Source organism: Labeo rohita, chromosome 10 (genome assembly GCF_022985175.1).
Source record: "Labeo rohita strain BAU-BD-2019 chromosome 10, IGBB_LRoh.1.0, whole genome shotgun sequence".
Classification (NCBI taxonomy): Eukaryota; Metazoa; Chordata; class Actinopteri; order Cypriniformes; family Cyprinidae; genus Labeo; species Labeo rohita.
This window is the reverse complement of record NC_066878.1, coordinates 5,905,408-5,961,242: the sequence shown is the minus strand read 5'-3', so window position 1 is coordinate 5,961,242 and position 55,835 is coordinate 5,905,408. Positions and strand designations below refer to the sequence as shown.

The following is a 55,835-nucleotide window of genomic DNA, read 5'->3' as shown; positions in this document are numbered from 1 at the left end:
GAAATCGATAGCTGTCTGACCCTTCATAGACAGCAATGCCACTACCACATTCAAGATTCAGAAAGATAGCAAGCATATCGTTAAATTATTACATTTGACATCAGTGGTTCAACCTTAATTTAATGAAAAACAAAAATAACGACTTTATTCAACAATTTCTTCTCTACCATCTCCATGTCTCTTAGTTCATCATATGTATATTCTGGTTTCAAATAAATAAGGCTGGGCAGAACATTGCAAGTCATCCTCTCTGTTGAAATCGAATTCTGTGTCAGTCATGTATCAAAGTGTGTAATATTGTTACATTTACGCACTGATTTACAGAAGTGACGACCTCATTCCATCCATCTTCCTCAAATCGAAAAGCAAGCTGTTTCCTGTTAATGTGCAAGAAGTAGTTTTCACATCATAAAATGCTATATATATATAAATCATATCTTGACACTTTAGTCACTGTCACTATGGTTAAAAGGTGGTTTTCCGAGGCGAGCACAAGACTGAAAAATGGAATTGACTGGTTATAAGTTCATATAGTAGTGATTTGAATGCTATGTAAGCATTTGTGTAGAAACCTACATCTGTGTTGATTTATTTTGTTTTGTTTTATCATTTTTATCATTTAAAGGGAAATTGACAGCAACCTTCATTTTATGAAGCTACAAGAGTATTTTGTACGCAAAGAAAACAAACAAAAAAACAACTTCATTCAACAATTTCTTCTCTTCTGTGTCCATCTCACTTAGTTGTATATTTTGGTTCAAATAAGTAAGGCTGAGCAAAAAATTACAAGTCATCCTCTCTGTCGAAATCTTCAGACGTTTGCAAAGACTGTTTTGTGTGTCTTCCGCATGTGTCGTTTACTCTCGTGGACGTCCGTCAAAGACAGACACTTAAGAGAAGAAATAGTTGAATAAAGTCATTTTTGCTTTCTTTGTACACAAAAAGTATTCTCATAGCTTCATAAAATTGTGGTTGAGCCACTGATGTCACATGGATTATTTTATCGATGTTCTTACTACCTTTCTGGGCCTTGAAGATGGTATTTGTGTTACTATCTATGCAGAAAGCTCTCAAATTTCATGATAAATATCTTAATTTGTGTTATGAAGACGAACGAAGGTCTTACGGGTTGGAAACGACATGAGGGTGAGTAATTAATAACAGAATTGTCTTTTTTGGATGAACTATCCATTTAATTAGCCCATGTTTTAATATTGTGTACATGTTACTTATTTACCTTGCAATGTTTGTGATTGTTTAATCTTATGATTGTGGGTTTTTAAGCAGTATTTGGCATTACAAATGAGAGGGAATATCTCAGTTTGAAGCAGTTTAATATAACAACACTTGTTGGATTTGCTAAGATTAGTAAGTAAACTCTCAAACTCTCAAGCTTATAGAAGACTTTGTTTTGAGCTTTGGGTACCAGACAAAATACAGTGTTACTGATGTTGGGTATCAGACAACATCGATATCTTCTGATAACTGGTAAAGAGACTGGATCCAATATTCCTGGCAATAACATGAGTCACACCTGTTGCTAAATAGTTGTCAAGCCCAACTGTGTGAACAGCTAAAATAGAAACTCCTGATGTTTATTCTAAAATAGAAGTGCTACTTCATAGACATATGCAATGTCCAGTTATTATTATTGTGTATCTGGCTCTTCTGTTGCACATGGCTTTTGATCTAGCCTTTGCTAGGAATGCTGTAACAGCATGTATTCCGCCTGCTGTCTCATTTCCGATGACAGTGGTTATATCTCATCTGTGTAAACCTCTATAACCCGCCCACTTTTGTTGATGAGCAGATTCTTTTGATCTCGTTTTGACCCGAAAACGCTTTTACCACAAGTGTGTCTCTTCTGACAGATAAAGTTGCAGTGATACTGATTTTTATCTCATCTGTATCGCCTGTCCCAGCATTCTCCTTGGTAGATGGGTAAAGGCTTTGATCTTGCACTGAGGGAAAAATAACACGGACAGGACAACATGGACGCACAAGGCGATGTCTGTAAGGCCTTTCAAGCCCCTGCTGTTTGTAGCCGTAGTTTAATTCTCCTTCCATGTTTCATGCTGGCTTGTGAACAAGCGTTCATTGTTCCTCCCCTTCGCTTCCTTGTCTTTCCCACCTATTTTATCATTTACAAGTGGAGAGATCAAACCCCAGACAGCTACAACACAAGCTACAGAGCATCGAGTTCCTCGCATGTTTGTTAATGATTATGGAATTTGCTTTCATGAAAGGTCTACCTCTGCTTGTAGCAAGTTTTGTCATTTTCCAAATCAGTTTGCATATAACCATAACTGAGGCACTGCTTTGAAGTAGCAAATGTTACCAGACTCCAATAGCAAAAAACAAACGGGTGCATGTTCCCATACAGTGAGACAAGTCACTTGTGTTTTTGAAAGTACCTCCCATCTGGTACATGAAAGGGGCCATCGCCTTCAAAGAGGGGAGAGAGGGCCAGTCCTAAACAAATGGCCCCTTTCTGAAGAACAGGTCCAAACAGTCTGAATTGGACGCTGAACGTTTTCTCTCCAAGTTCTCCTGCTGAGTGTGACTGTCCCAGTGTTTTTACAGCAAAAAGCACCTGAGAACACACAAACCCAGACGCTTTTTCTTGTTCTACACTGAAAGCATTAGTTTCTGCATATAATAGGAATCTTAATTGTGTGTGGGGGGGTTTAAGTTTCATTCCTGATGTTTAGTGAATGTCAACTTCCTAAAATGTTCTCCTAAACAGTAATTTGTTGACGTTTAAGCCATTTGAACTTTAGCACCACCATGCTTGCAATAGAAACAAAACCTTGGGATACTGGCATGCCGACATAAGCTGTTTGTCAGGTCTCTCTTCGTTCAGCCTATTAAATCATGATTTGTTTTTATGAGATTGCCTAATTAAAACAGGTTTCAAAAGAACAGCCAAAACAAAGCTTCTCCCACCTTAGCTTAAATAAACTTGCTGGACGCAGTGCTGCAGCCAAAATGATGCATTTCCTCTTAGTTTAAACAGCCAGTCAACGACAGACTCTCCATCACGGTGTAGCAGACAGCACCAAACAGACGCTGCCGCCTTTTTGTGTCTCAAACAAATGGATTCTGTATTTGTCGGAGACACAGAGCTGCTGAACAATGTTTCAAATCAAAATTGTTGCTGTGTTCTGTTTGGACTTTGTAGATGTTTTGCCTCAAACGGGTAACTATTCCCACCATTCGTTGCTGGCACCATGTATTCACACAGAGCGATGTGTCTCACGTTTTTTTTTTATTGTAAGTTTGACTTTGTCTGAACGTCAATATATATTGCTTACTGGAACAAAACGTTAGGGTAATTTGTATTATATAACTGTTTGAGTGGCCTACAAGTAGATTATCTTCATGTGGATATTTTTGCATTAATATAGACATTTTTATGTGTGTATAACATTTTTATAGATAGATAGATAGATAGATACGGATATATAGACAGATATATAAATAGAGTATATATATGGATAGATTTATAGATATGGATATATAGACATAGATATATAGATAGAGAGTATAGATAGATATGGATATATAGACAGATAGAAAGTATATATGTATATATAGATAGATATGGGTATATAGACAGATATATAGAGAGTATATATATGGACAGAGAGATAAATATGGATATATAGACAGATGATAGATAGATATGTATATGTATATATATGTATATATATAATGAACAAAATACGTGTATAAATATATCATTATACATGTTTGTATTGTTAGCATTATTAAATATTCATATATATGTGTATAGATTTTTATACATGTAAATATATATATATGTGAATATTTAATAATCAACATATCATTATATATATATGTGTGTGTAGGAATATTTATAATAATGCATTATAATTACACATACGTTTGTTTGTGTATGTATATAAATTAACATTTAATTATTATATGAACATATAATATTATATATATATATATATATATATATATATATATATATATATATATATATATATATATATATATATATATATATATATACACACACACGTGAACGTAATAGTTGTGCAAGCTCAATTACATGCTTACATTAATGTGCACACATTAATATTTATACATTACAGTTACACATATGTTTAATGTGTGCACACATTATCAGCCATTATTATATTTAATTGTAATGTGTATATATAATAAATAATTACTGTAGTGTGTGTGTTCAGCAGAACACTTCAACGTTGCTTATGACAATATCCAGTCTTTTTTTTTTTTTTTTTAACTAAGAGGCATTAGGACAGATTTATTTTGCCTTTGACTGAAGTTTATTTGTTCTTGTTACTTTGCATTCTTAGTGATGCATATCAGGAGTGCGACGTGCAGCTCAAATACAGCCGTGCAGTTCTAGCTCTGGACCGCTGACAGTCGCTGAGACACGAGACAGCTGTGAGCAGGGCAGAGACCTGAGACGTCAGGAGGACGGGGGGCACCGTGTCTCTGCACTCCTTCAACAAGCTCAGAATGAACGATCTGACTATGTGTCAGGGTAAATGGCGCTATGTGTCTGATGATGTCTCAGATAGAAGACGAATAGCGCGGCGCAGTTGGCACAGCTGCCGCAAATGATTCATTATGCAAACGTTAAATCATTAGTCTCAGTAACGGCATTAAACTTCACACACGGATAGCCAGCACAAAATGTCTAAAATTGCTCAATCCAGTTAACGTTTTGAAGGCAAAATGGACATTTTCTCATTCGAAGCACATGTAGTTTACTACCCTATGCATAATTTCAGTTATATAAACCGAAGCCTTTCGTGCCCGGCCTAAGGCTATGTAAGACTCTCAATGCTGGTAGAAGATCAAAGTGGCTGGGGTGTTGATCCTGGTACCGGGAGGAATTGAGAGCCTGTGTGTTAAAACCTCTAACACAGACACACTAGGGAGGTCACGGCTCTTTTGGCCAGTCTTCAGTCCCGTTTGACCTGATATTTAAGAGTTCATGCCCATTCACATCTCACTGTTACTAGATGCTTTTCACATCCCTCATAAAAATGGCTGACTGTAAGAGTTTTTCCATGAACATGATCCTATTATGGCTTCGCACTGCATGAAAATGATCTGTCTGAAAGATAAGAATGCACACTTTGTTTACTACCAGTCAAAAGTTTTTTTGTTTTTGTTTTTGTTTTTTGTTTTTAAAAGAAGTTTCTTCCGCTCACCAAGCCTGCATTTATCTGACCCAAAATACAGCACAAGCAGTAATATTGTGAAATATTTCTACTAATAAAATAACTGCTTTTTTAAAAATATATTTTAAAATGTAATTTATTCCTTTGATCAAAGCTAAATTTTTAGCATCATTACTCTAGTCTTCAGTGCCACATTATCCTTCAAAAATCTTTCTAATTTGCTGTTCAAGAAACATTATTTTGTTATTATTATTATCATCAATATTTAAAACAGTTGAGTACATTTTGTTCAGTATTATTTGATGAATAGAAAGATCCAAAGATTTTGTAACATTAAAGTAAAACAGTAAAGTAAAAAATCTTACTGTTCAAAAACTTTTGACTGGTAATGTATATATTTTATACAAATATTGTAATTATTTAAAATATAGAAAGTATATTTCCACAGATATGCAAAGTGCTGATAAAACATAATGTGAACTAATAATAATAATAAAAAAAGTAGTGATACAAGTGATAAGTTATAGAAAAATATTCCTGTAGATATTTCTATAAAATTGTCTATTTTACCAAAATATCTGTGTGCTTTGTCACGCTAAAAACATTGTTTTATGTGCACATCTTATGTTTTATAATGTTTCTGTAATGAGAATTTTTGGATGTGGGATTTTGTAACATTAATACTTTTATGTAGCAAGGATGCTTTAAATTGATCAAAAGTGATGAAAAGATATTTATAATGTTACAAAAGTTTTCTATTTATCAGAGAAACCTTAAAAAAATTCTACTCAGCTGTTTTCAACATAATAATAATAATACATGTTTTTTGAGCAGCAAATCAGAATATTAGAATGATTTCTAAAGGATCATGTGACTGGAGTAATGATGCAAAAAATTCAGCTTTGAAATCACAGGAATAAATGATTTTAAAATATATTCAAATAGAAAGCAGTTCTTTTAAATAGTAAAATATTTCAGTATTTTACTATTTTTGCTGTACTTTGGATCAAATAAATGCAGGCTTGGTGAGCAGAAGAGACTTCTTAAAAAAAAACAAAACAAAACATAAAATCGTAGTTTTGACTGGAAGTGTAACCGATCATAAATAAGCTTGTTTTAACATTATTGATGCTTCCATCCAACCACAATGTTCAGAATGCATTGAATCTCCAAAAAAAAAGCCTGTGGTTTTCATTCATGTCCAAAGTCTATTATCTCCAGCACATCCCCCTTAGCTTGGCTAATTCCCATTCCCGCATATTTAAATAATTTGCTGTGGGCAGATGTGTTTAGCGCAACAGCGCATATATTTGCTTTCCCATCGCTTCGCGTTGAGATTAGAGCTCCACGGGCATTTCACGTTATATATTGAGCTGAAATGGTGCAGCTTGGCGGCGAATGGAAATGTCATGCTTTGGCAATTGTCGGTGGTACCTCTAAAGAGTATCAGATTAGCTATAAATATACACGCCGCCCTCTTTTCTCTTCTTTGCTTCAGCTGTGAGAGAATGATTAGTTTATTAGATTATTTCTTAAATCAATTAAACTAAAATAGTCATGCCTACAGTTTCCAATATCATGCCTCTCTCGCAGGCCTCATTGGAGTGAATGATTTAAGTCTGTGTGACATTTTGTCTTCTTGACACCCCTCAGTATGGTGTATTATGCAACAGGACGTGAAAGGAAAGGCATTCGGCGGGTCAATCAAGGTTATGGTGTGTGATTTAGTGCGTGTAAGTAAATACAGTTCAAGATAATAAGTAGCGTCTGGCGTGTACTCGTACAAACGCAAGGCCTTGAACAAACGCGGTCTGTGCGGTTCGATTCAATTTAATAGCGTGAAACATCCATCGGATTCCTCGTTCGAACATTTGCGTGTGTTAGAAAGAAATATGTACTATTGCAAATTGCATTTTTTTTCAAATGGGGCGTATAGACCTTTTTTTAATTTGAAACTTTAGCTTTGATGTTTGTTTTTCCTTGTTTTCTTGCTCTTTTGTTTCGAACTAATGCTCACACACCTACTTTCACACACTTAACCGCAGAATCAGTGGAATTGCCTGCTTTATATAAAACAGTAGATACTGTTAACAGTGGAAAAAGTCTTAATGATTGTATTTTAATTGCGTCGTTATTTGAAAATTGGGTTGTGTGGTGTGTTTTACAGGGGAAACTTGTGTGAGTGTTGGGGAATTCACTGCAGGAGGCGTTTTTGGACCAGAGAGCCGGGTTAATAAGAGAAGCATATGGCCAGAGAACATCTTGACTTTTATTACACCATAGACACTATTAAAATGACAGTTACCTTAGATGGTTAAAATATTAACTTGGCCATTGTGTGTGGTGGGATCTGTAATAAATGGACACACGTACCGGCCTATTTTTTATTCTACAACAATATTTTCTCAACACATTTATATTTATTATTAGCGATCTGTAATGATAATGAATCCTTTAATGGGCTCTTTTATACTTCTTGATGGACCAAAAACAACAAGGGAATTTAATAGCTCATTTTTATAAATTAGGAAATATCTTTGCTCAGATGTGGACTTCAATGGGCTACTGGGAGTATTTCTGGAGGTTAAATCATTTATTGTGTGAAATGTAGAAGAACCTTTGTCACATAGTGGCGTGCATCAGGACGCATTTATCACGTTGAAATCGTTATTAGCGTGCTTGGAAAATTGCCTTGTTTTTGGAGTGGCCAATATGGGCCGTGTGCAGGACTGTAAATGGCACGAGTGTGGAAACTCTGGCTTACAGCTGGATAGCCTACTTAATTTTATGGACCATGCAAACACTAGAATTGCAATATTTCCAACTTGTAGCGAATTCTGTGATTTTTATTTCCTGAAATTGATGCTCCCATGATTTCTCACTTATTTCACCTCTCAGAAAATTAGTAACAGGGTGCCTTTTCCCATTTAAAATAGTGCTTTTAAAAATATATTAGTAGTCGATGGCATGATATTAAGAGTAGTTTATTAGAAAGGGAATTTAATGCTGTTATTTCAGCAAATATCCACTCTTAAAATCACTACTGTACAAAATAATAGCGACAGGGTGGACTGTTTAAAATCATGGCCTTCTGACAAAATCTGAGATAAAGTGCTAATAAATCACCTTTGTCCTTGAGTTCACATCTTAAGGATGATGATGTCATTATGTAGGCTATTTATGAATTGTAAATCATTTTAATAAAGCATAGTTATGAACAACCGTTTCTATTCTAACCTAATCTGACATTATTTCTAGAAATAATAAATATAAATATATTTAAGTTGGAATTGGAAAAGGAAATAAAAATAAATAAATAAATAAATAATAGCCTACTTAATTTTATGGGCCATGCAAATACTAGAATTGCAGTATTTCCAACTTCATAGCGAATTCTGTGATTTTTATAGCCTGAATTTGATGCTCCCATAATTTCTCACTTATTTCACCTCTGCAAAATCTGTAATGGAAATGAAAAATAGTTCTTTTAAAAATATACTAGTATTATATGGCACGATATTATGAGTAGTTTATTAGTAAGGGAATTTAATGCTGATATTTCAACAAATATCCACTCCAAAAATCACTACTGTACAAAATAATGGCGACAGGGTGGAGTTTAAAACCATGTCCTTCTGACAAAATCTAAGATGAAGTGCTATTAAATCACCTTTGTCTTTAAGTTCACATCCTAAAAGGACGATGATGTCATTATGTAGGCTATTTATGAATTGTAAATCATTTTAATAAAGCAGTTATTAACAGCTGTTTTTATTCTAACCTATTCTGAAGTTATTTATAGAAATAATAAATAGATTTTTTTTTTTTTTTCTGAAATGTGCTGTGTTGAAATAAGTTGGAAACGGAAAAGGAAATTAAAAAATAAAATAAAATAGCCTGCTTAATTTTAATGAACCATGCAAACACTAGAATTGCGAAATTTTCATTTTTTGTAGCGAATTCTGTGATTTTATGTCCTGAAATTGATTTTCCCATGATTTCTCACTTATTTCACCTGTCGGAAAATTAGTAACAGCGTGCCTTTTCCATTTTAAAATTATATTAGTAGTCAATGGCATGATATTAAGGAATGTAATGCTGATATTTCAACAAATATCCACTCCAAAAAACACTACTGTACAAAATAATAGCGACAGGGTGGACTGTTTAAAATCACGTCCTTCTGACAAAATCTAAGATAAAGTGCTAATAAATCACCTTTGTCCTTGAGTTCACATCCTGAAAGGATGATGTCATAATATATATATGGAATTGTAAATCGTTTTAATACAGCATGGTTATGAACAACTGTTCAAAAGTTATTTATAGAAGGAATAAATATAAATACGTGAAGTTTAACTGAAATGTGTTGTGTTGGAATAAGTTGGAAACGGAAAAGGAAATTAAAAAAAACTATATAAAATACAATATTAAAATATTGCCTACAATATCACGTCATAAAAGTTGTTAGCTTTTTTTAAATCGTTTACACACTTAAGCTATTCATGAGGGACGCAAACCGCACCTTTTTCGATGAAAATGCTTTGAAAAAAAACGATGAAGTTCCGTGTCAAAAGTAGCGAGATGTCAGAGTGTCACAGATCATATTTTCAGCGTTTTCTTTGGCTTGGAAACCTTAACCACTTTGTTATGCTAATGGCCCCTGACATCAGCTCGAGATCAAAGTGGGGCGCGGGCTCATATAGACTCGAGCTCCGTCTGCACCGTCAGTCCAGCAGATTCCAGCGCCCGAGCAGCACCGCACCGCACCGCTAAATCAACACACGACTCCTTATCGGTGGACTGTTGCATGATGCTTTCTCACTCGGACTTCACAAAAACGGATTAACGCACATTCAGACCTATTGGCTGGATTTAAATAAAACACTTCTGGATTACTTTCCACAAGCGGCTTTTTTTGGCGTCAGTCTCCGTGTGGTAAAGGTGAGGATGAAAGTGCGTTCCTATTTATTCTAAGTTTCTTAACTCTAAAGATGTTTAAGCTGTTAAATATCATCCCTGATGCTTTTTAAAGTAAAATAACATCTGCAATTCTGCCTAAATAGTACGTAGACCATCTAGAGCGGTTGTATCGACTGAAATAATTATATTTTAATTTTACCTCGTTTCCCCTCAAGGTGAAAAAACGAGATAAAGTGCAAACTTGGAGAAAGCAAGAGTGAACCAGCCGTCTTATTGCTTTTACATAGGCTATATGTACGCACACTTTAAATAGCTTGCCGTTGTTTACATCTTATGAGATTTGTTTAATTACATAGGCTGTATAAGAGCATATTAAAATATGTTAAGTCCGTATAGCTTGCCGTGGCAATGCTATATAGATTATAGATAATGCATAGGATATAAACACACATTTAGTATTTATTCCTTTATATGTAGTACACTTAAAAGCAACGCATTGAACGTGAAAATCAGAAAAGGTTGAATTGCTAGATTAAATTTGTTAGTTAAAAATCAATGTGGCGTCAGTTACTGCACTTTACATTTTGATACTGATAAAAAAAAAAAAAAAAAAAAAAAAATAAAAATAGTATAAACTAGTAGAGTTGAAATTATAGTGTTAAGTTCAATAGCAGAAGCATTTAAGCGTAATAAGTACTGTAAGTACTATAATTTTTTATACAATAGCTATGTTTGTAATTGTAATTGCACTTTTAATGTATAGTTTTCTGGGTGTAGGTCTATAGCCAGAAGGGGAAAGGGGAAAAAAAAAGCTCTGCAATCTGGACAATCACTGTCTGTATTTGAAAGCATCATGCCTGAGGCCCGACAGCTTGTCCGCTGGGAGCTAGTATCTTTTTATTGCCCTCCTATTCAAGCAGATGGAATAATCTAAGAACATTTGATAACATTCCAAAAACACAGATATTTAAAAAAATTGCTGCAGAGTGCTAAAGCACTGAAAATTGTTATTTAAAAAATGTAGCTTTGTAATTAGCTTATTTTTCCAGTGCCTCCTTGTCACAACTAGATGCAAAAACCAACAAAATGCACATTTTTAATTTCAATTATATTAAATCCTCAACAACTAAAATGTACAGTAATTCAATAAAATTGCATAATACAGAATTTAAATACAAAATTACTATTTGGAGTAATAGTAAAGCTCTTCAAAGAGTAAAAATCTTCAAAGTACATCTGGTGCATAGAGCATAAAATGAACCTATGTGATTGGAATCTGATTTCTTTAATTTTTCCAAGCAGGAGAGGGACGGAAATAAGGATTAAGTGCCATGGCTTTTGGCTTTTAATTATAAGCGTGTCCAGAAGCAGTGGGGTCAGCGAGCACCTGCATCAGTGTCTTCTGATCGAGCTGGATCTTATTGTACAGCATGAAGCGAACCTTCCCTTCACTCCCGCTCTGTCTCCTCACATTCCTGCTCCTGTCCCAGCAGTGCGCAGGAATCAGATGGCTGTGAGTTGCTTTTTATTTGATATACACTGAAACTGTTTCAAACACATTCTAGGTGTTTTTAAATCTGACTGAATTAATCATGTGATAAAAAAATGATTGTTGGTATTTGGAAGTGTTAGGACAAAAATCTTAATTCTCTTAAATCAAAACCAGCTAAACTCTAATTTCCTGGTAACTTTGTGTTGATTTCTGCAGAATGTTTTGTATTCGCATAATCATACTGTTGATGCACTGCGATAGAAAACATGATGGTGGAGAAATTGGGTTGTGATGAGGCCATTGCATGCACAAGATGCTGGTAGAAGTTTCCACTGACTTGATATTGCATGGCAAGAAATGCAAAACAGATGCCGCCATAAACACCTGTGTTCCCTGGATAACAAAGACGGAGCGTGTGTGTGTGGAGGTTAAGACAAGGGTCTGTCAGTCACAGCATATCATGAAACATAAAGTGGCGGCCCCTAATCCGAAACAGGCAAAGGTAGAGCGGGCATTAGTTGGTTCTCACGAACGTGTGGGTTTTAGTAAAAAAGAGAAGGAGGAATCAAAAAAACAGTGGTTGAATTCAATCGGTTTCTTGCTGAAATTAATACTGTTTATGTTTAAGGAAGATAATATCTCTGATTTGTGTTTTTTACTATGACTTAAGTTTGCAAAAATCCTTCTGGCGTTGTCTGACAGCCGCTTTACCATGGAACATACACTACGTAGCTTTGAACAATAACCGAATCATCTTACAGATAAACAACATTTTTTCCATTGGCAATTGCTTTTTGGTGCCTTTCTTGCTTCCAAGCGATGCAGAAATAATCTTCTTCCATTTCGGTCTAATCTTGATTGATTATCTCTGGGAATGGGTTGTTGTTTGCATGCCTTTGCGAGCGAGACACTGAACAATTTTAGCCCGCAGCCTAAATGCGTGCGAGACCGCTTGCGCGAACGTATTGAAGCCGTTGATGTTACTCCTAATATTTTAGAGTTGGCTTTAACCGTGTTTATTTGACTTTTTGCCTCATCCAGCCCCTTTAAACTCAAGGCTTGCCACAAATATTTTGATCACTTTTCACACCACCAAACATTTTAATGTCTGTTTAACTTGTAATATAAAATCTGATTAAATTTCTACAACTCACAAGACATGTACACCATTCACCAGTCATTGAAACGTATGCGCTTCCTCATCTAGGTCGCTATCGCAGACCACACAGCACATCAACAAGACCCAGCACTGCAAGACGTTGCCAGGCCTCGTCTCCTCGCAGGCTCAGCTCTGTAGGAGTAACCTGGAACTCATGCAAACCATCATCCAAGCAGCACGGGAGGTTAAAAAGGTCTGCCAAAAGACCTTCGCAGACATGCGCTGGAACTGTTCCTCCATTGACGCTCCAAAATTCCTCCCGGACCTGGAACGAGGTGAGATACAGAGGAAAATCATGTCCAAGGAGGATTTATTTCCAATTGAGGTCTAGTTTTCTATCCACAGATGTTCTGTTTAGACACGGCAAGAAGAGCCGCTGTCTGTTCATTGCCAGCCCCTCAAAGGCAACCACACACCTCTCTTTATACCCAAGTGTGGTTTCCATTCAGGCCTTAATAGGTCTGAAGAACCCATCTAACTGCTCAAGGAAAACTTTATGAGGGCAATGGCTTAAGGTGATCTCTAAACACTCTCGCTCCGGGTAACGCAGACTATGCCAGTTAAATGCTGTAATTCGGTCTAAGTGCCTCGCTGCATGATAAAAGAAATGCCCACCCGGAAACCTCCGACCCGAATTCTTGCGCGTCGCTCTTCTTTCTCATGCTCTGTTTGATGAGAGGCTCCACGGAGGAGCAGCGTTTACTGTGAGGACAAACAATAGCATCCATTCTATTCACTGAGAGATGCTATTGAGCGAGTTAGTCAGTAATGGACAGAGAATTGCCTTTTTTTTAGTCGTTTAAAGCCTACGGTTTTACCCTGCGACCCTCTGACCCCTAGAGCACAGATGTGATTCTCAGCTGTCAACCAATTAAAGAAATATTAAATCAGTTAAATATAATAGAGGGGATATTGTGTATTTAATGAGGCAGCGTCACGTCTTGAATTTCCACGCGGCGTTGACACTCATGCTACGCTTTGACGGGTAGCTTAATCATCCTCCCTATTTTTTTATTACAAGCTTTTAGCGTGATCCAAATGCCGGTCAAACCAAATCTTGTTGAAGTTCTAGAAAACCGTATGACGTCCGTCCCTGCAGACCGTTTGCATTTGTCAAGAGTTAGAGCACGTAAGTGCACCGGCCTTTGATGTACCTTGTACGGGGTCAAGTTGAGCCTCTCCTGTTTCTACACCTATTATCTTGTCATGACATATGTGCACTGTGAGAACAGTTCCATAATCTCCGCCATTATCCTTTCATACGGGTTTCTCACGTTGCTTTGCTTTGCTTTTTTTATACAAGCAACTAATTTAAATCTGTTTGTTTTTTAGGAACGAGGGAGTCTGCATTCGTATACGCACTCTCCGCAGCCGCTATAAGTCACACTATAGCACGGGCGTGCACCTCTGGAGACCTGAGGTTGTGCACATGTGGCCCGATTCCAGGTGAAATCCCTGAGCCTGGATACAGGTGGGGTGGTTGTGCTGATAACCTGCATTATGGTCTCCTCATGGGCTCAAAGTTTTCTGATGCCCCCATGAAGATGAAAAAGAAGTCTGGCTCGAATGCCAACAAGCTGATGCATCTTCACAACAGCGAAGTGGGCAGACAGGTAAGCGGTGCCTCAACGAAAAACCATGTGGTTTCAATGATTCACTACGAAAGTCAGTCACATGACTTAATCTGCCAGGCAACTGGGCATGGAGTCTGATATGAATTACAAACCTGATTCAAACCACATGTAGAATTAAAATGGTTTAGTGTGAGTCTGATTGGATTTCAAAGTATTTTTCTTTTTTTGATACATCTTGTGTAATGAGCAAAAGCTGTCCAAATTCACTAATATGTTGCATTCTAAAATGTCATTTTATTATTAGCTTCATCTGAATCCATCGCACTTTTCCCCCCTCCATGCAGGCTTTGCGAGACGCCCTGGTTATGAAATGTAAATGCCATGGTGTTTCTGGTTCTTGCTCTATTCGGACCTGTTGGAGAGGCCTACAGGACCTGAAGGACATCGCCATTGACCTGAAGACCAAGTACTTGTCAGCCACTAAGGTGGTTCATCGGCCTATGGGCACACGCAAGCAACTCGTGCCCAAAGACATCGACATCCGGCCGGTCCGAGAGAATGAGCTGGTTTATCTGCAGAGCTCACCGGACTATTGCATGAAGAATGACAAGTTGGGCTCCTTCGGTACTCAGGACAGGTGAGACTAACTAATTAATAAATCACATACTGTCAAACCAAAATTTATTCAGACACCTTCAAAATTTCTAACATTATCATGGTTTATTTGCTATAGTTTAAAAATGGTAATAAAATATGACAAGAATTCAGAGTTTAACCGTGTCAGAACAAATTCATCTTGATAATGTCAGATAACTTTGATAGAAAGGTATGTAACAAAACATGATCAGGTCAAATAAAATTTTTGGTCCCAAATCTTTATCAGTTTTACTGGTAGTCCACTGTATGAATAATTTGGGTATAATATGTCACAGTTTACTTTATTTTAGCAATCCACACTTACATAAATGAATTATAGTGTCCTGCACCAACTAGTAAAAAAAATATATATATTATTTTTTTTGCTAGCCCAGTCGGGAAAAACAATATTTTCACATGCCCTAATACAAAAATAGATTTTTATTTAATTAAATACTTATTTTTTATTAAATATTCCCTTCATGTTCATCCATACCAGTCATTTTTAGTAGGTCCAGAAAAGACAAATTTAACATAGTTTACAGGGCACTACGCTTACTTTAATCAAATTGATTGTCAATTAATGTTAAGATTAATGTTTTAATATAAAATTTTGAATATAGAAATATTAGATGATTTAAATAACTGAAACTAAAACTGTCAGTATGTGGCAGCAAGTCACTGATTTTATTACTGAATCATTCATTCATTTGATTCATTCGAATGGCTGATATATTCAGGAATAAAGCAAGTGACTGTGTTTATGAATGGGAAATTGAATCACTGACTCACTAGATTCACTTAAAAACGCACGTTCTTGCATAAATGAAACACCGGTGTGTGTGAATGGAAATGCTCAACTGTGACTTGTTTCAAACTATTTTTGACGATGAAATAGAGTAAAGTCAGGCAATACTGTTATAGTCAGACAATGTAAGTCACTTAATATTAACTTTTTGTTTATTCAACTGTTGTATTAAATCAATATCTCATTTACAAACTCCCTTAAAAGTCATTAAAAGCTGTCACTCATCTGAGTTCATCGTGATCTCACAAAGTTCCATTATAATCAACAAAGCTCTCTACACTGCACAGTGAATCTCTTATTTACACTCTCTCTACACTTGATGAAAGGATTCATGAGATTTGTCTGTGATACATTATTCAACGCTGCAAAAACACGTAGAAACCTTTGAAGCTTTATGCTCCTAAATATTTTGTTTTATAGTTGCACGCACTAAAGTCGCAAATGGTTGCACTGTGGAGCCCTGCTTTAAAAGCCTTGTTTTTAACTGATTTGTTGCTGGTCAGAAAAGCAAACTATTCCACTATTTAAAAACTAGTTTAACTTGCCAGGTTGTCTCTAAACACACTGCTCATGTCATGAGATGTTTGTCTTGGGTTATTCATTGTCACTTCATAATGTCTCATCTCTTTCCTCCTGTGGTGGCACTATTTTCTTTTGAAAAGCCCTGATAAAATCAGTCTGTGTGTGTGTACACGCGTGTCTCTGACATGTCCAAAGTGACTGTGTCCTCTTTACCATTATCACAGTCTGTCTGTGAGTAATGCTGCTATTCACAGAGCTAAGAGCTCTCAGCTGATAGCAGCTCTGCACACACAGATTAGCTCGACAATGAATTCTTCCTGCTTATTTCCTATTGCTTTATCAGTGGAGACGCAGGTGTAGATTTAGGTAAGAATGGAAAAACCTCAGCTTCCTCATTTTTGTTATGTTTGCGCTTAAATGTGCTCAGTGTCTTTTTCTTTTTTTTTTTTTTTTTTTGTGGCTAAGCTTCGTGGAACTATTGGCTCACGTGACATGAATTTTCAGCAATGGTGGCAGCAACAATAAAAGACAGTTATATCACAATGTCTTTGATTGCAGATCATCCAGTCAAATTTTACAGACTTTTAAAATTCTTAAACTCAGTATTTTCAGTTGTATACATTTAGGCTTTTAAAGGTATTATAGGTCAGTGTGCTGATAACCTACAGACATGTTATATGTCAGGTGCACTCAACACAAAGTATGCATCTTCAGCCGTCGTGCTGATAAGACTACTCACACGTGCTCTCTGTTCATATATTTAGTGCTTGGCACTTGGTCACAAGACACTGGTGTGTTTTGTAATCAATAGAGAACGTCAACAGGGAACTGTGTGTGTCGCACATGTTGCTTCTTCCATGGTGGTCTGTGGTATGTAGGGGGTTCAGCACCTCTGTTTATCCCATCACCCCACAGAACACCTGCTGGCCTCAGATGAACATTGTGTTGGAATGTCAGTTATTATAATTACAACATACAATGAAGGTGAATCTCATAAACCCTGTGAAGATGTCCAGGCCATGTTTAACCCCAAAATCAGCAGAAAGAAAGAAGGAAATATGTTTACATTGTGAAAAGGTTTACATTTTGTCTTTCATAACAGTTAAGCACACTTCCCGTTGAAAAAAAAAAAAAGCCCCTCCTTATTGCTGTAATCCCAAAAATAATTATTTATACAATATTTAAACTTGCTCTAACATTAGTTTTAGCACAAATTATGGCAATGTGTTGTTTAAAAACAAAACAAAACAAAACAAAATATATATATATATGTTGTTAAAAAAAAAACATATATATATATATATATATATAAAAAAATTTTTAAACAACATGTATATAATACATTAATATTTTTTATATATATATATATATATATATATATATATATATATATATATATATATATTATTATTTTGTGTTATTTTACAAATAGACTACCAGTCAAAAGTTTTTGAACAGTAAGATTTTTAATGTTTTTTTTAAAGAAGTCTCTTCTGCTCTCCAGGCCTGCATTTATGTGATCCAAAATACAACAAAAGCAGTAATATTGTTACTGTTTAAAATAGCTGTTTTCTATTTGAATATATTTTAAAATGTAATTTATTCCTGTGATCAAAGCTTTGATCTTTGATCAGCATTTTCAATTTCTAAGAAATTATAGAAATTAATACTTTTATTTAGCAAGGATGCTTTAAATTGATCAAAAGTGATGATAAGACATTTATAATGTTACAAAAGATTCTGTTGTTCTTCTGAACTTTCTGAAAAATTCTGCTGTTTTCAACATAAAAATAAATGTTTTTGAGCAGCAAATCAGAATATTAGAATGATTTCTGAAGGATCATGTGACTGGAGTAATGATGCTAAAAATTCAGCTTTGAAATCACAGGAATAAATTACATTAATATATATTTAAATAGAAAACAGTTATTTTAAATAGTAAAAAATATTTGAAAATTTTACTCTTTTGCTATACTTTGGATCAAATAAATGCAGTCTTGATGAGCAGAAGTAAAGTAAAAAATCTTACTGTTCAAAAACTTTTGACTGGTAATGTATATATTTTAAGAAAATATTTTAATTATTTAAAATATAGAAAGTATATTTCCACAGATAAAACATTTTAAAAAGATCAATTAGTGATAAATTCTAGAAAAATATTCCTGTAGATATTTCTATAAAATTGTCTATTTTACCAAAATATCTGTGTGCTTTGTCACACTAAAAACATTGTTTTATGTGCACGTCTTATGTTTTATAATGTTTCTGTAATGAGACTCTTTGGATGTGGGATAGTGTTTAATTTTGATTCAAATAAATTGTTATTCTAATGATAATTAAGCACATTATAAAGAATAGAAATACATTTTTATCATTAAATAAAATTAAGTTTATTTAAATAGCACATTTCATACACAATGGTAATTGAAAGTGCTTTACATATAAAAGGAATTAAAATAATCAACAAGAAAAATTGTACAAAATTTAAAATGTTTAAAATGATTTATATTATATATGTAAACATTATTATAATATTGTGTAACATGACATAATATTATAAATGATAAACATTTCTTTCCATTTTTCTTTATTTGATGTTGTGGTGAAATGTGACCTGGGCTTTTTTTCCCATAAGATTCACCCACAAAGTCAGGAAGCTGCTATCACTGCACATCCTCTCTTTGTGATTTGAAGGGTCTTAAGATAATGAGCCGTGAGTGTTACCCTAACTAGACCTGCAGAGATGGCTTCTCTAATCTGATTTGGCGTTGAGAGATGAGGAGAGACCAAATGACAAGCTTAGAGCGGTCCTGAACGTATCTCATCTGGACTTGCATTGCTCTCCGTGTTCTTCATGCTGCTTTGTGGGCCGCAAGACTGCTATTAATGAAATTGGCGCATTAGAAGTTCAGACAGAACAACATCCCAGAGGCTCAGAGATGATCGGTATCGCTAAAGAAACAAGAAACAATCTGAGTGAGTGAAAGCTGTTTAAAAGATGTTTGAAAATGTGTTTTCACTTTGAGGTAAAATTTAAAGTTTTGCACACAGCTGTTAAATTGCTAAACTGATGGTAAAACCAGATCACCGTAGAGACGTTAGGAGTTTGGAAGCAAAATGTACTAAGTGTAGACTTTTTAATTCTTTTGAAAGTCTCTTCACGTATTATAAACTGTATGACTTCTCATCGGTGCGGGTCAGCAGAACATATGCTACTCACTGAGGCCTTAAGCATATTTACCTTCCTTTCTGCCCTTTCAGCATTGACCTGGGAGACTTTTACTTTAGTTTTAAATAACAGCATTCTCCTCGTGGTAGTCATCCCATCTTGTCTGTCTCTCAGCACCCTGAGCATTAACACCACACAATTATAAAACAATGCACTTACGCTGAGAGGGCTGCACACAGGCCGACCCCTAGTGTATGGAGCGTGATTTATGACAGGGCTGTTCATTGCTCAAGATGCCTCAGGCTTCAGTACATGCAGGGCGTCTGCAGGATCCACTTAAATGCAAGAGAAAATGTTCCCTGGGTACGAATCAACTGGCTCTTAAAACGGGCTATAAGAAGGTTTAGTGCTGTTGGTTTAATATGTGGTTGAGCTAAATGTTTACCTTGGGTTGAAAAGGCGCTTGTGTTTAGTAATTACTCTCATGGTCACGGAGAAATGTTTGGTCATCTATTTGTGTGAATGTATTTTTGAAATCATGTTCATGAAGTTCCATGTGCAAAACAGTTTGGATTAGGAATGAGTTAGTTGTCTAACAGCAGACTAGTCAGTTTGTACATTTATTTATTTATTTAAGTACGTAAATACATCTTTCATATGCTTAGTATTGAAAAGTATTGATAAATTTTTTTTTTAATGTTTAAAAGAATTGCCCGTTTTATATTTTCTGCATATAAAAAAGTTTTTCAAATATTTCCGTAAAATTGATCATTCACTCAATATGAAAAGGTGTTGAAAATTTACTATTTTATCAAAAATACAGAAGAAAAATGTAATACTTTGTTTTTTTCTATAAAAAATATTTAGTATTTAAAAAAAAGGTAACACTTTACAGTAAGTTGTCATTTGTTAACATTAGTTCATGTATTAACTAACATGAAAAAAATCATAAACAATACATTCTTTACAGTATTTATTAATCTTTGTTCGCATTAGTTAAGCAATAAAAATACAGTTTTTCATTGTTTGTTAATGTTAGTTCACAGTGCATTAACTAATGTTAACAAACACAAATTTTGATTTTAATAATGCATTAGTAAATGCTGAAATAAAGATTATTAAATGCTGTGGAAGTATTGTTCACGTTGACCACGGTAGTTAACTAATGTTAACTAATAAAACCTTATTGTAAAGTGTTACCGAAAAGTGTTGATATAAAATATTGTCAAATAATTTAAAATGGACTTAAATATATATTTTATAAAAACGTTTAAATAAATAAATAAATATGTATGTATATATATATATATATATATATATATATATATATATATATATATATATATATATATATATATATATATATATATACACACACACACACACACACACACACACACACACACACATTATAAAAACAATAAAAATACTGTTTTGTACAATATAAACTCATTAAAAAAAACATATTTCCACAGATTTTTCTATTACAATTTCCTCAATTTGAAATGCGATGTAAAATAATAATTTTAATAAACACAAATAATGCATTAGTAAATGCTGAACTTAACATTAACTAAGATTAATAAATACTGTAGAAGTTATTGTTCATTCTTAGTTCATGTTAACCAAAGTAGTTAACTAATGAAACCTTATTGTAAAGTTTTACTGAAAATGAGTTGAAATAATGAAATAACTCAAAATGGAATTTTTATATAAAAATGATAAAATATATATTATTAAAACTATAATAAAAATTTACTATTTTTTTTTAAATATAAGATCCTAGTAAACTATAGAAAATATTTTCACAGATTTTTCTATAAAAATATTCATTCTTAGTTTAACCAAAGTAGTTAACTAATGAATCCTTATTGTAAAGTATTACCAAAAAGTCAACTGTCAAATAACTTAAAATGGATTTAAAATGTTCAGAAATATATATTTTATAAAGATGATCAAATATATATTTTATAAAAACTATAAAAAAAATACTATTTTTTTTCAAATATAAAATGACAAAAAAACTATAGAAAACATACAGATTTTTCTACTAAAAATATTTCTCAATTTAAAATGCTAATAAAAAATGTTAACAAACACAACTTTTGATTTTAATAATGCTTTAGTAAATGTTGAAATAAATATTAAGTAATTTTTAAATGCTGTAAAAGTATTGTTCAGTAGTTTATGTAGTATATTACTAACAGTAGTATATTACTAATGTTAACTAATGAAACCTTATTGTAAAGTATTATGGAAAAGTGTTGATATAAAATAATGTTAAATAAAATGAACTTAATTTTTAGATTTTATAAAAAATAATAAAATGTATTTTAGAAAACCTAAAATATAATACTATTTTATCGAATCTAAAATCATAGAAAGCTATATAAAGTGTTTTTTCTATTAAAAAAAAATACTTTAATATGAAATGCTGATAAAAAGTTATTTTTATACAAATTTAAAATAAAAAATATTTCTATAAAATAGGATATTGTACTCAGATTGTTTTTAAGATCTTAAAAAAATAATAATAAAAAAATGTAAAAAAAAACGCAATAGAAAAGCATTCTTTGTGACCGATTATTGTCGTTTTATTTTTATATATTTAACATTTTTCTTCACACAAGAATTGTATGGGTCTGGCTTCCTGTCTCATCCACATCCAGCTATCTTTAGCTGTACAAAACACTCTTTTTGCAGCTTGATATTGCAAATTGGTGCGTCTCACCATAATATTTCAATGTATTAATTTAATTATGAACACACCGGTAATGCGAACAGTTTTACAGTTTACAACACATTGTTATTCCTCATTATTTCCCTATAGCAGCTAATGAACCGGAAGTCTCACCCATAGGCATACATCCGCTTTGAAGAAAAAGGTGGATAATGTTTCCAAGTTTGTTGGTGGTACAGCATGTATAATAAAGTTCCTTTTGTCTGTTTCTTCTACAGGCAGTGCAATAAAACCTCCAGCGGAAGTGACAGCTGTGATCTGATGTGCTGTGGCAGAGGCTACAACCCGTACTCCGAGAGAGTAGTGGAGCGATGCCACTGCAAATACCACTGGTGCTGCTACGTCACGTGCAAGAAGTGCGAGAGGACTGTGGAGAAATACGTGTGCAAATGAGTCAGCTCTCCATCTCCGCGGTCGTCCCGATCCCCGTCACACGTTTTGAACTAAACTAATCTAAAGGAGATGTGGAACGCGCTCTACTTATTGTAACGGAACTGGCCTGAATTCTCCTTCGAATTCCCTGACTTTGGTGGAACGAGCTGAAAATTTCAAGACTTGATTCTGTTCTAGATATATTCAGCCTGGGTGTGGAGCATAACCATTGGCTGCAAATAACCAAAGCATGTTACCAACTTTTGTCTTACGCTTTTCCAGCTTATATGCTTTTGAGAAGACAAGGTTTATTTTTGGCTTTATGAACTTTTATAAAGAAAAACCAACTCAGAAGCTGGACTTTATTTTTTTACTACACAAATGAGCTCACCGTCCTCAAGAGGATTTTTACTCCTCATGTTTTTTTTTGTTTTTTTAAACCAATAAATCATATGCTCCTTTATCCAGATCTTAAAAGTCTATTTTCTTACACAATACCTGGGTCCGTTTATTTTAAATAAAAGGTACATTTCCCGTTTTTGCTTTTTAGCACTCTTCTTAGAACCTTCGGAATCGCTCGGCGTTCCACAGGATTCCGCATTCCAAGTTCTAAGCGATTCAAAACCTCAGAAACTCAGATGGTACTTTAGTTTCACCAGTTAAGACTGTTTAATAAACCGACAAGTGCTGAACACAAAGGGAACTTCAAAATGTGGCTTTTGAATGAGGAATATTGCAATGGCTTCCATTCAATTCTAGAGGGAGAATACCTGTATTTATTCCACGTATACCAACAAGGACATTGGACTATATGTGTTGTGCCTTGTTATATTTTTACCCAACATAAAAAAAAAATGCTGACATTCAAATGCCAAACCTCTGAGCATGTGAACAGAATATGTGGGTCACCCATTACGGCCGTCGTGAACCACTTCTCTGTGGATGTACATACTGTCATTTTTGTATGCTGAATTAAAAAAGAAATATTTATGAACTAATTAAAAATCTTTACCATTTAAACCTGCCTGCCTTTTTCTTTTAATTCAACTGGACTTTCATGAGACGTTGAGCAAGACTGATTGCAAAAACATAGTTGTCATTAATTTAAGTTCCTCGTCTTGAGCAAATAACAATTTAGCACAATTACGCGTGACACTTCTATAAATCATCTCACATTTGTTATTGTTCCGATTAAAAGCACACGAGAAGTGGTCTCTCAAACGTAAAAACCCTGGGAAAGTGTTTGTTTGGACACCACAGCCTAACAAATAGCAACGCGCTAGCGCTAGCAAAACCTCGCGCTTGGCACAATGTGCTCAACTCTTTCCAGCGTTTAATTGTCCATTACTCGGGGGGCTGTGAGTACGACTTGTTTTATTCAGGTTTTACAACAACAAAGATGACGTAGATTGAGTGGAACGTTACAAACGCCCAATTCCGTTCAAATGTCTCCTGTAATTGCTTCTCATGGTACGACCGGAGCGGAAAGGGATTTTCAAGGGGTTAGCGTTAAGACGAGCCTCTTGGCTTTAGCTCGGTTTTAGCACTGTGAGGGCGAGCACATGTTGACCGAGACTGCAAACTCGGCCAGGAGAGCAGACGACGCAACACTAGCCAGGGAGGCCGGTTAAACTTTGGAGGTTTGACAGCGTTTGGTTTGTTTGCGGTAGTCAAGAAATCAGTGTGGGGGTGATTAGCACGTATTCTGAAAGGATTTTAATGATGAAAGCGCACTGTTCGTATACAAAACCGTTTCGCCTTGTTAGCTAGCCAAGCTGTTGTCATGGACTCATAAGGGTTTTTCATGCTGAGACGGCTCTCAGGCCAAGAACAACGCTGGTGTTTTCATACATGCCGAAGAAAAATCCTGTAACAGAAAATCATTTGTAAAGAGGGACCGCTGTGAAGGAAGCGACGTGCTCGTACATCACTTTTCAAGTCGGTTATAGCTCAAATACAACTGAAGATAGTAAGAAAGCTCATGACATCCTGTTCTTCGTATTAGTGTTGAACCAGACTTTCAACGCAGATAATAGCGCTATTATCCTAATAACACGAGTTTAAGTAAACGATCTAGAGGCTCCCAAAAATGTTGGCATATTCAGTCTGTTTGCTCACAGTTTTGTGAAAATCTCAACCTGACCCTGCATTGACAGCAACGCAACTGACATGTTCAAGGCCCTGAAAGGTAGTAAGGACATCGTTAAAATGGTCCATGTGACATCAGTGGTTGAACCGTAATTCTATGAAGCTACGAGAATACTTTCTGTGTGCAAAGAAAACAAAAATAATGACTTTATTCAACAATTTCTTCTCTTTTGCGTCAGACTTCGACGTGCGTTCACGAGAGTAACACAACGTACGTTTTTTTTTTTTTCTGTTTTAATTCAAAATATCAATCAAAAAAGGCTCTATGAAATACTTTTAAAAGTTTTCAAATTCAGTTTAATTTTTTTTTTCCAAATTCGTTTTTTTCCCGTTTTATTTTTTCTAGACTCTGTTTTAATGGTTAAACAATATCAATCAAAAAGCATGTGTAATTAATTGAAATCATGTCACTTACACAGTTTATCAGCAATTTATTAAAAGTGTAACAAAAATACAATTTTTAAAGCCCTATGAAATACTTTTTTATTCTTAAATTCATTTTATTTTTTACCAAATTCATTTTTTTTTCTGTTAACTGAAATCATGTAACTTACACAATTTAACAGCAATTTATTAAAAGAACAAAAATGACATTTTAGGGCCCTATGAAATATTTTTTTCTTCTCAAATTCAGTTTTATTTTTTACTGAATTCATGTGATTCTGTTTTAACTTTTCTAGACTCCGTTTTAATGGTTAAATATATATCAAATATCAATCAAAAAAGGCTCTATACTTTTTTTTCTCAAATTCAGTTTATTTGTTATTTTTTTCCAAATTCTGTTTTTTTCCCCCGTTTTTTTTCTAGACTCTGTTTTAATGGTTAAATTAAAAAATATCAATCAAAAAGCATGTGTAATTAATTGAAATCATGTAACTTACACAGTTTAACAGCAATTTATTAAAGGTTGAACAAAAATTACATTTTAAGGCCCTATGAAATATTTTTTTCTCAAATTCAGTTTTATTTTTTACTTAATTTATTTTATTCCGTTTTAATTTTTCTAGATTCTGTTTTAATGGTTAAATTAAAAAATATCAATCAAAAAGCACGTGTAATTAATTGAAATTATTTATCTTACACAATTTAACAGCAATTTATTAAAAGTTTAACAAAAATAAAATTAAGGCAATATGAAATACTTTTTTATTCTCAAATTCAGTTTTATTTTTTACCAAATTCAGTTTTTTCCATTAATTGAAATCATGTAACTTACACAATTTAACAGCAATTTATTAAAAAGAACAACAATGACATTTTAAGGCTCTATGAAATATTTGTTTCTTCTCAAATTCAGTTTTATTTTTTACTAAATTCATATGATTCCTTTTTAATTTTTCTAGACTCCGTTTTAATGGTTAAATTAAAAAATATCAATCAAAAAGCATGTGTAATTAATTGAAATTATTTATCTTACATAATTTAACAGCAATTTATTAAAAGTTTAACAAAAATAATAATTTTAAGGCCCTATGAAATACTTTTTTATTCTCAAATTCAGTTTTACTTTGTACCAAATTCCGTTTTTTTTTTTTTTTTTTTTTTCAGTTTTCAATTTTTGTAGACTCAATTTTAATTATTAAATTAAAAAATATCAATCAAAAAGCATGTCTAATTAACTGAAAACATGTAACTTACACATTTTACAGCAATTTATTAAAAGTTTAACCAAAATTACATTTTTAAGTCCCTATGAAATACTTTTTTTCTTCTCAAATTTTATTTTATTTTTAACCAAATTCAGTTTTTTCCTTTTTTAATTTTTGTAGACTCTGTTGTAATGGTTAAACGAATATTAATCAAAGATCATGTCTAATTAATTGAAATCATGCAACTTACACAAAAATAAAATGAAGGCCGTATGAAATACTTTATTTTCAAATTCAGTTTTATTTTGTACCAAATTCCATTTTTTTTTCCCCGTTTAAAATTTTCTAGACTCTTTTAGTTATTACATTTTTAAAAATGACATTTTTAAGGCTCTATGAAATACTTATTTTCTTCTTAAATTCAGTTTGTTTTTTTTGTTTTTTTTCACCAAATTCTATTTTCATTCATTTTATAGATTCCATTTTAATGGTTTCAGTAAATTTTAATAATCAAAACCATCTCTAATTAGTTGGTTTTATTAAAACAAAGTGTTATTGTTATTTACTTTCAGAAATACAGTGTTGTGTATTTACATTTTTCCGCTAAATAAATTCTGGTAAATAATTTTAAACCACTGATGTCACATGGACTATTTTAACAATGTCCTTACTACCTTTTTGGGTCTTGAACATGTCAGTTGCGTTGCTGTCTACGCAGGATCAGAAAGCTCTGGGATTTCATCAACAACATCTTGATTTTTCCCAGTTATATGGTCTCTTCCTGTATAAGTGGGATCAAAGACCGACATACTGGGTTAGCATGGACAAAGTCATTCATGGTGTTGAATGGCACTGGATGTCTGTGGGGGCAGGTAGGGCAAAGAGGAAATAGTCATCTTGTGCAGATGGGAGGGGTACCTCAGCACCCACAGCTAGTTCTGTCGACAGACTCAAGGACGCCTCTGTCAGTTGTGTGCCCTATCCTGGCAGCTGGAGGTGGGGGTTTGGGGTGTTAGTCGCCCCTGTCCTCTCTCTGTCAAAGAGGCCTGAGCTATCACCAACACCAGGGACTCTCCATCGATGAGTGAGAAGACACATGACGGGGTACCCTGGTAAAAGAGGACAGAGAACGTGGAGCTCCCACAGTCTTTGTCTCACACTTACTCTCTTAGACAGTAGACGTACCTGTCACACACACCTTTAAAGGAGTGAGAAGGTCTTCCTGTCATGAGGTGGAAGTGTGGGATACTAATCATAGACTAACTCAAGTAACTGATGGAAACAAAACATAAATAGAAATTTTGGAAAATACTGATAGCCGGTAATTATTTTTGAGGCTGCTGTCCAAAACGTTATGTCTGATATTAAAAATCTGTATTGTTAGGGGTGTTTGCTAAAGCAAGCATCCCTTTTATTATCGCTCATACTTAAATTCATACTTTTTAAAGTATAAAAATTTGTTACGTGCTTATGTCAAAACAAACACAGACACTCTAATAACTACATAACAACATGCTAACAAGCAATCAATAGAATGCCAAAAGGAATACTTTTTATAAGAAAATCTGATTTCAGTCTACTTTAAAATTTCATTTATATTTTATATTTATTTATTTAGCTGTTTCTTTGTAATTATTTGTGAAATTTACTTTTTGAAATCTATGTAGATTCCATGTAAAATCTACATATAATTCTACTTGCATCGCAACACGTAATGAACAGATGTGGAAAATGTTTAATATTTTTCTAACCAGGCAGAAAAAGAGTATAATGTTTAAAAAAAATGTAGAAGTAAAAAAATAAATACTGTATTATTGGAATACATTTTATAAGAAAGGACTGTTTCAGTCTTTCTACTTCAAAATTTCAGCATAAATCTACATAGAATTCTACTTGCATCAAAACCCAATGAATAGATATGCAAAATTTTTAATATTTTTTCTAACCAGGCAGAAAAAGTATATGGTTTCAAAAAAGAAAAAAAAAATTATATATGATTGGAATATATTTTTAAAGAAAATAATATTTCAGTTTTTTTACGTCACAATTTAATTTGTATTTTATTTATTTATTTGTGAAATTTACATAGACTCTACATAGATTCTATGTAAAATCTACACAGAATTTTACTTGCATCACAACACATAATGAACAGATGTGGAAAAGAGAGTATACTGTTTCAAAAAAAAAATTATAAGTAAAATAAATATTATTGGAATACATTTTGTAGGAAAATACTGTTTCATTCTTTCTACCTCAAAGTTTCATTAGTATTTTATTTATTTATTTAGCTATTTCTTTGTAATTATTTGTGAAATTTACTATCCATTTCTAAATGAAAATTTTCAGTGTAAAATTTTCAGAACAAATTCTCATTGTATTCAGTTGTTTAAAAAACTTTTTTTTCCCCAAAATAAAGCATAAATCTACATAGAATTGTACTTGCATCAAAACACAATGAACAGATATGAAAAATGTTTAATATTTTTTCTAACCAGGCAGAAAAAAAGTATATGAAAATGAATTATATATATATATATATATATAATTTCATTTTATATATTATATTTATATATAAAATATATATTATTGGAATATATTTTTAAAGAAAATAATATTTCAGCCTTTTTATGTCAAAATTTAATTTGTATTTTATTTATTTATTTAGTTAGCTATTTCTTTGTAATTATTTGTGAATTTTTTAATGTAGAATTTTCTAAACAAAATCTAATTTCTTGTTTAAAAAACCCTTTTTTTTTTTCCTAAATAAAAGCATAAATCTACATAAAATTCCACCTGCATCAAAATACAATGAATAGATGTGTAAAAGAGGTTTTTAGATGTGTAAAAAGGTTTTTAGATGTAAAATAAAGTAAATAGTACTGGAAAATGTTTAAAGAAAGTACTATTTCAGTCTTTCTGTGTCGAATTCAATGTTTATTTTTCTGAACATTTTGTTTAGTTATTTAAAAAAAAAAAACATTTTTTTTTTTCAAAATAAAGCATAAATCTAAATATACTGTTTAAAAATGTTGAAATCAAATAAAATAAACATTTGGAATACATTTTATATACTATTTCAGTCTTTGTACATGAAAATTTCATTAGTATTTTATTTATTTATTTTGCTATTTCTTTGTAATTACTTTTGAAATGTACTAATTTACTAAATATTATTTTTTCATTTTGTTCTTTTGTTCTACTTGCATCAAAACCCAAAATGAACAGATGTGGAAAATGGTTAATATTTTTTTCTAACCAGAAAAAAAAAGAGTATAAGTTTCAAAAAATGTCAAATAAATAAATAAATAAATAAATAAAAAAAAAAAGAAAGAAATTTTGAAGTAAAATAAAATAAATATTATTGGAATACATTTTGTAAGAAAATACTATTTCAGTCTTTGTACTTCTAAATTTGATTAGTATTTTATTTATTTAGTGATTTCTTTGTAATTATTTTTGAAATTTACTAATTTACATTTTTTCATTATGTTCAGTTGTTTACCAAAATAAAGCATAAATCTACAAAGAATTCTACTTGCATCAAAACACAATGAACAGATGTTAAAAATGTTTAATATTTTTTCAAAACAGGCAGAAAATTTAGACCAACTTAGGACAATAATACTGGCTAATATCGATATGGTCATATACCATTATTGCGCATCCCATTCTAAAACATTTTTAATTATTGAGGGTGTGTAGTTAGCTAAAAACACAATTTTATCTAATCTATATTGTATCTTATTTCTTATAAAGCAAGAGATGTACACTATATGCCTAAGTGTGGAGGTACTGAAAATGTACCTTCTTATAAAAATATCATAAATCACCAAAATAAATATATTTGATTTGGCTCGAATAGCATGGCTTCATTGCGGCAGATTAAGTTTAATTCAATTCTGGAGTTTAGGAATGTTATTTCTCTAGTCTTGGGGGCAGCCAAGCCACATTTATATGTGTATTTTTTATTCATTATTTATTTTAATTGGTTTCCTCTGCCTGAATTTGCCCAGCTATGCACAAGCTGTAATTTAAGACTATTTTGGATTTATGAATAATTTGTAACTCAATTTATATTAATTGTTCATGGCATAACTAGATACTTGAGATTTGAAATTTCTGTCAGTTCTTCAAGTTTCTGATTCCCTAAGATACTTTGAAACTAAAACCCTCAGTGTGTGAGATTTCCATCTTTAGATGTGTGCACAAACCCCAGCATCATGTCCTGTGTGGATGCTCTGAGGATTGACCTTATTTTGACCCCTGTAAAAGCAGGATTAGGCCGGGATGGAAGCATAATGCGTGCAGCTCAAACTCACAGGGAGATTTCTCCCATCGCTGTGTCCTGACTCAAAGCCAGGCTGAAACGGAAGCAGGACTATGAGCTAATGCGAGGCGAACGGCTCCAAAGGCCGGGACCCCCTTTGTTACGGCAGCTAATGTCTCCTTAACGGCGGAATCCTTTTGGTGCCGATTGTTCCGCTGTACAGAGGAACTAATTATTGTTAAAGGCAAGTTGTCGCATCTCGCACTCCGACGGCTTCGCACTCGAAATGACCCGCGTGACAGAGGAAGAAAGGGAGAAGTTTAATGGCGTGATAGAGAAAAGAAAGAGCAGTTTAATGGAGAGGAGCCCAAATCTGTTGGGTTAATGTCAGCGGAGACCATAAATGGCCAGGCGCCCTTTTGTGTGTGGCGCGGGCTAGATACTTATTGTCAGCGGGGGGGACGCAAAGAATTTGACTGGAATTGTAAAGGTATTGAGATGTACTGACCCGTACTGTAAATGGACTTTTGTGAAGCTGCTCTCTCCCCTCCCTTCAAGCCTTTTGTAAATAGCCGGAGCAGTGTGCTCGGTTAAATACTGTTTTGTCATCATTGTGACCCCCAGGCATTTCAGGACAGGCTTCAGGCATGTTGCCATGGAGAAGGTTGATGCAAGCATTCCCGTCCTTCCCCATTCTCTCTGCTGCAGGGGCTGGCCCGTCAAAAGCGGCCACGGATTTGCAAGGAAGGAACGAGCAGACTGAAGGATCTTAGATCACGGATCAAGAATGTATTAAAGTTCCAGAAGTTCTGCTGTAGTCTGCGCCTCTCAAATGAGTCTGTTGAAAGCAGCGAATTGATTGTTTATTGAATGTAGTTATACATTTACAAGGTTTTGTCATGAAGACATTTTTGTTGGAACTGGTTTGTTTGAGTTATGCACACAAGTTAACTATGCAAAGAATTTTAATGTTCGAAGGTGAGGATAAATACGTCCCCTTTGAAAACATCATTTTCTGCCTCAGAACATGATTTATAATCAAAATAATAAACATATTACATTTTTTGACATTAAAAATTAAGAAAATCACATTAAGATCAAATGCTGTTAAAGCAATTAAGTTACTTAACGCTTATTAAAATAAATGTTAAACGTACAGAGAGAGAGAGAATCAAATAAGTAAATTATATATATATATATATAAAAAACATTGTCATAATATATATAATTTTCAATAAATATTTTCAAATTTTTAAATAATCAAAAGTTCATGTAATATTATGACAGCATTTTAGTGCCAAGTTAAAAAAAAAAAAATCTACATAGAATTCCACTTGCATCAAAATACAGTGAATAGATGTGTAAAACGTTTAATATTTTTTCTAACCAGGCAGAAAAAGAGTATACTATTTCAGTCTTTCTGCATCAAAATTTCATTAGTATTTATTTATTTTGCCATTTCTTTGTAATTATTTGTGAAATTTACTATCAATTTCTAAGTGAAAATTTTCAATGTAAATTTTTCTGAACATTTTGTTCAGTTATTTAAAAAAACTTTTTTTTTCAAAATAAAGTATAAATCTAAATATACTGTTTAAAAAATTAGAAGTAAAATAAAATATTATTGGAATACATTTTGTAAGAAAATAGTATTTCAGTCTTCGTATATCAACATTTCATTAGTATTTTATTTATCTTGCTATTTCTTTGTAGTTATTTTTGCAATTTACTAAAAACATTTTTCATTTTGTTCAGTTGTTTACCAAAATAAAGCATAAATCTTTAAAAACATTGTCATAATATATATAATTTTCAATAAATATTTTCAAATTTTAAAATAATCAAAAGTTCATATATAATATTATGACAGCATTTTAGTGCCAAGTTCAAAAAAAAAAAAAACCTAAGATTCCATGATTAAAGTAGCAATATTTAGAGAAAACAAGTCTAAATTACGAAAATAAAGTCAAAATATTTTGAGAATAAAGTCAAAATTATAAGAATACAGTCATAACAATACAAGAATAAAGTCTAAATATTTTGAGAAAAGTCAAAACTATGAGAATAAGTCATAAGAATACAAGAAAAAAGTCTAAATATTTTGAGAAAAGTGTTTAAAAATTACAAAAACAAAGTCAAAATATTATGGGAATATAGTTGTAACAATACAAGAATAAAGTCAATATATTTTGAGAAAAAAAATGTAATCTACGAAAATAAAGTCAAAATATTTTGAGAAAAGTGTCAAAATTATGAAAATAAAGTCAAAATATTTTAAGAATAGTCAAAATTGCAAGAATAAAGTCGTAACAATACAAGAGTAAAGTCAAAATATTTTGAGAAAAGTGTCAAAATTATAAAAAAAAAAGTCAAAATATTTTGAGAATAAAGTCAAATTACAAGAATAAAGTCATAATACAACAATAAAGTCAAAATATTTTGAGAGAAAAATCAAAACTACAAAAATGAAGTCAAAATATTTTGAGAATAAAGTCGTAACAATACAAGAATAAAGTCAAAATGACAAAAATAAAGTTGTAACAATACAAGAATAAAGTACATATTTTGAGAAAAAAGTAAAAATTATGAAAATAAAGTCAAAATATTTTGAGGAAAAAAGAAAAAAATTGCAAGAATAAAGTTGTTACAACACAAGAATAAAGTCAATATTTTGAGAAAAAAAAATCTAAATTCCAAAAATACATTCAAAATATTTTGAGAATAAAGTTAAAATTACAAGAACAAAGTCATTACACAAGAATACAGCTGAAACATTTCGAGAAAAAAATTAAAAATTACGAGAAAGTCATAGCAATATGAGAATAAAGTTGAAATATTTCAAGAAAAGTCAAAATGAAAATAAAGTCGTAACAATACAAGAATAAAGTCAAAATATTTTGAGAAAAGTGTAAAAATTATGAAAATAAAGTCAAAATATTTTGAGAATAAAGTCAAAATTACAAGAATTAAGTCATAACAATACAAGAATAAAGTCAAAATATTTTGAGAAAAATCAAACTTAAAAAAATAGTCAAAATATTTCAAGAATAAAGTTAAAATTATGAGAATAAAGTCGTAACAATACAAGAATAAAGTAAATATTTTGAGAAAAAAAGTCAAAATTACAGGAATAAAGTCGTAACAATAAAAGAATAAAGTCAATATTATGAGAATAAAGTTGTTACAACACAAGAATAAAGTAAATATTTTGAGAAAAAATATATAAATTACGAAAAACAAGAATACAGTTGAAATATTTTGAGAGGAAAAAAAATCAAAATTACGAGAAAGTCGTAGCAAAAAAAAAATCTAAACTGAGAATAAAGTCAAAATATTTTGAGAATAAAGTCTTAACAATACAAGAAGTCAAAATATTTTGATAAAAAAATTAAAAACTACGAAAATAAAGTAAAAATATTTTGAGAATCAAGTAAAAATTATGAGAATAAAGTCAGCAATACAAGAATAAAGTTTAAATATTTTGGAAAAATAAATCAAAAATATGAGAAAAAAGTGGTAGCAATACGAGAATAAAGTTGAAATATTTTGAGAAAAAAATCTAAATTACGAGAATAAAGTCGTAACAATACAAGAATAAAGTCAAAATATTTTGATACAAAAAAATCAAAACTACGAGAATAAAGTAAAAATATTTTGAGAATTAAGTAAAAATTATGAGAATAAAGTCGTAACAATACAAGAATAAAGTTGAAATATTTTGAAAATATTTTGAGAATAAAGTTAAAAAAAAAAGACAAGCACAATATTACCACACAACATTAAAAACAAACATACATCGCTTTGATAAATTCAGCCTTGTAACAAAACAGTTTCAAGTAATGAACTCTTGGCAATTTGTCCCACTCCCAGCACAAAATAGCTCTTAAATGGGGAAACACTGACCTGACAAGACTAAGGTGTACAGTAATGGAATTCTGTTTCTACAATATAAAAACAGGAGTTAAGCACTTTGGGAAAAGTCAACACGACTCCGTGTAATTGCTGCAAATCTGAACGGCTGAGGTGAGAGCGAGAGGTTTTTACTCTAAATAATGGAGTCAACAAACACCAGCACAATCACTGCGAGGGGTATTAGTGGCGGAGGCTGGTGAAAGGGAGGCGACCCTGGGAGCGTTTTAAATGGGCACTGTTTGACTGGGGCCTCTGCCAACCCCAGCTAGGGTTCCATATGTGTGCCTTTATTAGAATGGGATTGAACTTAATCACGTTTGGCTTATGTTGCACCCTGTGATTGCCGAGAGTAATTTTCAGGGCCAGCTGCTCGTAGACACTCCACACATTTCCCTACATCCTCTGCTCTTAAATAGTCTTCAAACCAATGAATTATTTTGCTTATCACGTTATGGCTGCTGTCCACTACGAACATACATGCTTGCCAACACAGCCAACGTAAACTAGTCTGGTCAACCGCCACGGTTCGGTCAGGCCAGAGATCGGTGGCGTTAATCCGACGAGACGGATGAACTAGGGCTTGAATCGGACCTCACTTGAGAGCGAGTGCGGTCAGCTGTACGTCTTCTCTTGTCAACGCAGTGTGTGATGGATTTGCGCTGTTTTCTTTAATCTAATATACAGCCGGGCGTGCTCTGATAGGCACTTGTAAATGTGCCATATTAAATTCCTCAGCCGTTCGCTCTACTGTAGCATTTTGTTCCCATCTCCCAATTTCCAAAGGATGACTTTGGTTTCAAATAACTTGGCTGAAGTGCAAAGTCCAGCTTGATTCGTGTCACCTAGTAAATACTAAACAAGCAGTCGCCTTAAAGAGATAGTTCACCTAAAAATTAAAACCCTGTCGTAATGTCGTTCCAAACCCGTAAGACCTTCATTCATCTTTGGAACACAAATTAAGAGATTTTTGATGAAATCCAGTAGCTTTCTGACCCCGAATAGACAGCAACGCAACTACCATGTTTAAGGCCTAGAAAGGTAGTAAGGACATTGTTAAAATAGTCCATGTGACATCAGTGGTTCAACTTTAATTTTATGAAGCTACAAAAGTACTTTTTATGCACAAAGAAAACAAAAATAACGACTTCAATTCAGTATTCAACAATTTTTTTCTCTTCTGTCTTAGTGTGTCTTTGTGTTCTGAAGCTGAACGAAGGTCTTACGTGTTTGGAACGTCATAAATAATTAATGACAGATTTTTTGTTTTTGGGAGAACTAACCTTTTAATTGGGCAATTCAATACTGTTTAGATTTGCAACAAATTTTTCAATCAAAAGTTTATAGGACGATTTAGTGTCAAAAAAAAAAATAAATAAAAAAACTAAGATTCCAAGATTAAAGTCAAAATATTTTGAGAAAAGTCAAAACTATGAGAATAAAGTAAAACTATTTTGAGAATAAAGTTGTAACAGTACAAGAATAAAGTTGAAATACTGAGGAAAAAAAAATATGAAAATAGTCAATATTTTGATAATAAAGTCAAAATTATCAGAATAAAGTCATAACAATACAAGAATGTAAAAACTATGAGAATAAAGTCATAACAATACAAGACAAAAGTTGAAATATTGAGAAAAAAGTAAAAAAATAAATAAATGAAAATAGTCAATATTTTGAGAATAAAGTCAAAATGATCAGAATAAATTCATAACAATACAAGAATAATGTAAAAATTATGAGAATAAAGTCAACAATACAAGAATAAAGTTGAAATATTGAGGAAAAAAAGTTAAAAATATGAAAATAGTCAATATTTTGAGAATAAATTCATAATACAAGAATAATGTAAAAATTATGAGAATAAAGTCAACAATACAAGAATAAAGTTGAAATTGAGAAACAAGTAAAAAAATATGAAAAGTCAATATTTTGAGAATAAAGTCAAAATGATCAGAATAAAGTCATAACAATACAAGAATAATGTAAAAATTATGATAATAAAGTCATAACAATACAAGAATATTTTTTGAGAAAAGTCAAAACTATGAGAAAGTAAAAATATTTTGAGAATAAAGTCGTAACAATACAAGAATAGATATTTTGAGAAAAAGTCAAAATTACGAAAATAGTAAAAATATTTTGAGAATGAAGTCAAAATTATAAGAATAAAGTTGAAACATCAAGAAAAGTCAAAACTGCAAGAAAAAAGTCAAAATTACAAGATACAAGAATACTTATTATGCACAAAGAAAATAAAAATAACGACTTCAATAATTTCTTCTCTTCTGTCTTAGTCTTTAGTAATTAATGACAGAATTTTTGTTTTTGGGAGAACTAACCTATTAATTGGGTAATTCAATACTATTTAGATTTGCAACAAATTTGCACAATCGTTAATTTACAAAACTATTAATTTTTCAGTATGAACAATGCTTTTGTAGCTAATTAAAAAAAGAGTATAAAGTCACATGGCTCATTTAATTCACTCGTATTTCATCGTGCCATTACCATCTGACAGAAATACAAGTCTTCAGCTCACAGACGTTACCTTATAAACTTAATACGGTAAAATTATAACCGTAAAACGTTCAGTGACGCACCTGCGAATGGAGAAACCATAAAAATGAGACTTTAATTCAAGTGCAGGAAGTATGGCAGCCTCTGACATCCGAACGGCACTGTGAAGTAAATAAATCATACGGCCTTTGAATCTCGATCCATTTTTAACGTTTTCTCAAGGCAAGGAAAACATCAGATTCCATTTGATTAGGGCGAAATTAAAAAGTACACACATGTACGTTCTCATCAATCTATCTTCAGCCTCCCAATGCACAAGTGATTGTGAGAGGTAGCTCTGCCGTTAATTGTTTCCATATATTTCAGCCCGGATGAGGTAATTCCATGTATTTAGAGTTGACTGAGAGCAAATGGCAGCAGTCAAACTCATTACAACTGATTATGAGTGCTTACAGCAGAGTATTGGCCGAAGTGCTCGACAACGGTCTGATTATGGCTCTCCAATGAGAATCAGGGTGGATTCTTTCCCGCTAGCAAAAAACATTTTGACGTATCATTAAACAGCCATATACTTACCGTTTCATATTATAATTAAGGGACTGGCCAGCCCCCCACTCATCTATCATGGTAAATTATTATTGTAGGAGAAGGTTCCCTGCGTGTGCCTTGATTTATACATTAGTGGATCCATCGCTCTTCTGTTCATTTGAGCAGAGCTGGGTTTTGACAGCGGGAGTAGTCTATCACATCTTGGGCAGTTGACCCCATTCATACGCAGCATATATCATACCCAGACCTGACAAAAACCTGATTTACAGTCTTTTATTATAGCGCAGTAATGTGTTAAACCTCCACCTGGGCTGCTAAAACAACTCTGTGGGTAATTCTGGAGGGAGAACTAACTCTAAACTCCAAGCGTGAACTGGCTCTTACTAAGCACAGATTGTAGCCCAGTAAACCCTCGAGAGGACTAAACTGTATCAGCCGAATATGAGCAGGAAGTCCATCTAGTGTTGTGCGAAAACCCTCCAAATCCTTTGACTTCACCTTCGTTTCACCCTACGGCTCACCCAAACATTCCTCTCTTCTGCTTGGACTGCAATAATCATTATTTGCATTCCAGTTCAGTATCCGTCTATATTTGGAGGCACTGTAAGTGGCTGATGGTAAAGTAAGGACTCAGCTGAGTGTTTGGAAATCAAAGCCAAACACACCGTTCAGTATGAAAGACAACACTTACTTTTGCTCCTCAACTTAAACTACCAGTCAAACATGTGGACACACTTCATTTTGTATTACTGCAAAAATAAATAAATCCAAAAATTAAAAAATAAATCTGACCCTCACTCCTCAAATCTATGAAATAACAAACAGAAGTATAGGAATTAGAGTATGTTATCATCAATAGGGTTGGCATGGGTTTTTTTTTTTTTTTGACGCAAATTTCATGATTCAAATCGATTCAATATTGATTATTTTGGATATATATCAGAAAAAAAAATTTCATTACTATAATATTAAAGATTAAAGTTAACTGACTTGTATACAAATGGTTAAATTACACTCGATGAAGTTTTTATAATAATAAAGTAATATAATTACAATTAAATTTCTACACCAATTTGTTTTATGAAATATAAACATTTAAATGGTGGCTGACATAAAAACTTGATGGATTTATTCAAACAAACATAAAAGAACAGTAAAAATTGTAATGAATATGTTACATGGTGCATATATTTAGCAAAATGCTCCTCTATGGATTTCGGTAAGTTGTATTCTTACTTTTAACACACATTCAGATGTTTATTCATGTTTATTTTGTACTATAACTAGTATTAAAGCAGAAGAAATTATCAGTTCACTGCTGCTTCTCTTGAACTAAAGTACTAAAAGCAACTAAAAGCTTATTACGATTTATTGGATTGGATGTGCACCAATGTTCTGTTCATTAAAGGAGAAGTCCACTTCCAGAACAATTTACAAATAATTTACTCACCTCCTTGTCATCCAAGATGTTCATGTCTTTCTTTCTTCAGTCATAAAGAAACAGTTTTTTGAGGAAAACATTTCAGCATTTTTCTCCATATAATGGACTGATATGGTGCCCCGATTTTGAACTTCCAAAATGCAGTTTAAATGCGACTTCAAACGATCCCAAATGCGGTTGTAAACGATCCCAGCCGAGAAAGAAGGGTCTTATGTAGCCAATGTCTTATGAAAGGCAAGACGAGCGTTTGAGATTAAAAAGTATTTAAATTGTTTTTTTGTTTTTTTTTAACTGGGATCGTTTCCAACCGCATTTGGGATTGTTTGAAGCCGCATTTAAACTGCTTTTTGGAAGTTCAAAATCAGGCCACCATATCAGTCCATTATATGAAGAAAAACACAGAAATGTTTTCCTCAAAATACAATTTCTTTACGACTGAAAAAAGAAAGACATGAACATCTTGGATGACAAGGGGGTGAGTACATTATATGTGAATCTTTGTTTTGAAAGTGGACTTCTCCTTTAACTGAAAACAGGCTAGACTAATCGATTCTTGGGATTTAAGAATCAATATTGTTTCATAAAATTAGTATAGATTAAAATTGAGAAATCACACTTGGAATACAGCTCAACCAACTTCATGAGACAAATCCTGGAATACATTTTAAACAATGAGTTGAAATGTTTGCTGTGCTGCTTTCTCTTCACTACATGGGCCAAATCATCAATTAAGTTCATGAGAAACAGACACTAAATCATCTTACAAAACTGGAAAAAATCATGGGAGAACATCTTTATTGGCCGGTTATGAATAAAGATGTAAGCAGATTCGATTCAATATCGATTATTTTGGATATATATCAGATACAGTACATGACAGATGTTCTCAAAGAAAAAAAATGTCAAGTAATGCTGCAAAATTTACTTGAGAGCCATTTGGTACTACATATAAGATGATTTTGTATACAAACACTTAAATTACACACTTCTTATAATAAAGTTACAATTACATAATTTTATTTCTACTCCAATTCATTTAATAAAATATAAACATTTAAATGGTGGCTGTCATAAAGACTTGATGGATATATTCAAACATAAACATTTAAGAACAGTAAAAATTGTAACGCATGTTATGAGGTGCAAATATTTAGCAAAATGCTCCTCTAGAGTAGCTGACTAAAGAGTTTATGGTCACTGAATATGTTTTTTCTAAAGTAAATGTGACATTACATGACATTGCTTAGAAGCTGTTATATTTACATCTTTGCACGGTTGAAACACCGACTGAACGATTACATGAGACAGGATATGGATTTTGGTAAGTTGCACTCTTATTTTTAACATACCTTAGGATGTTTATTCATGTTTATTTTGTACTATAAGTAGTATTAAAGCGGAGGAGATGATCAGTTCACTGCTGCTTTTCTTGAACTAAGGCACTACAGCGATCCAAAGCAGCATTTATTTGAATAATGTAATGAAATAGACAGATTTTGAAATCTGAGACTTTGTTTCATATCAAAAGTAACAAAGCTTATTGTGATATACTGGATGGGATGTGCGCTACAATGCCAGACCAATCGACTCTTGGGATTTAGGAACTAATATTGTTGTTTCGTAAAAATGAGAATCATTTAAAATTAAGAAATCTATATTTTTTACCCAGCCCTAGTTACCTTTTCACACTTTTTGCCTGGAATACAACTCAACCAAATTCATGAGATGTATCCTGGTATACATTTTAAACAATATTAAATGAGTTTAATATTGTGTTGCTTTCTCTTCACTACATGGTCCAAAACATCAGTTAAGTTCATGAGAAACAACAATTTAGACACTGAATGATCTTACAAAACTGGAAAAAAAAAATCATGGGAGAATATCTTTATGTGGCTGGTTATGAATAAAGATGTAAGCAGTTGTGCTTTCAGAACAATGACAACATCTCAATCCATGACAGAAGATAAATGAAAACCGGTTGGGCTTTTGAGGTACCCAAGATGATGTGTAATTTTGAAGTATTAATCTTTATTTTCACCAGGATAACACAGCTGTAACTGATGACAAATATGGTGATCCATCTTAATTTCACTTGGGATTGTGTGGCAGAGAAAAGGGGGGTTGAGAATATCCATCTTGCTCTAGCTTGGGCATAGTGAAGAGATGAAAGAATGTCAGAGAAACAGAGCAGCTGCTCTGAATGCTGAAGAAGAGAGAGGAATCAGATGTTTCTTGCAGGTTGAGAGCTTCATGTCTACAGCTCTAAACCATGATTGAAGCCAGACTGAAGACATGAAGATCATCTCTTGCATGGAATCCATTCCTTTTATTGTAACAAACTGGTCATGCTATGAAACAGGGGTCTTTTCCAGGTTAATCAAGTAATTTTTTCTAGAATTTCACACATTCCATTAGACAAGAAAAAGAATACTGGGATATAACTATGCCTTTAGAAAGTCGCTGAATGCCAACATTTCTACTCATGCCTTTTTCAATTGTTTGTAGAATGACCCAGCTGCCTTTTTCTATCATAACGTTCTCTGTGAGCCTTGACAGTCCACTAATCATCCCTGGATCCATTCACTGAGAAAAACTTCAATCGGCAACTGCCTCAAGCTAAATCGAACACACCTTGGTGTCAGAAAGGCTCTCCTGCTTCCATACACCAATACACACTCCTGCAAAAAATCCACATTCACATACCTCTATGCATGTCACAATGTTTCCTGCTCATTTTGCATTGCGTGTCCTAATATTTACTCTCGGTTTCAAGCCCGGGCACAGAGTGTGCTTTTGCCATCAGCACTCCAACCGATACTGTCATTAATTTTAGGCTTCTCGAAGGACAGTAGGACAAAGATTTGCCTTTTCACTGTACTGCTACGCACTGCGTGAAGCTGTATAGACTGACAGCAGCTTTTATTGCACTTCAATGCAGGCGATTAAGTAATCCAGTCTGTGAATGGTTATATGGAACAAAAACAAGCAGGGAAAAAATAATAATAATCTCTCTAGTGTGACTATGCATTCAGAGAATATGGGCGGGTTGGAACTGGAGTGGGAATTCATATGTCTACACATGCACCTTTTGAGTCGTCATTGACCGAAAGTATGTGCATGCTTATAAAACAGCAAACTGAAAAGGAACGAATGGGAATGTTTGTGCAAACAAGCGTAATAACATCATTCATCACGACGCAATCCGCGGATGATGAATAGATATTAAATAAATATGGAAACAACATCTGTGCAGATCAGAAGGGGTTAGACTAAAGAAAAGATGACTGTGTCTGTCTACGCGGCCAACAGGAGTGTATACAGGTCTGACTGTCGTTACACTAAGTAGATTGATGTCGTCTAAACTCTGCCCTTTCTAGGGGTTCAAGAGTTCCATCCAAGTGCAATTACTCTCTGATGTAGAGCGAGACAAATGATGAATCGTTTTCATTCTCTCTCTCACTCTCTCTTTATTGCCCCTCTCATTAATCTATTTTTCAATAGTCCTTTTCATGTAATGTCCACCGGCTGCCTTGCCAAATAGAGATTAGCACTACAGGCAAATCCCCTGCCCAGCCGCCCTTAAAATGGCTCACTTCTGGCAGAAGCATTCCACGGCCGGTCACATGCTCCCCGCTGGAGTAGGGTATTTCAGCTAAAGGGTTCAGAGAATGTCAAGTGTGAGCATTCCTGCGCTGTCCGCACATTTTGTTGAAGGGATTTTCAGTGCTCATCACCAGCGACTCTTGTGACGGGTTTTCATGTCATAAATGTGGACGAAGTCTTTAAAACTTGCTTTTTGGGATCAGAATGCTGTAGCTATGATACCCACCAGCAGGCAAGTAATGCTAGTCTATTTTAATCAGACAACCCTAGGCCTTTTGGGCCTGACAGTAAAATAAGCTGAAACAATATTGTACGTTTTGGTCGATATGACCGGTTTGGCTCAATAATGGAACACAAGAAGTGAAGTGAGATTGTTTTAGTGCCGAATAAAAAATTAAAGGGAATTGTGACTCTATATCTCACAGTTTTTTTACTTGTTTTGTTAGAACTGCAGTTCTTTATGGTCCTTGAATCTGATTGGCTGAGAGGAGTGACATATTCTAGTGATATCAGAATGCCTTTTTACCATTTGTATCACTCCGCTTGCGGTATTTCTCACAGTGTGTGTCATGGCGGATGTCCAAATCCACTATAACATTATAAATAATACAGTCAAACGTTTTTGGACAGTAAGATTTTTAATGTTTTTTTAAAGAAGTCTCTTTTGCTCACCAAGCCTGTGTTTATTTGTACAGCAAAAACAGTAAAATTCTGAAATATTTTTACATTTTAAAATAACTATTTTCAATTTGATTATATATTTTAATATGCCATTTATTCCTGTGATCAAAGCTAAATTTTCAACATCATTACACCATGTCACATGATCCTTCAGAATATCAGAATATCCATCATTCTAATATTTTGATCTGCTGCTCAAAAAGCATTTATTATTATTATTATGTTGAAAACTTTTAAGCCAGACTAAAAGATTAAACATTTCTTTACAAAAAAAAAAAAAAATATACTAATAATAAAAATACTGACGCCAAGCTTTTGAATGCTACAGAGTATAAAGCTTTTTATTTCAGATAAATGCTGGTCTTTGGATCTTTCTATTCATCAACTGTTTTAAATATTGCTAATAATAAAAATAGATGTTTCTTGAACAGCATTTCAGCACATTACAGTGATTTCTGAAGGATCATGTGACACTGAAGACTGGAGAAATGATGCTGAAAATGTAGATTTGATCACAGGAATAAACTGCATTTTAAAATATATTCAAAAAGAAAGCAGTTATTTTAAATAATAAAAGGCTTGGTGAGCAGAAGAGATTTTTTTTAAAAAACATGAAAAATCTTACTGTTCAAAAACTTTTGACTGGTATTGTGTGTATGTCTATATATCTAAGAAAATGTCATTAAAACCTTCAAATACCAAAATATATTCTAAAATGTGGAAGAAATGCATTTTGGCTAAAGGCACATATAAATGCCTTTAAATTATAAATTAAAAAGAAACTTATTTTCTAAAAATAGCAATATATTTTGACAATTTTTGTTTATTTTAAAATATCTGAAATTTTTGATATTTGCATGGAAAAGAGCTGACCAGAAGTATAAGACTGCAAAAAGATTACGGAAATCTTTGGCAGAGGCTTTGCAACATACATCACTGTCGAAAACAAACAGTGATTTTATTTAGCAGAGATTACGAACTGCACGTTCACAGCACAAGGTTCAACTGGAGACATTAGGTGATATGTAATGGACTTAAGCATAGCTGCGGGTTGACCGGACCGAGGCTTTACAACAAGGAAATGAGACCATGTTTGGAGAAGTCTGCATCAACAGAGTCAACCTGGACAATAAGTCAGTGGAGCTTGTCCAGCTTTACCTTGGCATGAAGTCAGAACCAATTATACCTCTCACAGTACGATTGAGTAATGATTGGTGCGCCTTAGCAGCTGTTTCTTCTCCATCTACGCTAACAAGACGAGAGAAGTTCTGGCGAAGCTGAAAGACTCATTTATTAAAACATCAAGAGGAAAATTTATATTAATCACTTTGCTTTGGCTCTACAATGCTGGAATGAACATGAAATAGAGCGATTAGAAAACACGCTCGGTCCTGTAGCCTAGCGTGATAAGCAAATGTTGTTAGTGAAAAATTTGAGCAACTTAAAATGGGGCTGAAAGATAGACCTGAGACAAAATACAAACATATATTCCTTTCAGATTTCTCCAAGGAAATCAGAATCCAGCACAAAATAAGTTCCATGCTGAGGATAATTCTAGGAATTCTAAGCTAGTGGAGCAAAACAGAACATGTGAGTTATTAGCCGCTTGATAAATTCTAGGAATTCTAGAACCGCAGCTTGGATGGATTTTAATAATTCTTCCAATTATTTTTTTTTTTTTTACCATGGTTTTTTTGAACATGCATTATGGTAACACATGGGACACTTGGTATACGAATATGGAAACTATTCAGTACCATGGTATACACCAAATACTTTGGAATTACCATCTCATGTGTTTCGTATTTTGGTTATTTTATTTTGCTAGTTAGGTATCTGACTTCAGTCCAAGCGTCTTTTGGTTCATCGGAGAACATCAGCTGGTCCAAGAACATAGCTTTTCCTAAATCCAAACCACTGCAGAGAAAACAGTCTCAGGATGAGGAAATGAGGATGACGCTGCTGGCAACGGACATAAGCCTGTCTGAGTCGGTGCCATCCTCAAAGTATGCCTGAGAGCTGATGGGGGCCATGATAGCTCCCACATGGTGTTATCTACGGCGACAGGAATGCTCCTTCTGAAGTCCTGTCTGTGTTTATATTTTGATAACACGTGTTTGTTTGTGCATTTGGGTTTGTTTTTATGCTGATTTTGATAGTTCTGTTTGCTTTCCCGTTCACTTCACTCCATACGTTTAGGATGTTTGCGAAGTGGATCGGTGAAGACATTCATTTTGCAGAGCGCGACGGCATTGATTTCTACGTAAACAGTGTGAGGAGTAATCAACAATCATAATTATCTCCTGTTGCGGTACGATAACAAACACTTCGCACTTTAAAAGAAATTATAATCAGACTTTGATCAAAATCAAAGGGATATTTCTTTCTAGACATTATTACAAATAACGTGCGAATTCTTTCGAACTGAGAGATATAGGGAAAGATGTAAATAAATGTCTAAACGCCGAAATAAATACTCTTAACATGACGTGCGAGAGTAAATCAGTGTTTAGCGATCCAAAGTTTGTGTGGTCACAAATGTAAGCAAGTCGTGAGAGATTTTTCTTTCGCATCTAAACTTAAACAACCAAACGATTCAGGCCGAGCACCATTAGCGGGCTGATTAATGCTATTGCTCCAACAGATGCTGAGCCGGTGGGTTTTCTTAACATCGTTGTGGAGCAACACTCTCCTAGGAGACAAAACTTGGCCAGAAACACTATTTTGCTTTGATAAGCTTAAATTTGTATTCCTTTCTGACAAGCACGTAACCTTTGATGGGTTCAGTATTCAAAAGATATAGGATGCAATCCATTTCTCTTCTTATTGTTTTTCCACAGTTCCTGTTTGTTTGGGTTAGATCTGGCATGTTTTCACGAACACTTAGGCCTCCCCCTGGTTGGCTTTGTGTCAGTGTTCTCTCGTTGCTTTACTGAGCTTGCTTTTTCCAGTGCAGTGGCGCGCTAGGTTGGTTTAACAGCTGTGCCGGGTGAAATGTGTGCTGTCTTTTTATGCTTGAGGATCACTTCCTGTGCACCCCTCTAACCTTTTCTCTGCCTGACCGTGCCTCTAATCCGCAGCATGTATAACAGCACAGGACAGACACAGACGATATGTGCAATATGAACTTCGTTAAGCTCTGACAGTTTTAACTGGTAACAAAACTTAACTACTTATCACAAGGTAGTTAAGAGACAAAGCAACAATGACGAAAAGCAAAATGATCACAAATGAGATAAAAAAAAAAAAAAAAAAAAAAAAAGCTGGCATCATGTCATAAAAAGTCATAATTATCACAGAGTGTAAAAATTATGACATACTAAATCATAATCATGATACAAAAGTCAATATCATGAGATAATGTTACTATCATAAAAGTAAGATTTATGAAAAATTTGATAAAGTTAATGAAAAAATTATGAGATAAAACATCAAAATGATGACAAGGTCATTAATATGAGACACAAAAAGTCAAAATCATGAGATTTAATCATTATGAGAAGTCAAAATAGACAAATGAGATGAAATAAAATGATAAATATAGGGGAAAACATTTTTAGAAATGAATACTTTTATTTAGCAAGGGAGCTTTAAATTGATCAAAAGTGATGATAAAGACATTTTTAATGTTACAAAAGATTTCTATTTCAAATAAATGCTGTTCTTCTGAACTATTCATTAAGGAAACCTTTTTTTAACATAATAATAATAAATGTTTTTTGAGCAGCAAATCAGAATATTAGAATGACTTCTGAAGGATCATGTGACTGGAGTAATAATGCAAAAAATTCAACTTTAAAATAACAGGAATAAATTATGTTCAAATAGAAAACATTTATTTTAAATAGCATTAAATCTTATTTTATTTATTTATTTTTTTTTTTTTTTTTACTATTTTTGATCTACTTTGTATCAAATAAATGCAGGTTGGGTGAGCAGAAGAGACTTCTTTAAAAAACATTAAAAAAACATTAAAAAATTTCACATCCTTTTTACATCATAATTATCCTCTAGATTCTCATAATAGTGACTTTTTTATATCATTATTTTAATCTCATAATTACTTTTTACGATTTACCATAGAAATTTTTTTTCTCACCTAGCAGTAGATCTAAGAAAGTAGTTGTGAATAATATTTGTGGTGCCTTTTTACACTTTCCTCCCCAATTGGTACACTAAAAAAGTAAAGTAATATCCCTTTTAGACCCTCAACAATCTTACAGTTTCATATTTCCCAGTTCAGTGTGCCTTAAAAGATTTCATTAATGTATAATAGTCAATATGCCACCGTAAACGTCAGGAAGCCGCTGTCTTAAAACTACACAGCCGTGTTCAAATCAGTTTAATTCTGTGTGTAAACATGGATCTGTATAGCTTTACATGCCTGTTTAACCGCTATGTTCCGCTTTATCTCTACAGGATAAAACGACCATTCCCAGTGGGATTTTATCCAAGAGCTTTGGCTGAACAATATTCACATTTTTGTTTGTCACCAATTAGCAGTTTCTAAACACAGCATCCTAAAAAAATCCAAATGCAAACTTGATTTGTACAGTCTAGCTGAGAACTAAGTAGTATTCAGACCCATGAGACACTTTCATAAGGGCAGAAACTTCCATCTGACTTGTGAGCTGAATTGTAATCATGTCTGACATAGCAATGCCACATCCGCTGCCTCTGCCCTCCCTCCCTGTGTGCAGTGTGCAGCCAGACAGCAGGAGTGAGTAACAGCTGATTTATCGATGGGTTAATGTGGAGCAGAACTCTGCGAGGGGGCCCTGAGATGGAAAGCCATGCACAAACACACTCACAGGCACGCACATTTGAGCACTCACACATATACTAATGCACACACACTACCGGTCAAATGTTTGGACACACTTGACTGATTTTGTTTCTCATGATCTTTAAAACGTTATGATGTAATGGCTTGTATTTAATCACACCATGATGTGAATGAAAGCTCAAAATGTGCAGAACTGGTAATGTTACATTCAGAGAAATCCACCAACCACATAGCTTTTGCACTGATCTGACACCAGGTTTGCCAAATGATAGATTGCATGCAGATTTTTTTTTTTTTCCAAAATTGCATCTATAACAGTTTACTAGCATATTACTGTTTTATGTAATGTGTCATAATTATTCAACCCCTATTCAACATTGCTGTCTTTAAGTCACTTATTTGTAATTTGTTACAAATCTGGAAGGAGAAGTTCACTTCCAGAACTAAAATGTACAGATAATTTACTCACCCCTTTGTCATCCAATATGTTAATGTCTTTCTTTCTTCAGTCATAAAGAAATTATGTTTTTTGAGGAAAACATTTCAGGATTTCTCTCCATATAGTGGACTTCTATGGTGCCCCTGAGTTTGAACTTCCAAAATTCAATTTAAACGCAGCTTCAAAAGGCTCTAAACAATCTCAGCTAAGGAAGAAGAGCCTTATCTAATGAAACAATTGGCTATTTCCTTAAAAAAATTAAATATTTATATATTTTTTAACCTCAAAAGCTCATCTTGTCTAGCTCTGCATGAACTCTGTGTAATATGGTTCAAGACAGTTAGGGTAGGTCAAAAAACTCCCATCTCATTTTCTCCTCCTCATCCAACAAAATCGTCCCACATAGCTGCAGAAGTACCAACCCAGTGTTTACAAAGTGAAAATGCAAAGAAGATCAAATGCCCTTTACAAAAAAAAAGGTAAAACAGCGATATAGGACAGGAGATGGGAGTTTTTCGACCTACCCTAACTGTCATGAACAGGAATACACAGAGTTCATGCAGAGCTAGACAAGACGAGCATTTAAGGTTAAAAAGTACCTATAGATTTTTTTTTATTTATTTATTTTTTTTTTAGAAAATATCAGATCGTTTCACTAGATAAGACCCTTCCTCCTTGGCTGGGATAATGTAAAGCCCTCTGAAGCTGCATTTTGAAAGTTCAAACTCAGGGGCACCATAGAAGTCCACTTTATGGAGAGAAATCCCGAAATGTTTTCCTCAAAAAAATAAATTCTTTACAACTGAAGACAGAAAGGCATTAACATCTTGGATGACAAGGGGCTGTGTTTAAATTATCTCTACATCTTTGTTCAGTAAGTAAAAACAATTCAGCTGTTAGTAAAAACAGAATTGAGTTGCACATACATTTATTCAGTCCATGCATGAGCTAAAGTTGAGTCATAGAGAATATAGCAAACAGTTTTATTACACTAAATGAAGATTTCCAAGACACTAAAAGTTCCTAGTGACACAGCTGGCAGTCTTATTCGTTAGTTTAAAATTTGCTGCACCAGAAAACCTTTGAGGATGTTGAAGAAAAAGCACACTATCATAAAATATTTGATGAGAGCAACTGAGAAAAACCCTCAATTTACTGCCAAAGTCTTGAAGGATGACTTGATGAAACATTTCAAAGCAGAGTATAAGAAGAACGCTAGACAAGAACACTTGGGACAATTTGCTAAATGCGAGTCTTGACCAAGAAGAACATAAAAGGCTGACCTGAATATGCTAAAATGAATCTGGATAGACTTCTGGAGTTTTTTGCACCCAAAGGTCAGCAGTATGTCTGGTGCAAAAAAAGGCAAGGCTTATGATCAGAGGAACATCATTCCCATGGTCAAACACTGAGTTGGACCAGTCTTGTTAGGGGGTGCTTTGCTGTTGCGAGAAGTGAATTTTAGACTGTAAGAACATCATGGATTCTTTGAAGTATCAGGCCATTTTGGCCAAGATTCTGATGATTGTCCTGTTGGAAAGTCCAATGATCAAAAACAAAATCCATTGTATTAACTTAATGGCTCCAATACTTGTACTATTGTATTTTTCTGTTAACATATTTTCCAGTAAAGCATTTTACTGGAAAAGCAATAAGGTCTGTAGCAACAGAATAAATATATTTGAAGTTATCTGCAATTAACCTCTAAATATTTACATGCCAATTAAAGTCAGCTCATGTCACGAGGCCTGTTTAGAGAATTAAATTGAATCGCATAGTAAAAACACCCTCGCCCGACGTCATCCATCTGCTCTGACAGGTGGATTTAACTGCAAACAAAGACGCCGCAAATATTTACATTCATTCATTGTTCCTGGGATTCTCTTCCACGTCCCTCATCCCTCATTTTCTCCTCTCTTTTAACCCTGTGTTCAAACACTCCTTTACCCAGGTCATCTGGCGTAATCGTCCCAACACACTCTTCCTGGTGTTCGATGTACGATTCCAACCCAGTTGTATTTGAAAGTGTTTTATACTGTTACAAAACAAATGTTACTTTTGATTAAACACAGCTTTCATCACCTTAATGAGGTTAGTTAGATCGACTTTCATCTCGTTCTCCAAAGTATACAGAAAAATACACAAATTATTTATCTTTTTTGCAGGTGCAAGTCAGTGTTTATAGCACATATTCCCATCCAATTAATTTACAGTGTGGTCATTCCTCTCCCACTTGTTATACAGCGACCTCCAAAAGTATTTGAACACGTATGTAACACTTAAGAATGCTATTGCATTATACAGCAAAATACCAAACCAAGTGCAAGAAACGGCACAATCACTTTCAAGTATACACAAAAAGACATTTCAAATAATAATACAGTCAAAAGTATTTAAATCTCCGGTTGTTTGTAAAACATGTCAATAGTTCATGTAATGAACAACACCTGGTTCACACCTGTGTGAACTTGAGGAGAACTGACTTCATACAGATACTACAAATCACTTTGGGAATAGTCAGTTTAAAAAAAAAAAAACTGCAAAGTGAAAATAGTCCTGGGAAAAGTTTTACAATCATTTGTTTGCAAATACAGCTTGGTTTGATCATTTGCATGTGATGCAAGTGTTACTTACAGTAAAGTCACTGTGAATAGACACAAAGTGAAAGACTAGGGAGGGTGATTCTGTCTTTACAGAGTCCGACCATCTGCCCGACATACCTTCTTGAATGAGAACTCAAGGGACACTCATTCACCCTCCCTCTCTCCATTTCTCTTTCCTGGTCATACCGGGCCATTGGAAGCACAACTATGCATAAACACCCATCTGTTTCTGTAGCAACTGAATTCAACGCAGCTTCAGTGCTCACCTCTCATTATTTGGAGTTCCCCATGTGGCATCATTACGCAGAAAAAGGCAAAGAGAAATAGAGATATGGACAGAGACAACGAGAGTTGCTTTCCTAGTCATAACAGACGTCCCTCATCTGCGACCTGCCATCTAACCTTGGGTTCTCCTCTGTTCTCGAGTCTAATGGATCACGTCTGTATTTTGTACTTTTAACAAACCTCACAGGAAACTCACTAAGTCACAAACTATTACATTACAGACCCAAGCTGTCTGAATTAGGGGGATGTTTTCGACATTAAAGGAGCAGTTTACCAAAAAATGCAATTCTGTCATATGTACTCACCGTCAAGTCGTTTCAAACCCGTACGAGAGCCAAATGGAAAAGGTGAGCCGAACATGACTTCGTACTACGGAGTCCCACGCAAGGATAGCCAAACAGACCGAAACAAGTCGCTTTTTACGGATAATCTGATAGTTATGAGAGTTTATCGTCTGATTTGTTATTGAATTGTTCTTGTGTGTTTGATCATTTCAGTTAAACAGTCTATTCGATTCATAAAACCAGTCTAAATGATTTGTTCAGTGAACCGGTTCTTAAATTAAACTCCCTGACTCATTGATCCAACAGTTATTCACTTACGAAAATTAACCATGGTTTTACTTCGAATAAAAAAAACATGGTTACTTAAGTTAAGTCACAAATTAACCATAGTTTAACCGTGGTATTTGTAGTAAAACTGTGGTTAACTAATGGTAATCAATAGGCCAAAATTATATGAAGTCTGAATATAGGTGACTACGAACCACAAAACCAGTCATAAGGGTCAATTTTTGGAAATTGGCATTTATACATCATCTGAAAGCTGAATAATAAGCTTCCCATTGATGAATGGTTTGTTAGGATAGGACGATATTTGGCTGAGATACAACCATTTGAAAATCTGGAATCTCAGGGTGCAAAAAATCAAAATATTGAGAAAACTGGTTTTAAAGTTCTCCAAATTAAGTTCTTAGCAATGCATATTACTAATTAAAAATTAATGATATATTTACGGTAAGAAATTGACAAAATATCTTCATGGAACATGATCTTTACTTAATATCCTAATGATTTTTGGCATAAAAGAAAAATCGATTATTTTGACTCATTAAATGTATTGTTGGCTATTGCTACAAATATACTCATGCTACTTAGGACTGGTTTTGTGGTCCAGGGTCACAAATGTAAACTGTTAAAAATATATAGAAGTAAATCAGAATATGTTTTTATAAATCCGAATAGAAATGTACATCAGAATATTTAGTTGCAAGTCTAAATACATAGATGTAAATCAGAATATAAAAGATAAAAATCTTAATACACAACCAAGAAGTTTTTGAACAGTAGCCTGCATTTATTTGATCCAAGGTACAACAAAAACAGTAAGATTCTGAACACATACGCCATTAACAGTATCATATACAGGACTTGTTGCTAGCTATATTAGCCTTATGAAGTCCCGATAGCTTTGTGTGACAAATAGACTAAAGCAAGTCAGTTTTTTTACTGAAAATCTGAGAGTTTGTGAGAGTTATTCCCTTACAACAGTTATTTCCTTACGAAAACTAACCATGGTTTTACTACTACAAAAAACAAAAACAAAAAACAAACAAAAAAAAAACATTGTTACTTTAGTTACCACAAATTAACCATAGTTTTGCTACACCATGGTATTTGTAGAAAAACTGTGGTTTACTAATGGTAAGCCTAAAAACCATGGTTGATTTTCGTAAGTGATATTAGTCTGTTCATCACACAATGGTGTGAAATATAATGCATAATGAGTCGTAAGAAACACTTTTATTATGCTTTATGGTGGTTTTGCTTTTGTTTTGCTGCTTGAAAGCTCCAATTTAACTGTAAAAAGCCACTTGGAAATTACAAAAAATTTTCCTTTTCTGTTCTACAGATGAAAGAAAGTCATATGGGGTTTAAAATGACGTAAGGGTGAGTAAATAGTGGATATTCATTTTTGTTTAGACAATCCCTTTAATCACATTATGCACCGCTAATACTGTAACTCTTAACACAGCTTGCACGGTGATGAGACAAGGGCAACCGGTAAGCATGCACAAGGGTATTGTATTCCCTTTAGAAACAGTTTGCTATACAGCGGTCACAGCCACAACAAAAGAGTTTATTAGTCTCTCCCTGTAGAACTGTCAACATTAGTTTTATTGTTATAGATGGATGTGAGAGAAATGGACACATCCTGTTGTGCTCTAGAAAGGTTACTGGAATCATGGGTGTCCTGTGAGCTGGGGAATAACAGCAAAAGGTCAAGCCCTGCAATGTAGCCCAGTAGGGGGAGACATATGGGGGATTATTGTCCCCAGGTTGGAAGGTAATAAGCTATATCTCATGCTCCAGATCAAAGTAAAGCCACATCATTGGAGCTGTCCGTGCCACACAGCAGGCCATGGGCAGGGTCAGAGCAACTCGGCCAAAATAAACATGAACCGAGCCTGTCACCTTCAGACCACTGCGACATCTTCTCTTAAAAGTAAAAGCATGTGTTTTCTTTTGTCTCACTTTCTGTGGGAGCCTTTGGCTCGGTTTCTCTGAACAAGATTTTGCCCATCGTGCCACAGGCAATGAGGTTATTAGTTTAGAGGACAGCCACGATTTGCAGAAATGTTTTACCAAAACTGTATATAAACAGAGACAAACAAAAGTAGATCTGCCGAGCACCTGTGCTTACATGCTTTCCTTTTGTTTTGTCATGCACCAAGCTCTAGACATATTGAGTATACAGCACTCCCTCTTGAGATAATTATTTGCTTTTTGAGGACCAATTATTTGTTGCGTATCAAGAATTTATGTAAACTGTGCCTGGATGGGATTATTTATATCTGTAGTTCGTTATACGAAAAAGAAAAATGTCCTAACTCAACATTTCTAATGCTCTTTTTTTTAGTTCCTATCGGTTTTGGATCTACTAAAACAATATGAATAGTATGGCAAAGGAAACATCTGTGCTGGACGTTCAAAATTTAATTTAGCTCTGGAAATAAACAAAGTTTTGAGATTTTGATGAATTTAAGACAAGCAAATGTTATGATGGAAAAAAAAAATGAATAAGAACTATTTTAAATTTCTAGGTCACTAATCAAATAATCACATTTTTGACACTGAGTGTGTGGCCCTCGGATGCTCTTTTGATCATTCTCAGATCGAGCTTTATGAATTTGTAAATATACATTTTACAATTCCATTTAAATAAATCCAAACTAGGTCTATGCTGATACTAGTTGTAATGAAAAATGCCTTGGTGGAGAGTCTGGTGTATGTCTGTCAGATTAACATGTCTTTCTACACTGCAGACTGAAGCACATTAGGTTTTCATCTGCTATTGTTTGTGTGGCTATAATGAGTCAAACTACCACCTCATAAAAGAAAGCACGACCACAGAGTCCACCAGTGGCGACTGCTTTCATGTTCAACATCAGCGTTGGCCTGACACCATGTGCTAGCGGCTGTCAGACCTCAAATGCTAAACTATGTAATATTTCTCTTTATGAAGGAAGTTTGAAGTAAAACTCTAGCTAAACTTAGCAACGACACTACAAGGTATCATCGCAGCCAAATCTATGGGTCCTGATGGTATGGTACAAATTATACTGCGTAAATCAGTAAGGAAAAAAAATGCTTTCCTCCAGCATAACATGGCAGCCGTACAGATTTTTCACAAGGTTTGGAAAGGAACTTTGGAACCACAACCTGAATGATATCATTTTACTGTTAACCGGTATGACGTTTGTTTGACCGAGTGCAATTCACGGGGAACCGGTTTTCAGAATGGGCCCGTTTTAAAAGGTGTTTGTGGGTGAGAGCTTCTTTTAGAATGACAGAAAAAGAACTGTTTGTAATAAAAACTGTTAGCAGAGAAGAGGTGTTTGCATTTTGTATACTGAATGTTTAAACTCTATTTATGTTTAAAAAGTCATGCAAATAGACCCCAGAAAATTAAAATGAATTTGTGTTAGCTTTGAGGGTGTTATTTATTTATTTAGCGCCAAACAATAAATAATTAGATAATGTCTGAATATATAAATGTAAATTGTGAATATATTTTTATAAATCTGAATATATAAATGCACATTAGAATATGTAGTTGTAAGTCTGAATACATAGAAGCAAATCAGATTATATATTTATAAATCAGAATATATAAATGTAAATTAGATTATCTTAATACTCTACCAGTAAAAAGTTTTGAATATTTTTTTTAAGAAGTCTCTTCTGCTGAACAAGCCTGCATTTATTTGATCCAAAGTACAACAAAAACAGTAAAATTTTGAAATATTTTTAGTATTTAAAATAACTTTTCTATTTGAATATGTTTAAAAATGTAATTTATTCCTGTGATTTCAAAGTTGAATTTTTAGCATCATTACTCCAGTCACATGATCCTTCAGAAATA

The 55,835-nt window shown here is 33.6% G+C and overlaps 1 protein-coding gene across 4 annotated transcripts; it reads left to right on the top strand.

Annotated features, from left to right (window-relative positions):
* The first annotated feature begins 497 nt into the window (after positions 1-497).
* On the top strand, positions 498-23,587 carry wnt11 (wingless-type MMTV integration site family, member 11). 4 transcript variants are annotated; one of them, XM_051121855.1, is made up of 7 exons: positions 498-1,146; positions 4,353-4,543; positions 11,415-11,625; positions 12,812-13,038; positions 14,096-14,376; positions 14,682-14,974; positions 22,431-23,587. In XM_051121855.1, exons 3-7 carry the CDS (start codon positions 11,543-11,545, stop codon positions 22,603-22,605), a joined length of 1,059 nt encoding a protein of 352 aa, XP_050977812.1. In that variant the 5' UTR covers positions 498-1,146; positions 4,353-4,543; positions 11,415-11,542; the 3' UTR covers positions 22,606-23,587. The 4 variants fall into 4 exon arrangements, with proteins under 4 accessions (XP_050977812.1, XP_050977811.1, XP_050977809.1 ...); XM_051121854.1 differs by lacking the exon at positions 4,353-4,543; XM_051121852.1 differs by lacking the exons at positions 498-1,146; positions 4,353-4,543 and adding an exon at positions 9,906-10,133.
* Positions 23,588-55,835: the final 32,248 nt, after the last annotated feature.

Coding starts and splice junctions, on each gene's coding strand:
- wnt11 (XM_051121854.1), top strand. CDS start 11,543: ATGAAGCGAACCTTCCCTTCACTCCCGCTCTGTCTCCTCACATTCCTG. Junction 14,377..14,681: donor ACAGCGAAGTGGGCAGACAG/GTAAGCGGTGCC, acceptor CCCTCCATGCAG/GCTTTGCGAGACGCCCTGGT. Junction 14,975..22,430: donor TCCTTCGGTACTCAGGACAG/GTGAGACTAACT, acceptor TTTCTTCTACAG/GCAGTGCAATAAAACCTCCA.